The sequence below is a fragment of the Diplotaxodon limnothrissa genome, linkage group LG9, assembly GCF_057381915.1.
Source record: "Diplotaxodon limnothrissa isolate DT_005_m linkage group LG9, D_limnothrissa_male_GT1.1, whole genome shotgun sequence".
Lineage (NCBI taxonomy): Eukaryota > Metazoa > Chordata > Actinopteri > Cichliformes > Cichlidae > Diplotaxodon > Diplotaxodon limnothrissa.
The window spans coordinates 14,488,245-14,560,333 of NC_140604.1; the positions used below are offsets into that span (position 1 = coordinate 14,488,245).

The 72,089-nt window shown below is 41.4% G+C and overlaps 1 protein-coding gene and 2 long non-coding RNA genes across 3 annotated transcripts; 1 reads left to right on the forward strand and 2 right to left on the reverse strand.

Moving 5' to 3' along the window:
* Positions 1 to 24,687: 24,687 nt before the first annotated feature.
* On the reverse strand, positions 24,688 to 27,776 carry LOC146625332 (uncharacterized). The gene is made up of 3 exons (XR_014906495.1): positions 27,686 to 27,776; positions 26,901 to 27,006; positions 24,688 to 25,218 (listed from the first exon to the last, which is right to left on the reverse strand). It is a non-coding gene; the product is annotated as an uncharacterized LOC146625332 (long non-coding RNA).
* A 3,363-nt stretch (positions 27,777 to 31,139) lies between these two features.
* LOC146625333 (E3 SUMO-protein ligase ZBED1-like) lies at positions 31,140 to 32,034 on the reverse strand. Its single transcript, XM_085362162.1, has one exon. It carries the CDS (start codon positions 32,019 to 32,021, stop codon positions 31,140 to 31,142), a length of 882 nt encoding a protein of 293 aa, XP_085218288.1. The 5' UTR covers positions 32,022 to 32,034.
* Positions 32,035 to 48,584: 16,550 nt separating this feature from the next.
* LOC146625334 (uncharacterized) lies at positions 48,585 to 51,865 on the forward strand. The gene is made up of 3 exons (XR_014906496.1): positions 48,585 to 48,639; positions 49,840 to 49,945; positions 51,758 to 51,865. It is a non-coding gene; the product is annotated as an uncharacterized LOC146625334 (long non-coding RNA).
* Positions 51,866 to 72,089: the final 20,224 nt, after the last annotated feature.

Consider the following 72,089-nt stretch of genomic DNA (forward strand, 5'->3'; position numbering starts at 1 on the left):
GATTCGCCAAAGTGAGCTTGTTAAGAAGCAGCAGGATCTTCTTAAAAACAACTTCAAGCAGGAAAATCCTTGTAATGTGGACGTCATTAAAGAAAAAGTAAAACACTTCAAACCAAGAAAGACTGTGCCACAAAACACAGAGAGGAATGTGAAAAGCCAATGCAGCCAATGTGGAAAGACACCCTTTCACAGCAAGAACCTGTGCCCAGCCAAAGAGGTACTCTGCAATCAGTGTAAAAAGAAAGTTCGCTATGCAAGAGTGTGCAGGTCTGGGGCAGTGGGAGAAATACGTGCAGCAGGTGGTGACAGTGAAGAAAGGGAGGTAGCATTTTTGGGAACAGTAGCCTCAGAGAGAAATGAGGATGCGTGGTTGACTAAAATAAAAGTTAACAATGTGGACTGCTGGCTCAAAATTGACACAGGAGCGGACGTAACCGTCTTGCCTGAAAAGCACAAAAACCACAGCTGCAACCCACAGATCTGAAACTGTATGGGGCGGGAATGTCTCCACTAGCAGTTAGAGGGAAATTTACTGCTAACCTGAGCACTCCAAGCAAAACTACAGTACAACCTGTGTATGTAGTAGCAGACCTGATGCAAGGGTTACTTAGCTGCCCAGCAAGTGTAGCACTTGGGTTAGTGGCCAGAGTAGAAGCAGTGTCACTCACTTCGGTAGAGGCAGTAAAGCAGCAGTTTCCAAAACTATTCAGCGGGTTAGGCCGAATGGAGGGGGAATACAAAATTGAGCTTAAAGCATATGCTTAGCCATTTGCCCTGTCAAGCCCAAGAAGGGTCCTACTTCCCCTGTTGCCCAAAGTCAAAAGAGAGCTTCCTCGTATGGAAGAGTTAGGGGTAATCTCCAGAGTAGAGCAGCCTACTGACTGGTGTGCAGGAATGGTTCCAGTACCTAAACCAAACAAAGATGAAGTGCGTGTGTGCGTGGACTTGACCAAACTGAACAATTCTGTGAAAAGAGAAAGACACATGTTGCCATCAGTTGAGCACACCCTAGGACAGCTAGAGGGCGCAAAGTTGTTCTCAAAACTCGATGCTAACTCAGGATTTTGGCAAATACCTTTGTCCAAGCATTCAGCTCTCCTCACAACCTTCATCACACCATTCGGAAGGTACTGTTTCATTAGACTCTGTTTCGGCATATCCTCAGCACCTGAGCATTTTCAAAAATGAATGTCTCAGCTTTTGGAGGGGCTGGACGGAGTTGTCTGCCAAATGGATGACATTCTGGTTTATGCTGACACACAGGCCCAGCACGACAAGAGACTGGTCGCAGTCCTTGAACGGCTCACAAAAGCTGGGGTGACATTGAAAAGTGAGAAATGTGAGTTTGCAAAGACCTCAATCAAGTTCCTCGGACAGATCATTGACACTACAGGAGTCAAAGCAGACCCAGAAAAAGTGAAAGCGGTCAGCAACATGGACGCACCCACCGATGTGGGTGGAGTGAGATGATTCCTGGGAATGGTTAACCATCTAGACAAGTACCTTCCCCACTTAGCAGAGAAAACACAGCCATTGAGAGAACTACTCAGTAGTGATGTGACGTTCTGTATCGAGGCTTCGAAGCGTGTGTCGAGTAATGGAGGGGGCGTTTCCGCGAAGCGCGTATCGAGGCTTGCTTCATTTATGGGAGGAGCTGAAAATGATGACGTCCGAAGCCTCGCTGCCCGGCTGTACCACGTGACTGGTTCAGGAAGCGGTTCGAACTTTGCCGCAAATAATCATTTTCCATACTGCCAGCATAAATATACACAGTATACTGCCATCACTACAATATAGATGTTTTACACACTCCTTTTGTTGTTGACATTTACAGGCTGTGTGCAAAATGCCACACTCTTCAAATTCATGCCAACTAATATTTTTACGTCCAGTAGGTGTCCTGCTAGAGCAAATGAAGCTTCAAGAAGCTTCGCGTTGGGGTGAACCAATTGGATGAAAAGCTTCAGTGCTTCATGAGGCTTCATCTGCCCATCACTACTACTCAGTACCAAAAACATGCGGTGTTGGAGTGAGGCTCAACAAACTGCGTTTGACAACATTAAGTCAGAACTGAGTAAACCACCGAACTTGGCACTCTACAACCCCAAAGCACAAACAACAGTATCAGCTGATGTATCCTCCTATGGACTAGGAGCGGTGCTACTTTAGGAACAAGAGGATGACACAACCAAGCCAGTGGCCTTCGCTTCAAGAGCATTAACCCCCACAGAACAAAGGTATGCTCAAATAGAGAAGGAAGCACTAGCCATAACCTGGGCATGCGAGCGAGTCTCTGATTTTCTTATAGGCATTGAGTTCCATGTTGAGACAGATCACAAGCCGTTAGTACCACTTTTGGGCTCCAAGAACTTAGACGAACTGCAACCACGAATACAAAGACTGAGAATGAGATTAATGAGGTACTCTTTCACCATCTCACATGTCCCGGGCAAACACATAGCAACTGCAGACGTGCTGTCCAGAGCACCAGAAAGGATGGTTTGTGACGAGACATTAAGAGACGAAATAGACCTGTATGGACATCAGGTGATTTCAGGCCTTCCTGCAACAGAGGAGAGACTACAACAAATAAGAGAGCAGCAAGACAAAGACGAAACACTAAAACAAATCAAACTCTACTGCAAGAATGGCTGGCCGGTCAAACTCAAGATACCAGGTCCATGTTTCCCATACCACCAGCACGCAGGAGACCTGACTGCTGAAAATGAACTTCTCCTAAAAGGTATGCATATAGTGATTCCAAAGATATTAGAAAAAGATGTTTTGACATGACTGCACACAGGTCACCAGGGCATTGTAAAGTCCAGGGAACGAGGCAAGTAGTCGGTATGGTGGCCAGGACTGAACTCTCAACTACAACAGCTGGTAGCAGAATGTGAGACATGTGCAAAGGTGAGACCGCAACCCAGGGAAACACTCATGCCAACTGAGTTTCCTACATGGCCGTGGGAGTTAGTTGGTGCTGATCATTTTGAGTGCAGTAACAGCCAGTATTTGGTTGCAGTGGACTATTTCTCACGATACATAGAAATAGCTAAGCTGTCCTCTACCACATCAGCAGCAGTGATTGACCACTTAAAGTCCATATTCACACGCCACGGCATACCAACAGAGTTAAGGTCAGATAATGGCCCACAATTCTCCTCAGAACACTTCCAAAAGTTTGCTTCAGAGTGGGGCTTTGCCCACACCACTTCCAGTCCGAGATTCCCTCAGAGCAATGGTGAGGCTGAAAGAGCAGTGAGAACAGTAAAGAGCCTTCTACAGAAAGAAGGAGACCCATATCTCGCTCTCATGGCATATCGCGCCACACCACTTGCCAATGGACATAGCCCTGCAGAGCTTCTCATGGGGAGAAGTTCCCGTAGTTCCATCCTGCCTCAACCCAGGCTGCACAAACATCACTAAACTGAGAGAGAGAGAAGAAAAGGAGAGAGAAAAACAGTGGAAATGGTTCAACAACAGACACAGAGCACAAGACCTCACTGGACTACACCCAGGAGATCAAGTTTGGATCACGGACATGAAAACAAATGGGACTATATCAAGCAGAGCAGATACACCACGTTCTTACCTTGTGGAGACCCCGAGGGGGCTTCTACGTCGAAACAGGAGCCATCTCATCACACTAAAAGGGACCAAGACTGAACCAACTGAACAACCAGAGAACCAGAGAACAGCAGCAGCCCTGTTTCGAACCAGGTTCAGCAGTCTCTTATACCACCAAGTAACCAGACTACTGAAAGAAGATATCCTACAAGAGACAGAAACCCACCGAGGTACCTTAAGGACTTTGATTTAGGTAGAAGGTACTCACGAGCACCTGAGTGACCAGCCCGGGGCAGAATAATCCCCTCACTCAGTTGAAGGACTGGGTTGTCTACCCCACCTTCATAGTTAGAATAAGTTCACACAGTTAAATAAATAATAGTTATAAATAAAAGCAATAAAAGTTTGTTATAGATTTGAGTTAATGTAACAGCCTTGGAGTATCCAGCTATAAGTTAAGTTGCAGTAATTTCAGTATTGACATAAAAGTGGATTATTACAGAAAATATTATAGTTTATAATGTACTCAGAAGGGGGGATGTTATGGTAAGGACTAATTCAATGGTTCATGCAGCACCCTCTGGTGGTTGTGTCGTGTGTGTTTGTTGTTGCAGTTTGGCAATAAACGAAGTCGCCACGTTAAGACAGAGCTGTCTCAGTCTCGTTAATGTTGCTGCTATCATAAACCAGGGATCTACCAAAACACCAGGGATCATGCTTATATGGTTTTGTTTTATTCAAAAACAGGTTAGTTTAGCGATCGTGTAACTGTGTCCTTGACCTTTTTACCGGCTTGAGGAGTTGGTTCCCTGGTGCCGATATTTGGGATGGTTCAAACGCAGAGTCTCCAAAGGCAAACAAAAGGTTATTTTACACGTTATTTCTTAAATAGTATAAATGGGATGGGATGATGTTCGATAAAAGTAATAAACAATAAATGTAAATCTGTTTTTTTAACTTTTCAGACTCATTTACCCACTCCAGTGACATCGATAAAAAAAGATCATGACTTTAAAGAGATTATGAACAAAATGCATTACATTTTGTTTTTTGCTACATTAACAACTTTTCCAACTCTGATTCTCTGCAGGACCAACACGGACACCAGTTTAGACTGAAATCCAGTTCCGACGGCACACGCAACATGTTCAAGCTTGCACGGAGGCATCTTTCTTTCAGCTTAACGAGTGAACCGTCAGCTCGTTCAAACACACGTTAAAGTCCGTTTGGCTCGACACCACCGAACAGAGACAGCAATATAACATAGCTAACATTAACAGTGCAGTGAATCCTGCTTGTGCCGTGATATTCAGGACTGCAAACCGAGCAGCATCACTGACTTTCAGCTTGTTGTGTTTGTGGATATATGACTGACTTTAATTATCCATAAAATCATCACATTCTGTGTAAGATTAAGGTCGACTATTGAACAGTGAATATTTTAAAGGCTTTAAAACCAAGTCAGTACAAACATCACTAATGTCACATAACTCTGCCGACATGTGGCCAACAGTAATGCTTTAATGTTCTTCATTATTAAACATTTGCAAATAAATAAGTGACATAATATTCAGTAAGGCAAGTTTATTTATATAGCACAATTCAACAATAAGGTCATTCAAAGTGCTTTACAGAGACATTAAAAAACAACAATAAAAAGCATGATTTAAAATTGATTAAAAAGAATTTAAGCTTAAAAGTGTGGATTTGGTGCTTTATTTAAATGCAGCTGAGAACAGGTGAGTCTTCAACCTGGATTTAAATAAACTGAGTGTTTCAGCTGATCTGAGGTTTCTGGGAGTTTGTTCCAGATATATGGAGCATAAAAGCTGAATGCAGCTTCTCCGTGTCTGGTTCTGACTCTGGGAACTGATAAAAAAAAACGGATTCAGGTGACCTGAGGGATCTGGAAGGTTCATACTGGGTCAGGAGGTCACTGATGTATCTTGGTCCTAAACCATTCAGAGCTTTATAGACCAGCATCAGAACTTCAAAGTCTATCCTCTGACGGACAGGCAGCCAGTGTAAAGACCTCAGAGCTGGACTGGTGTGGTCCACTTGTTTGGTCTTAGTGAGGACTCGAGCAGCAGAGTTCTGAATGAGCTGCAGTTGTCTGACTGATTTTTTAGGTAGACCTGTAAAGATGCTGTTACAGTAATCAAGCCTACTAAAGATGAATGCATGGACTAGTTTTTCCAGGTCCTGTTGAGACATCATAACAGTACTTACTTTTAAACGTTTACTCTTTGGCCGCTCCGCTTCCAACGTTTTTTTCGGCAAAATTATCCACACCCACCGCCGCGCTATGCAATCTGGGATGTGTTGGGCCACGAAGTCTACACGACACATCTTTAGAATTCAGGGAAATGAAGGAAACATTTGAGGGCCGCATTTCGAGCAGGCTTCGAATTGGAACAGCCTTTGTCACGTTGCTGTGACGTAATCGGCCTTAAAACGTGGCCTTTAAGGCTGCAGACCCTGAATTGGGATACAGCCCAGGAGTGACATGTTTAGCCACATGTTCTCCTTAAGTTGCTGGCTGGCTGAGTGGTGTCCAAGAAACGATGTGGGCTTCATAGATGATTGGCAAATCTTCTGGAGGAAACCTGGTCTTGTTAGGAGAGACGGCATCCATCCCACTTTGGATGGAGCAGCTCTCATTTCTAGAAATATGGACACATTTATTAAACCCCCTAAAATATGACTATCCAGAGCTGGGACCAGGAAGCAGAGTTGCAGTCTTACACGCCTCTCTGCAGCTTCTCTCCTCCTGAAACGACAGCTTCAACACATAATCTGTTATTAGACTATTAAATATTTCACTTTAATGTTGCAACTACACAGTCACTTCTGTCTTTAAACAAAATAATATTTTCCAATTACAGAAATCATGAAATCCAAACTAAAGTGTTACTGTTGCTATATGCATTTACTATAAATAATCGATGATGGTGCTGACATGAAGGAAGAGAAAGTTACAGGTTGCATCCTTTGAGTTTGTCTCCGTGCCTTTGGGCGATTTTTATGACAGATGTTTCTGTTCAATTCTGAAATCCATTTTTCAAACACAAACACTATTTTAAAGCTTTTAAAGATATTAATGATAATTATAATAACAGTAATAAAAACAAAAGCTCTCAGATCCATCAAACCAAGCAGCAGAGAGAACAACAAGTGAAGATAAAACTTTAACCTTGTAGACTTCATTATGTTCCAGCTGCTCTACAGACGCTGTGACCTCGAACTTAAGCAGGTCGTAAAGTATGTGCAGCTCAATAACTTCATAATTACACCCTGTGGTATTTAGGCAGCAGAACAACTAAGAATAACAACTACAAATAATGTTTTTAGGTTTCTGTTGTACTGCAAGGTTCTGTACAAGAGAAACAAACCAAGAGCAAATATTACATCTTATTTACACCCGAGCACGAAGAGCCTTCAAAATTTCCATCCATCCATTCGCTTATCCTTTTCAGGGTCGCGGGGGGCGCTGGAGCCTATCCCAGCTGTCATAGGGCGAAAGGCGGGGTACACCCTGGACAGGTCGCCAGTCTGTCGCAGGGCTAACACACAGGGACAGACAACCATTCACACTCACATTCACTCCTAGTGACAATTTGGATTAATCAATTAACCTATCCCCACAAGCTGCATGTCTTTGGACGGTGGGAGGAAGCCGGAGTACCCGGAGAGAACCCACGCAAACACAGGGAGAACATGCAAACTCCACACAGAAAGACCCCAGCCTGATGGTGGAATTGAACTCAGGACCTTTTTGCTGTGCGGCAACAGTGCTAACCACCGTGCCACCGTGCTGCCCGGCCTTCAAAATTTATCAAATTGAATCATCTTTGTTTAGATGCAAGAAGAATCATATAGAAATGAAAAAGTATAAATATAAATCCAGAGCAAAGATATCTTCTAAATCAGCGTTGCACATGTGCAGCTGCTGGGATTCACTTAAGCATTCGGCTCGTCGCTGTTGCAGATTTTTCTCTCGCTGTTCTGGCTCACAGCGCTGCAAGCACAAAAATAAATATCCCCAAAGGTGTGAAAGAGAGCTAATTAGTAAGAGTATTGTTACTCTCCCCAGGAGTAGTCCAGCAGTAGAAATCAGTCCAATAACAAGGTGTGTAACATCTAGCAGGGTGACAGAAAAACCCAGGGTAACTTCCAAGGACCTCAACGTCTCTCTCACATTGCGTTTTTTAAACATGTTTCCATTTGTCACTTCAGTCTTTACTCTGAAATACAGGAAGAGAAATCGTGGCTGAAACAATTTCTCATGAAACCAGGGGTGTGGTCCAACAGTCAGTTTTGGTGAGGAAGGTTCCTAACTGAGAGAAGTGACCCAGAAGTATCTGTGTAGCAGCCACAATGAATCAAGATCATGAGCTTTATTAACTGATCAAAGTCTATTCTTTCATCTTCTGTATTATTCAGTTTGCATTGGTAATGCCCATTATTGTAATGCTTTTTTAAGATGAGCAAAACTTTCTTTTACTTTGGGTTAGCTGGGATAAGTGATGGATGGAGGGAATTCTACTTCAGTCACAGAAATCCTAAACAGGAAGGAGGAGCAGAGTTACAGTGGATCACTATCCAGCAGGGAAACAAGATTTATTTCAATTTCTTGGCCATGAGTGAGATTTACTAAGTGGGCAAATTAGAGAGATGATACCGTTCCAGAGTGATCTATTAATAGTGCACCAATTTACATTCAGAGATGCATGCAGCCAGTTCATTTCAGTATTAAACGGCTTTCTACCAACAGCAGCACAAAAACAGCAGATTTGATCATGGAGACACTGAATCTGTTAACTAATTAAAACATTGTAAGTTCAGGGCCCTATTTCAGGAAGCCGGTTTAGAGCAAACTCTGAGTAAGTATACCCTGAGTTAACAAAAACTCTGGGTTTTCGGTTTCACAAAGCGAGTTTAGATTAATCCTGAGTGAGTTACTATGACGACACACTTCGTGAAGCTAACCTGCCCCCTAGCAGGTTTACTTCAACTAACCCTGACCTTCTCCGCCTCTTTGTCGGAAACCTGACTGTAGGAAGTGTCAGACATGGCGTGCTCCTTCCTTGAAGAGCCAGTAGATGTTGAAGCCCAAATTCTCCGCAGAGCTCTCCGCCGGGAGAGAGTGATTAGAGCGCGTTTGGACATTTTATCATTTCCTGATGATTTTCTGTGTGAACGTTACCGTTTTTCAGCACAATCTATAATTTATTTGAATAACATCCTCAGGCTTAATATTGCTCATGTGACACATCGCGGACATCCTCTCAGTTCTGTAATATTATTTGTATTGCACTTCGGTTTTTTGCAAACGGGAGCTTTCTGTATAATATTGGTGATGCTGAGCACGTTTCCAAGGCTACCGTCTGTCGCGCAGTCAGGAATGTTACAGTTGCACTGAAACGTCTCCTGCACTCGTTTGTGGTGTTCCCCGGTCATAGACCCACAAGATTTATCAAAGAGGGATTCCACAAAATTGCAGGTATCAGGATGAACAAAACTTAATTCATGATGTGGTGATATTTGAACTACTACTTAAATTTTACATTTATTTTCACGGTTCCCAGGCGTGATTGGCTGTACAGATGGCACTCACATTCCAATCATTGCTCCTTCAGTAAATGAAGGGGACTATGTGAACAGGAAGTCTTTCCACAGCATTAATGTGCAGGTACATAGTTCCCCGTAGCATTTCAAACTAACAAATTATTTCATTATAGTAATGGATGCAAATTTGTGTTCTCTGCACTGTGAAGATCATATGTGATGCTGCCAACATTATCACAAATGTGGAAGCCAAGTGGCCAGGCTCTGTGAGTGGTGGTGGTGGAGGACCCCCACCTGTTTTTCGGGCCTCCGCTTTTTTTCTAGTGGCCATAACGGGTCACATTTGAGCATACAGAGTAAGCAAATATGTACTTGTAATGTGCTCAGATAATTTCAATAAGTGCTTACAGAAAGAAAATTAATGTAGCCTCTAACTGCAATTGATTTACATCGGACAAACAGACCAAGCACTATGGCTCATAATACAATTACACCTTACCTGTTTGGACTATATTTTTATATTTCATTTTTACTTGCTGCCAGGAATGTTTGGGGCCTGTTGGGTTGCGCCTGCGCTCACATCACGTCACAAAATAAAATGTATAAAATAAAAAATGACATATAATAAATAACGTGTTAAATGGGTTGAAATCCCTAGATCAATGTTTAAATTAACACTCACGCATTGACTCTGTCGGCTATGTTTTGCCATGCATGCTCCCTTTCTTTTGCAGCTGAGGCTGTGTTACTTTTTTTCTGCAAAATTTGCATGTTATCGGCATATGCTGCCATCAGAATTTCGGCCTCAAGCGCTGTAAAATACATTGACCGCGCCTTCTTTCCCTCCGTCTCCATGGTGACTCGCTTAATCTGTGCTCCAATAATCAGGGCTTTATGTATCCTCGTGCGCGCGCTTAACTTGGGGTTAAAGCAACTCCGCGTTGATTGAACTAATTGTTATCAGCCTTTCTGAAACCGAATATTCCGAGTTGGACAGTTCGGGGTTACTCAACCCTGAGTATCGTTTTTCACTCTGAGTTTTCTAAACCGGCTTCCTGAAATAGGGCCCAGGTCTTCAGTTTACGTTTCTTTGTGAAAACAGCACAGCAAAGGAGACTCAGTGAAGTTTTGATATAAGGGATAAATCTTCTGACCAAACCTGCTGGGACTGTGTGAGGTCCTGAGGCTAAGAGTAAGGATTTATCCACAGGAGAGCTGCGTTCTTACAAACCATCCCACTGTGTAAACCTGACATCTGTGGAACAGCTGAGCTGTATGATGTGTACAAGGACACAAAACATTATTTACCATCAGATCCCGAGCCCTCCATGTGTTAATCAAGACACTGCTGCTGTGCTACATCCATAAATAATGAATAAATTAGGAGCTGAAGCTAAAAGGACAGTTTATTTGTACCATCTTCATGTCAACACATTCAAGAACATCACAGATGAAAGAAACATTAAAAACTTCCACACTACATAAAGGAAGAAACTATTTTTCTTGCTTTATGTAGAAAAACAGAAACATCAAACACCTCCAAGACTCTTTGAAAGAACTAAAAACCTTTATTCTCATGGTCCAATCATGAGTAACTCCCCGATGAAGCCTTGTGTGCTAAAACATGTCAGAGTTTAAAGGTTAAACATGAGTTTCCAAAACGTTTTGCTGGAGAACAATGAACTATTTGACTGAGTTTCAATTATTTACAGACGAGCAAAACCAGGACAGAGAAAAAAGGACAAAACTGACTCAGTAAAACGACAGAAAATAAGATCCCATGTAAATCTGTATTATGTAGAAGTTCAGCCCAGCAACCAGTTCAGTTCAACACAAGTTTAAATGATTCTATCTGAACTCTGTGGAGCCTGATCTCAAGCTTTTTGAGTCTGACACTGAAACCAGAGGATCTTTCTGTCTCTTCAGGTTCACTGTGATCCAGTGATGAGAGTGATTTCAGCCCTGAGTGATCACGCTGATGTTTGCACAGAGCAGACAATGAGGTGAATGTTTGGGCACATTGGTAACAGTGAAACAGTTTATTAGTAACGTGGGATCGTTTGTGTTCGGAGTATGAACTGAGATTCCTGAAGCTCTTGTCACACTGGTCACAGCTGTAGTTTCCTTCCATGTGTGTACGTTCATGCTTGTTACGACTATTTGAATGTGAGAAGCTTTTGTCACAGTGTCTGCACTTGTATGGTTTCTCTCCTGTGTGGACTCGTTTGTGTGATTTAAGCTCACATGCAGTGGTGAAGGATGACCCACACTGATCACAGAGGTGCTTTTTAACCCCACTGTGAATCAGTTCATGTTGTTTTAAGTGATGCGATGTGGGGAAGCCTCTCCCACATTCTTTGCAGTATTTCAGTTTGTCTCCAGTGTGTCTACGTTGATGTCTTTTTAGGGTCTTTTGCTGACTGAAAGTTTTTCCACAAAGGTCACAACGAAAGTCTTTCCCACCACCACGGTGATGACAGGGTTGAGAACTGGATCCATCTGTGTCGCTCTGCTTCTAAACAAAGACACAAAGACAGTGTAAGTCAGTCCTTCAACACTTTTATCCTGAACGTCGCCTGAAATAAAGAGCATCTCTGCAGACGTCCAATTACATTTGACTGTTTCAGTTAACACACTCAGTTTACTGGGCTGCAATAACTACAATACTACCACCATAATACTACAGTAATACTAAAATCATAACTGAAATGAAAATCTGAATAATCACTCAGAGCTGCTTTTCCATGCAGTAGAATTGCTAACATGCTAACACAGTTTAATGAGCAGAGTTGTTCCAAACAGTCAGGCTAAAATGACAAGATAACAATATAAATACATACCTCACAGCAACTGCGCTTGTTGAGTCTCTTTCTGGTGTGGATCTGTTGGTGTTCTCTCAGGTGACGTGGAGCTTTAAAAGTCTTCTCACACAGGTCACATTTATAAGGTCTCTCCTCAGTGTGGGTAAACATGTGTTGTTTTAACTGTGTGTCTGTTATAAATTCTTTGCCACACTGTTCACAGCAGTACACAACATGTCTCGTGTGAATGCGTAGGTGTATATTTCGGTGCCCTCTCTGGCTGAAAGTTTTTCCACAGATGTCACAGCTGTATGCCTTAATTCCAGAGTGGGTAACTAGATGCCTCTTTAAGTTGCTACTGTGAGTAAAAGCTCTGCCACACTGATCACAGATGTACGCTTTAACTCCACTGTGGATGAGTTGGTGTTGTTTTAGGGAATCCTTCCAGGAAAAAGACTTTCCACACAAGTCACAGCTGAACGGTCTCTCTCCAGTGTGGATGACCTGATGATGTTTTAGGTCATCCTTCCCAGTAAAATCCTTCCCACACTCGTCACAGCTGTATGCCTTAATTCCAGAGTGGGTAAGTAGATGCCTCTGTAAGCTGCTACTGCGAGTAAAAGCTCTGCCACACTGATCACAGCTGTATGCTTTAACTCCACTGTGGATGACCAGATGACGTTTTAGTTCATTCTTCCTAGCAAAATCCTTCCCACACTCGTCACAGGTGTATGTTTTCTCTCTCTTTCTTCTGTGAGGTTTGTCGGCCTCCTGAGAGCGCTGACTTCTCGCTCCATGTTGGTCCTGCAGTGACAGAGATACAATACAAATACAATCACATAAAATATTATACAATTAAGTGGATTCAAAATATCCACATAATTGCAGGTTTTTAAACATATTACACACAAAGTCAACTACAACCCCTGAAATTGCCTTATTACTCGATGCTGAGAAGGTATTTGACCGGGTGGAGTGGGATTATCTGTTTTGTACTCTACATAAATTTGGATTTGGCCCTAATTTCATTTCATGGATTCAGTTACTTTACTCCTCACCTATGGCACGTGTTAGAACAAATTCGTTATTCTCTTCTTATTTCCCACTTCTCCGTGGTACAAGACAAGGTTGTCCCTTATCCCCTCTTCTTTTTGCATTATCAATTGAACCACTGGCGATTAAACTGCGAGCTGACAGTTGCATTAAGGGCATCTTCAGAGGTGACCAGGAGCACAAAATATCCTTATATGCTGACGACCTACTGCTGTATATGTCAGAGTCTTTATGCTCTCTTCCCCGTGCTCTTGCCATTTTTGAATGTTTTGGTAATATTTCAGGTTACAAGTTGAACCTGCATAAAAGTGAACTTCTCTGTGTCAACTCTATAGCCAGGAAGATTTCGTTTTCAGATTTTCAATTTAACGTTAAATCAAGGTATGTGACCTATCTGGGGGTTAAGGTTACCCACTCATACAAAGGTCTATATGAAAGAAACTTTGTCCCGCTGCTTAAGAATACTGAGACAGATCTTCAGAGATGGAACAATTTACCACTGTCATTAATTGGTCGCATCAATTCTATCAAAATGAACATACTACCCAAGTTCCTTTATTTATTTCAATGTATCCCATGCTACTTACCCAATAAGTATTTTATAACACTGAATAAGCATATCTCTGCATTTATTTGGAATGGCAAAAGTCCACGAATTCGTAAAGATTTCATGCAGAGGACTAGGCCAATGGGTGCTGCACACATTACTGAAGCACTTGGAACACAGGAACACCTATGCACGGCTCCTCTTTGTAGACTACAGCTCGGCTTTTAATACCATCCGGCCATACAAACTCCGTCCCAAACTCCACCAACTGGGACTTAACTCCTCTCTGTGCAACTGGATTGTGGACTTCCTCACTAACCGTAGACAGAGTGTCAGAGTGGGTAAGAACACCTCTTCCACCCTTGTGGTCAACACCGGTGCCCCTCAGGGGTGTGTTCTGAGCCCTCTGCTATACACTCTCTGCACCCATGACTGTATTTCCTCCTGCGCGTCCAATCTCATTGTTAAGTTTGCAGATGACACTACAGTGCTCGGACTTATATCCAACAATGATGAGACAAACTATAGGACAGAGGTGCAACAACTAGAGTCATGGTGCCACGACAATAACTTGGTCTTAAACACCAAAAAGACCAAGGAGATCATTGTAGATTTCCGGAAGAGGGGCCATAACAACCATCTGCCTCTCTTCATTGGCAGTGAGGCGGTGGAGAGGGTGAGCAGTTTTAAATTCTTGGGGGTAACTGTGACCGAGGACCTGTCCTGGGGCAACCATATCACCTCAGTTGTACGGAAGGCCCAACAGCGCCTCTACTACCTGAGGAGACTGCGGAGCGCACACATTCCCAGATCTCTGATGTTGAACTTCTACAACTGTGCCATCAGCAGCGTTCTGACGTATGGATTTCTAGTGTGGTTCCCCAGCTGCACCAAGGCCGATCAGCAAGCACTCCAGCGGGTGGTGAAAGAAGCTGGCAGAATTATTGGAACAAGTCTGCCAGAGATCAGTAATATCTTCCCCACTCGCTGTCTGAGGAGGGTGCACAGTATCCTGCGGGACCAACATCACCCTGCGTGCCACCTTTTCCATCTGCTGCCCTCAGGGAGAAGGTACAGGTCTATACAGGCCAGAACATCCAGACTGGCCAACAGCCTGTATCCACAGGCTGTGAGGCTCCTGAACTCTCTGCCCCGCTCTCACGGACAATAACCATATCCAACTTCTTAATAGCAATGAACTGGTCTGCATTGGTGCATCATATCTTTATTCTCTTCCCCCTCCTGCCCCCCCCCCCCTCTTTCTTAAATAGATAACTATCATATCTGATATCATATCTCACAGTACAATAATATTGAATGGGTTGCATTGTTGTATTTTGTCATGTTTCTCAGGTCTTTGTCTGAATTTCTACGAACATTATTGCTAAGGATTGTCTTATTGCATTGGAGTCACACTGGGTTAAATATGTACACTTGGGTTTTAAGGGGTATTTATTATTTTCTTCTTTTTTTTGGGTTGTATGGAAGCCCCAAACGCAATTTCATTGTTCTTGACAATGACAATAAATAAATAAATAAATAAAATAAATAAAGATTAGCCTTGCCAAACTTTCAGTCTTATAATTGGGCAGCAAATATTCGTAATATGCTGTACTGGATGAGTAATGTTACTACAGAGACTCCAGCTTGGCTCCAAATTGAGTCATCCAGTTGTGGCAAAATTTGCCTATCAGCTTTGTTGAGTTCAGCTCTCCCATTAGAACTCTACACCTATAAATGTAACCCTTTGTTGTATGACTCGCTCAGAATCTGGGTGCAATGTAGGAAAAGGTTGGGGTTACACTTAATGTCAATTAAAGCACCTATCTGCTCTAATCATATGTTCCCACCCTCCATGATCGATTCTGCCTTTAAAATATGGGAAAGTAATGGCCTTAGAAATATCAAAGACCTTTTTGTAGATGGGATTTTTGCCTCATTCACGCAGCTCCTGAAGCAGTTTAATGTTCCTCGGCAACATTTTTTTCGTTATCTACAAATTCGTCACTTTGTAAAGAGTCGATTTCCTTCATTTCCGGAACTACCTGAGGAAACTTCTTTGGATAAAATTATCAATATAAACGTTCATAAGAGAGGGGCGATTAAAGAAATCTATGCTATATTATCAGATCTTCAATCTCCTTCTCTCTTCATCCTTAAAGCACAGTGGGAGAAAGACCTTGGGATGACTATAACAGATGAACTCTGGCAATCTTTTCTCCGGAGGGTACACTCTTCTTCGATATGTGCCAGGCATGGGCTCCTGCAATTCAAGGTCCTACACCGATTACATATCTCCAAGGAAAAGTTAGCAAAGTTCTATCCAGGAGCTGACCCTCTGTGTAACAGATGTAAAGCAGAAACAGGTTCGCTCCTTCATACCTTTTGGACATGCCCCAATCTTCATAACTATTGGGTGTCTATATTTAACACTCTGTCAGAGATGTATAACGTTAAATATGATCCTTCTGCTCTAACAGCTATCTTTGGGGTGATACCTCAAGACATCACTTTGCCAAAACACTATTCGAATTCTATTGCCTTTGCTTCACTTATCGCAAGGCGCCTTATACTTTTAAAATGGAAGCAGGAAGCTCCTCCCACACATGAACAGTGGCTTGCAGAGCTCATGAGGTTTTTACATTTAGAAAAGATGAGATATACACTGGCAGGTTCAACCACCAAATTTCTTAAGGCATGGCAGCCATTCCTGATGTACATGGAAACATTTAAAATGACCACCCTATCATGACCGGATGCCATATCTCTATACCACTATCATAGTTAACTGTACACTGAATGTCCCTTATACATTTTATTTTTATATTTGTTTGTTGTTGTTTGTTTGTTTTTTGTTGTTTTGTAGGGGTTTCTTTGGTTGGTTTGTTTGTTTTCCTTCTCTATTTCTGTTATCTTTTGGGGTATTGTAAATACTGAACAGCAAACTACTGTATGTTCAATGTTTTGTTGTTAATATTCTGCTGTGACTGAAAATAAAATTTATTAAAAAAAATAAAAAATATCCACATAATTTGGCTCTTACATCCACAGTGAGGTTTCACAATTGTTAAAATATAAGCAATCAATAATAATAATAATATCAATAACATTGAGACACATTGCACAAATTCCAAAAACAAATAATCTCTTACAATATTTACAACAACTAAAAGTTCTGTAAATCGGCTTTTACGTGTTCATTGAAGTTTTGAATAGTTTGAATAATTCTCTAATTTTATAAGGCAATTTATTCCACTTAAAAGTTGCTCTAAATATAACAGTTTTACAAAAAGTTACTTTTAACTCGAGCATTTACTAATTTGCAGTTTGTTGAAAACTGTGTAATATGATTATGTATTTCATCTGGATACTGCAGCTGAGCAGAAATAAATGTGGTGTGTTTAACAGAATTGCTTTCTTTATAACTACAAGTAAGCCATAGAATATTTTAGCCTGTACAGGAAGCCAAGAAAGTTGATTATGCATTTTATCAATATTATTATAGTATGAACATCTTAACACTAATCTGGACGCCTTATTCTGGACTAACTGAAGTCTGTGTAGATCTGTCTTATTAGCTGCTGACCAAATGATTGAACAATACTCCAGATGAGACATTACTAGTGCATTAATGACATCTTTCATAACTGAAGAAGTGATACAGAAAGAGCATTTCATAGCCATAGCTATGCCTTGTCCCATTTTCTTAATACCAGCGTCGATGTGCTGAGACCATGAAAGGTGGTGATTTATGGTAACTACTTATGAGCACCTGCAATCGTTCTGGTGCTGTGACATGAAAACAAACGCTGACCCGAGACTCTGGCACACAGTTTTGCCTCTTTTGATCATTTTAATGTGTGATTAGTGTACGATCAGGGTGCCTTTCATGTAGGGCTGGGCTATATCATACCGTTCACAGCAATACCGGTATAATGTTGGGCAACGATGAGAAAATGAAATATTACAATAGAATATGGGTAAAACGCGCATGCGCAGTGCCTTTGTTTTCACACACACATGGAGGAAAAAGCATGGCGGCGACGGAGAATGAGAAGGGTGAAAGCGGATCGTTGAATGAAACAGATGAACCAGAATTGGTTTGTAAAAATGCTTCAACTTCAGTGGTGTGGAACTGGTTTAGCTTTCGTACATCAGATACACAACAAAGCACTATTTGTGGTAGAGCATGCTAGCAGGCCGTCGTTATTACCGTGTTTTTTGGAAAATACGGCACACTTAAAATCAATCCTTTCATTTTTCTGAAAATCGACGGTGCCCCTTATAATCCTGTGTGTCTTATGTAGGAATTGTTGTTTACCAAACTGTTGTTGGAAGAAGTTGCTGTTGGAGGCGGTTTTGGTACCATTCTTTATTCATGGCTGTGTTTTTGGGCAAAATTGTGAGTGAGCCCACTCCCTTGGATGAGAAGCAACCCCACACATGAATGGTCTCAGAATGCTTTGCTGTTGGCCTGACACAGGACTGATGGTAGCGCTCACCTTTTCTTCTCCAGACAAGACTTTTTCCAGATGCCCCAAACAATTGAAAAGAGGCTTCAGTGGAGAATATGACTTTGCCCCAGTCCTCAGCAGTCCATTCACCATACTTTCTGTGGGAGATCAATCTGCCCCTGATGTTTTTTTGGGGAGAGAAGGGGCTTCTTGCTGCCCCTCTTGACACCAGGCTGTCTTCCAAGAGTCTTCGCCTCACTGTGCGTGCAGATGCGCTCACACCTGCCTGCTGCCATTCCTGAGCACGCTCTGCACTCCAATCCTGCAGCTGAGCCCTCTTTAGGAGACGATCCTGGTGCTTGCTGGACTTTCTTGGATGTGCTGAAGCCTTCTTATCAAGAATTGAACCTCTTTCCTTGAAGTTCTTGATGATCCAATAAATTGTTGATTTAGATGCAATCTTAGTAGCCACAATATTCTTGCCTGTGAAGCCATTTTTATGCAACGCAATGATAGCTGCACGCGTTTCTTTACAGGTCACCATGGTTTACAATGGAAGAACAATGATTTCAAGCACCACCCTCCTTTTAACATGTCAGGTCTGCCATTCTAACCCAATCAGCCTGACATAGGCTGTATCCCAATTCAGGGTCTGCAGCCTTAAAGGCCGCATTATAAGGCCGATTACGTCACGGTAACAGCGAGGCTGTCCCAATTCAAAGGCTGCTCAAAATGATTTTTTTCATATCACGATATGTTTTTTTCATTTCAGGCGATAACGATATCTATCACGATATAAGCCAAATAACTATATTTGTAAGATTTAAATGTGCCGTTGCTCACAAGTAAAATGTGAAATAATCAGCAGCTTGTTTTTATTTTATATATTTATTTCCCATAATAAGTTCAACAGGGTAGATGTACTTAAGGAACATGAGACTTTTTCAGATAAATAAAGGCAAATATTGCAAACTACACAAAAGGCAGCCGCTAAAGAGTTTAAGTTTCAAAATAGAACAAACAAAACAGACTACTAAATTGTCAATTCCACTTAGAAACAAAATATTAATTCTTAAAATAAATCTTAGTTTGTTTTACAGAAGAACAGACAAAATTGACTAACTTTTGTCAATATCAAATAAACTGAGAACTAAAAGGAAATTCTCAATCTCTCCTTGTTGTATAGCTTAGCTTTTCAAACAGTTTTAACAGTTACTTTAGTCTGACAAAAGCCGAATGACAAATTAGCGCTTCCAGTCAGAGACTGAGCATGCACTGGTTTATTGTATTTCCAGACTTGCTTTCAGTACAATTTACAGTGAACGCTACTCTGTTTTTGTCAGACTTGAAATAGCCGAAATACCTTCACACTACGGAACTTCTATGGCTTTTCCGTTCGACAATCTCTCCGGCATTGGAAACATCATCTGTTTTCTCTTCGGTAATCTTCAGTCACGCTCTCGGTTGTTTTTTCTCTAGTCTGCACACTCATTTCCTCCATTACCCGGGCGGTACGGTGGCTGGCTGCTTCCCAAACAAATACACATGTGCGGCTTGGCACTTGTGCTGTACGTAACAAGTCACGTGACGTGACGCTGCGGCTGTGATTGGTTCGGCTCTGCGCTGCTTAATTTGGATTGGCTGTTCTTTTTTTTCTTCTTTTTTTCCTTTTTTTAAGAGGACAAGAGCAGCGAGGTCTATCGCGATAGTTTAATTTTTCTATCGAGAAAAAGTTATATCGCGATACATATCGTTATCGTTCTATCGCCCAGCTCTAGTTTAAAATAACTAATTGTCTGTTCTCAATCAGTCTTATTAGGTAATGTTCAAATAATTGTATCATTCCAGTGTTTTCAGTGTGGGAGAAAGTACTCAGGGCCTTCAAGTTACACACTATGAAAGGCAGAAACAAGTTTAATATCCAGAAACATAAAGTATGTATCAGCAGCAGAATGGAGCTAAAAATAAATGTTTGTTTCAGTTCTATGAAGCTTTGAGTATTTTGCATTAGTAGCACTGCTGTGTTTGTTGCATCATATTGCTGTAATTGTTTATATGCTTTATATATTCTGAGGTAAGTTGATCTATAGTGTTGCATCATATTCTATAAGGATGTTATGTGTTTGGATACTTTCTGCCCAGTTTGACCCATTTAACAGAAGTCAGCCTGTTTAAGGCTCTGATATCTATTCTGTATGACTTAAAGCAGTTATGACATGGTCTGATTTTCTCACCCAATAAAGGAATATTTCATATATCAGTCTACTCTTCATTCTATCAGAAACAGTTATCACAGCTCGTACATTTGCTTTTTACACATATATGTAAGCATTGAGCCAAATTTAGTAATGCCAACAAATTAAAGGAACAATATTTGTCTCTTATATATGATACATCTATATATACACTGTCAAAGATACTTGTCTTTGAGTGAAGTGATTAATACAATAACTATATTATTGGCCATATTATAGTTACGTTACCAAAGTGAGATGACTTTAGTCTCATGAACAACATTAGCTAATTGTTATTTACCAGCTAAACTTAAAATGACTGTTCAGTACAGAAATGAAGCCCAACAATCATGTCCAAGAATACCACTTTCCCATCATCTAGATGTTTATACCATATGTCATCTGTAACATGATTTAGAGCTGAGCTGGTAAAATGACCAGCTTGGTTCAGTGAAGAAAAATGTCTGATTGTAACCTGAGGGTTTTTTTACATTAAGGAAAAGGCACCAAACATCAAACACATTTGAGCCTAAACAGTAACACATGAAAGTAGAGCAGGGCGATATGACCAAAAATATTTATCACGATATACATTTGAAAATTTGTGATAACAATATAACTGACGATATAATTGACGCAAGACAAAATACTTTACAACTCCACAACTTTATTAAAAATCCCATCAATGTAATTTCACTTAAACAAGCAGCTGGTTTTATGTGTATTAAAGATATATAAATTTTTAACAGTGCAAATACAAATTGCTTGCTGACAGTTTAACCAAAAGGATTTTCCAGAGGAAATTGGCCAACATTTGCTCCAAGGCATTTGTGTATGTGTGTGTATATATATATACATATGTATACATACACACACACACACACGTATTTAAAATAAAAAAAAAAAAAATAAAAATATAATATATATATATATATATATATATATATATATATATATATATATATATATATATATATATATATATAGATGCTAGCAGGCAAGGCATACATGGAACGCCATAACCAAGTGGCCGGCATAGTGTACAGGAACATCTGTGCCGAGTATAACCTAGAAGTCCCGAGGTCAAAATGGGAGATGCCCCCAAGGGTGGTGGAGAATGACCGAGCTAAGATCCTGTGGGACTTCCAGATACAGACGGACAAAATGGTGGTGGCTAACCAACCGGACATAGTGGTGGTAGACAAACAGAAGAAGACGGCCGTAGTGATCGATGTAGCGGTTCCGAATGACAGCAATATCAGGAAGAAGGAACACGAGAAGCTGGAGAAATACCAAGGGCTCAGAGAAGAGCTCGAGAGGATGTGGAGGGTGAAGGTAACGGTGGTCCCCGTGGTAATCGGAGCACTAGGTGCGGTGACTCCCAAGCTAGGCGAGTGGCTCCAGCAGATCCCGGGAATAACATCGGAGATCTCTGTCCAGAAGAGCGCAGTCCTGGGAACAGCTAAGATACTGCGCAGGACCCTCAAGCTCCCAGGCCTCTGGTAGAGGACCCGAGCTTGAAGGATAAACCGCCCGCAGGGGCGTGCTGGGTGTTTTTATTTATATATATATATATATATATATATATATATATATATATATATATATATATATATATATATTTTTTTTTTTTTTTTTTTCTTTTTTTCTTCAATGATAATAAATCAAAAGTAACAGTTACCAGCCTGCTTCAGTAAAGGAATGTCAGTCTGATTGTAGCCTCAGGGTTTCTTTTAAACTTTTACTCCCTACACCTGGGGTCAGCAACTTTTAACACCCAAAGACCCACTTGGACCCGGTTTCCACGCAAAAAAACCCACTGGGAGCCGCAAATACTTTTTGACATCTAAAATGAAGATAGCACTGTGTATGTTGTTTTTTTTTTGTTTTTTTTTATCTTTATGCTTTGTGTGAACAACTAAAGTAAGTAAGTAAAGTTTATATATTAAGCCTTTTTCACAGACAGGCAGTCACAAAATAAATGTAAATAATGTAAATAATGTAAATACGTCTATCAACAAAAGGCTTGTTTGAACAGAAAAGTTTTTAACTGCTTTTTAAAAGAATCCACAGAGCAACTAAAGTGTGTTGCTTATGAAATCCATCCATCTATTCGCTTCCGCTTATCGTTTTGTAGGGTCGCAGTCTGTCGCAGGACCAACACACAGGGACAGACAACCATTCGCTCTTACATTCCCTCGCATATTCACTATGGGCAATTTGGATTAACCTATCCCCACAAGCTGCATGGGGGAAGCCGGAGTACCTGGAGGAACCCCCCCACATGGAGAACATGCAAATTCCACACAGAAAGACCCCGGCCTGATGGTGGAATTGAACTCAGGACCTTCTTGCAGGGTAATAATAGATGAAAATCTTAACTGGCGTGCTCATGTAAGATATATTCATTCTAAAGTATCACTAAGCATTGCAATAGTAAACAAGCCAAAGCAGGTATTCGACAGAACATCACTTCATATTCTATACTGTTCACTGGTTTCACCATACTTAAGCTATTGTGCAGAGGTCTGGGGCAACAACTATAAAACGACACTACATTCACTTTTTATTCTTCAAAAAAGCAAAAAAAAAGCAAAAAGGAAAAAAAAAAAGCAATTTGAATCACCCACAATGCAGGTTATAGGGAACATACAAACTCACTATTTTTGCAGTCTGAAATATTGAAAATTGACAATCTAGTGAAATTCCAAACAGTACAAATTCTATTCAAAGCAAAAAATATAAAGGTAATATTCAGAGTATGTTTTTTTTTGAAAGAAGGAAGCTATAATTTAAGGGGTTTTGTAACTTCAAAACAGGGACGGTACGTACTGCAAGAGAAAGCTTTTGTGTTTCTGTTCATGGAGTGAAACTGTGGAACAGTCTGAATATGGAATTAAAGCCATGTCCAAAACAGTTCAAAAACAGTTATAAAAATATGATCTTCTCGAACTATAAAGAAAAGGAAAATATTGAAATTAAGTGAATGTCTCCATTTACAAAAACAAAAAATCATGATGTGATATTATAGTAAACAGTATATCAGAAATTGCTATTTTTATTACAAATTATATCACTAAGGAAGCAGACTAAATATTAACTGATAATTTATGGCAAAGGGGTGGGATTAAATAAGTGTTTACTTCTTCCCACTCGCTTTCAACATGTAAATTAATCAGAATGGTAGCTAAATTGAAATGTATTGATTTTTTGTATAGCCATTTGAGGGGAGTTATTTGGCTGCAGGCATCAAACATCAAACCAACCTGAGCCTAAACAGTAACACATGAAAGCTGTTAAGGTTCAAAATATTGGGGATGGAGACAAGAGAAAAAACCACAATAACAACACTGGTCCGGCCGGGTTGAGTCAAACGATGATTTAATGATCACACACGTGGGAGATGGACACTGATGCAGACAGCCTCAAAATCTCAAAATGGTGGAGCATTGCTCAAACTTTTATAGCCTCTGGTGCCTCCACCTTATCATAAAAAGCCTAAACATTCACATGCTCTCTCTCACACAGCGCCTGAGCTACGACCTTGGCTCCCTGTTTATCTGCTCCTGCTGAAATGGGGCAGAAAACTCCAGCACACTCTGTTCTCTTCTACTCAGACAAATTAGACAATAACCTTCTGCGAACAGTATTTCTTATAACTCAGCAATATAATGCATCATAAAACAATATCATTCATTCACAACAAGTCAGCAATTTAATGTAATGCAAATCAGTTTAACTAATGCAATAGTTATCAGCTTCTTCTAATTCAGGAGAATAATGCAAACTAAAACTACATAATAATTCACAATCTTTAATTAGGGGTATAACATGGCATAAAATAATATCATAATTTTACAAAGGCAATTATGATCGTGTACTAATCACCAGGGTATGACACATTAAAATGAGATAAAAAAGGAAAAACTGTGTGTCATAGTCAGGGACTGTTAAAGTGGGCCATTGTTGTGTTTTTGTCAACAATGGCCGCGGTGCTTCAGCATCTAGCTAGCAATACAGAAGACAAGCGAGCATAAATGGAGTAATAATTTTTTAAGTGGCAGGTAATTTCAAATGCAGCGTTTCCATCAGCTCAACAAACATCAGCAAACACACAAACTGTTTTTGTGCAGTTTGTCTCACAGTGTGTTGCTAGCTAAAAGTCCAGCTGCTGTATATCACAGGAAGAGAAAAGATCTTTCTCTGTCTCTGACTGAAGTTAGCTAAGACACACCAACACATTCCCAAAGTGTAACATTTTATGCTAGGTCAGAGGTCGGCAACCTGTGGCTCTTTAGTCTTTATACTGTGGCTCTGCGTGGTTTGGAGAAATAAATTATAAGTATTTAACTGAAGTGTATTTGTGTTAGTTCTAAAAAACAACTAACACAAGAAGACTAGAAGATTATTGTGATCTTGAAATATAAAAATAAAGTCATATTTTATTATTTTTCGTTGCTCAAAATAAGAGTCACACTTGTGGAAGCCGGTATACCCACTGAAACAACGTGCATTCATCGAGACTTTCAGCCCTAGGTAGGCCAAGTATGGAGAAATGTAAGAAAAGAAAGATATCTGAAGACAATACAACATTTAATGATGCCTGGGCAGATTCATTTGCATTTACCTCTGACGAGAGTGGCCTATCAGGACGCCTGATTTGTGGAATGTCAGTCTTCGGATCCACATCCGTAAGTGAGCAGCTATTCTCCACCATGAATTATGTTAAAAACGAACACCACTCACGCCTCACAGACGACAGCTTACCGCAGAAGTCCCATTGTAAACATATCACGGCAGAGCCGACGATGTTTGCATTAGCTTGCTCTTCAGCATCTCTTTATTGACCACTTTTCTCACACACACAGCCGGCTGTAGCTTTCCAGCTCACAGCCCGACACGTACAAACAACAGACTTAAGTCGGCGAGGCGTGATTCCGGATGCCGCTCAGGTGTGTGTGCCTCTCCTGCAGCGGCACTTTGGGCCACACCTGCGACACACATTAACCAGTTAAAATAAATATTATCATTATTATATAAATATTATATTATTATAATAAAAAAATATTTTGCAAATATTTATTTTTAATTTTTTAGGAGCATAGTGCTGTTTTCCAATTATTTTCTAAATTCAGGTCAAGGCTCCCCTATACTCCGAAAGCCCAAAGGCGATTTAAGGATGACAGCTCACAACAGTTTTTGTTTGCTACATGATAAATTAAAGTTTAGCTTTTTAATTCATTTAAAAGAGACCTTCAACTGGTTGTCTTTCTTTTTTGTTATTATTTTTTAAGAGTTGAAAATGTATTCATTACATAAATAAAATTACATTTTCTCTTTAGCCCTTCATGGATTTCATAAGCAACACACTATAGTTGTTTATACAAAGCATAAAGGTAAAAAAAAACAATATACACAGTGTTAGCTCCATTTTAGATGTTAAGAAGTATTTACGGCTCCCAGTGTTTTCTTTTCCTTAGAAACTGGGTCCAAATGGCTCTTTGGGTGTTAAAGGTTGTTGATGCTTGTGCTAGATGACAAATCTTCAGTATGTTACGCTTTCCGCCACCCAACACGTCCCTATACTGTTTGGAATGAATCTACACATGTACGTTTAATGTAATCGTTATGGAAAACACTATCTAACATGATTAAGGTGGTGCTTATGTTAGGGATCAGGTTATGGTCAGAGCTGGAACGTGTATTACCGCCGGCAGCACCAATCTATTGCTTTCCATCCACAACCCGGTGCGTATCATAGGAACGCAGAAGGTTAACTTTCGCGTGCCTGAGGAACGCCTCAGGATGTGACAAATCGCCGGTATGTTACGCTGTCGAATGAGAACAAGGTTGACACACAGGACAGGAGAGGAAGAGGAGAGGTCAGATTTAAAGGGAAGGACTGCTCAGTGGGATTTGATTAATATACATGTCTGTACATGTGACATTATGTTTTTTCATATACTGAAAGATGCTGCAAAACAATCTGAGGCAGACTAACTGTGTTATTTAAAAACTGCATGTAGATCCTCTGCAGGTTAGTGCAGGATAAACAGGTTCGTTTGCTGAACTGTGATGGATTTAAAGTAAAGAACAGTGTGTGACTGGTGCACAGTGACTGTGGTGCTCATGTCACAGTTAGATTACATCAAGTGTAGCAGAGATTCATTTAAACTGAAGCTCATGATGCTGACATTCATTCACTGAGTTCCACCTTCATACCAACAGTATAGTGTCTAATATAAAGACAGTGTACTGTCAGTGTAGAGGATGGAAATCAGCCAGGACAGCTCATGAAACATCTGCTGACATCTGGTTGAATTCAGTTGTGTACATCCACAGAGAGCAGCAGGTCAGCTGATCACAGCCTGTACTTTAAGAAAATCTACTGGAGCTCTCAACAGAAATTATTGTGAGCTGTGATTCTTTTCCCCACGCTGAGCCACTACAGCTGATTTTAGGGTTCCCACCTGCTCAATCCCACTTTAACCTCTTCCCTGCTCATGTTCCTGTTTAGAGGCAATGTCACCCTCTACAGTGTAGGCATTGTATTATTACATTATTAAAACATTACATTACATTAATATAGCACAAGGATCAATAAGTTTTGCGTAAAATATATATCAGTACTTCAGCTTTTAATGGAGTATTAGTTATCACTAGTATCTGTCACCTTCTGTGTTGAGCTCATTGTTTCCTCTGTAGTGACTCAGCTGAGTCCAGATGGCTGAAAATGTTCCTCTGCTGCTCCGTCAGACTCTTCTCCTCCTGCTGATCAGCTGGGACACAAAACAGATCTTTGTTAGGCTCCACACTGCACTGAAGAGTCAAAGTGTCTCATATGGTCATCTGACAGCACAAACTTTAGCTTCCCCAAGAGGGCAACTTGTTTGAAACAAACACAAAAGGTTTAAGCACCAATACCAAATTTAGCAGTATGGCACAGCAGTACCAGGAGAGACTGAGGCCTGTTATTAGAATCAGATGCCCAGTGGGCAGACACAACTTTGCGCCAATAAGATTAAGGCAGCTGTGTTTTAATATAAATAAATGGATTTCATTATAGCACTTTTCCGCCAACATACGCTGTTTTCCTCTTTCTGGGGCAAAGTGGGCGATAAACAAAGAAATGCTCGGTATGTCCGATGGCCAGTCCAGCTGAATTGTACAATACTGATACTTGAGAGTGCGCGTGTGCGATGCAAGCACGTGTAGAGTGTGTGTTGAGCGCGTGATCAGTAGTGACAAAAACAATTCACAAAGCGTGACCATACTATACTCGTGGCTCACTTCTAATCTATTGTTTTGCACACTTATACACATACCCAGCTGTTTTGCTACACTCTAGAGCCTCGCCTTTAACGGTCTTCTCCCGCCCGCTCTCACAGAGAGGAGCAGAAAACTTCATTCAGAAAACTTCATAAAGCTCAAGACTGACTGAACTCAGATCAAACTTACCTTGGCACTTACTTTTAGATGGGAGAGGGAAAAACTGAGAAACAAACAGCAATGAAACGGGAACTCTGTGGCTTCTTCTTCTTCGTCGTCGTCGTCGTGTTCCTCGTCTTCTTCTTCTTTTTGGATTCTTTGGCGGTTAACGCTTTAAGGTACATTATCACCACCTGCTGGACTGGGTGGTCATCCATTGTCCACAGACCCTTGGAAGTTTCTGTTTAGATTAAAAATGGAATTCAAGGATCTCGTGACTTGGGTTTGTGGCTTTCACTGTTTACTCTTTAATTTTCTGCCAAGTGTAGCAAACCCCACAGCTCAAATCAATGAAGAATTTTGTATTTTTAAGATGTTCTTTGCAGCATTGCTGCAAACAAATTGGCTTCTTTGATATAACTTAGTGCCTCTGTGCAGTGTTGGGGAGTAACGGAATACATGTACCGCCGTTACGTATTTAAAATACAAAATATGAGTAACTGTATTCCGTTACAGTTACTGTTTAAAAAGGTGGTATTCAGAATACAGTTACTTTGTTGAAATAAATGGATTACACTGCGGTACTTTCCTGTTTCATTTTGTCGCAGGTCAGGACTGTTTGGGTTTTGTTTGACACCTACGTTCTGTTGTTCCAGGCGGCAGGGTTACGGTTGCCATGGTTACAGGGCGACGCTCTCTCGCTCTCTGCGACTGTGTGTTTCCTGGGTGAGAGAGCGCCTTTTCGTTGTTGTTGTTGTGCTAAGCTAACAGGCAGAATGCTACAAGCATAGCTCTAAAGAATGTAGCATCATGGGCAGTGTAGTCCGTGTTGCAGGGAGAATGGACTGCCATACACGTTATGGGTCTGTGAGCGCGAGGAGGGAGAAAAAGGGGAGTGGAAAGGTACGAGTTGTCGTCGAGGAAAAACGGGAGCTGGAAGCATGTAAATATAATAATAACCACTGCAGCCAAGAAGAGTGCCTGACGAGCCCAGTTGTAAGTAAGCTATTAAGACGCAACTGTACACCGTGTTCGTGTTTTCCTCCGAAAACAACAAGTTCCGTTGGAGCAGTCTTTCAACGCCTCTCTCTGTCTCTTACAAGAAAAGTTGACCCACACAACAAAGTAAAGCTATTTTTCGGCTACGAGCCGACAGGGACCCCGCCGTATTAGTCAGAGGTCCCTTTACTACAGTTCGGAGTCGCGGACCTTCAGTAATAAATCACACAGCAATAGTACATTTACGTTGTTGTAAAAAGCATGATAATATATTAAGTAATCCAAAGTATTCAGAATACGTTACTGTCATTGAGTAATGTAACGGAATACGTTACAGAATACATTTTGGGGCATGTATTCTGTATTCTGTAATGGAATACATTTTAAAAATAACCTTCCCTCTGTGTACCTGTGAAACTCCATGACACTGGGTAAGAGGGGTTTTTCCTGTTATATGTGAGAGAATTTGGAGTAACAGTAGTCAAACATGCCAAATCACTCCACAACTTACTGCCATTCCCCGGCTGTAACCTGCATATGCATCACATTAAACCTAAATCCTGTACCATAGCCACATGATGGGCATGAAGATGAGGTTCAAAGGGCTGTGTCATGTTGCCAGATAGCTTCATCGCCACAAACATAAACATTCTTCAAAAAACAAAGGTTGTAAATATTTGCTGTATTTACAAGCACGTGCAAACAAACAAGACAATAATAAAAGAAAGAAATATCAACATTTTACAAATGATACACTTAATGTAAAAACCAAATATGAGCACAACTCCACATGTACAATTGTCACTGCATATAAACATGACAGATGACATATTATAAGAAGTAGAAACATATAATATACAATATGATCTGAAGCTGGTACTGGTGTATTTAAATTCCTTTTCTTTAGGCTCACATACACATTACTGCTTACCCTAATCATCTCATACAAGATGCTACTTACTTTTTGTGCAGTATTTACCTTAACATGCACTATGGTATAATAGCCCACTCACTTCTATAGTGCTGGTGATGTAGACAATAATGTCAGTTGATATGTAAAACTAGGAGAAGTAGACCACAAATGGGAGATATCGAGTGCTGGGAACACATTCTGTCTGATATTATTAATCTATCAGATTCTTGAATGTTTTATGTACTTAAGCCACAGTTAGAGAGTGAAACAGAGACTGACACCGGCTGAAATGTGTAGTAAATATTTTATTTTGAACTTTTATGAAGAAATACAAACTGTGAACTTTGAACTCTGGGCTGCTTTACTGTGTGTAATATTGCAAAGCACACTTTGCCTTTGTCAAGCAAACAACAACAATCACACACGCACACACAAACTCACAAACGTATAAAAACGGTCACACAAAGAGGGACACAGAGGATTGAGACACAAGAGGAACCTAATGGACAAGGACCCAGAAAGGGAAAATCTACCACCATTCGCAAACGTCGGTGTCGATTATTATACAGCAATAAAAAAGTTAATCCAGATACACACTTCAAATGTGAATTTGCGTTTCATCTCATGTTTTTCCATTGTTTTTTATAAACACTAGTGCTGTAATATCAATTCAAATTGGAATAAAAAATTAAAAAAATAAAGAGACGTACGAAACACTGTGGATGTGCTTTAATGTACTAGAAATACTACTCACCATCAGTTACAAATGAAAGAAATGAAGAAAGCTCGTTTTTGTCACGGGCCGGTATTTTGAGTTTTATGCCCGTTTGTATTATGTTCTGGTTTGTATAGTAGAGACTAGGGGTGTGTATTGGCAAGAATCTGGCGATACAATATGTATCATAATACAGGGTAGACGATACGATATATTGCAATACTAAAAGCCAGACGATATTTGTGTTTAGTAGGACTAAATTTAATTAGGAAAACTCAAGTAAACAGTCCAAACTGTTTAATGCTTCACATGAAACATCTGAAACAAAAACACTCTAAGTTCAAAATGAATGGAGAAATTAACATCTGCCTTATTAGAAGTCATGTCAAATAAACAAACAAAAACTACTTTACTGAAATATCAAGTATTTTTTAACATGAAAAAAGTAAACATGTAACACTGAAGTCTTTCTAAGTACTATGATTGTAAAATACTTATCCAAAAACTGCTCTATGGAGCATCAAAACAAAGCACTTTTTATGTGACCTTAACATAAACAAATATAAATCAAAAATGAAATTGCTTGAAGAATCCATCCAAGTAAACATTAACAAAAAATGTAAAGTGCTATTACAATTAAGTGTTAATAAAATAAAGTACAGCTCTGCAGTGTCCATCAATGGAACACTTTTAGTACAACCTGAAAAAAGGAATTTACTCATCTAAATAAGTGCTTATGAGACTCAACCAAAATGTCAAACATTCTCATATCAGAGATTTTACATGTGTAGTGTTTTCTCAGTGTTTATTTTTCAATTTCCAGATTTTTGTGCAGGAATACAAGCTGATCGACATGGTCAGCTCTCAGGACACTTCTCTGTGCATTTACTATGTCTCCTGCAGAGGAGAAAACTCTCTCTGCAGAGACACTTGTTCCAGGAATGCATAGGAAACTCCTTGCTACTTTGGATAGCTGAGGCAAGTCTAGCCGCGAGAGCCATGTTTGGTGCATTATCGGTAACAACAACAAGGTCCTTTGCGTTCAATCCCCATTCAGCCACAGCGTCAGTTAGTAACGCTGCAATGTGCTCACCTGTGTGACTGTCATGCATGGCTCGGGTTTGTAGTACATGAGACTGAAGGTTCCACTGGTCCGTTATGTGATGTGCTGTAACAGTTACGTACGATTCAGTGGCTCTCGAAGTCCAAGCGTCGCATGTCAGAGCAACTGTCTCAGCCGAGTTGAGAGAGTCCAGCACTGTCGCTTTGACTTCTTGGTACAACTTTGGCAGAGCGATGTCCGTGATGTGTTGTCGAGAAGGAACGGTGTAACGGGGCTCCAGCGTTTTAATCATATTACGAAATCCTTTATTCTCCACAACACTCAGAGGGCGCATGTCTTTGCAAATAAAAACAAGTACTGACTGCGTTATTTTTGTTGCACGAGTTGAAGTTGCTGGTAGTTTCGAAAAGTTAACTTCTTCAATTGTCCGTTGAGAGGGATCACCTCGTTTCGTTTTAAAATTAGCATTTGACGCTACGTCGCTATGGTGTCTAGACACGTGTGTTCGTAAATTTGTTGTGTTACCGGAATATTTGACTCTGGCGGTGCAGATTTTACAGACTGCATAGCTCTTGTCATAGTCTTTACTGCCTTCTTTTGTCCTAAATCCAAAATAAGTCCACACATCAGCTTTGAAAGCTGCGGGGGCCGGCTGTATCCTCTCCTCTTCAGTCATCAGTTAGCTAGCATCACACACGTCCACTGACTGTTCTACTTCGTTCTTTTGGGAAACTAGACGCTTCTACAGTTATCGCGAGACCTCGTTTTTACGTCATAGTAAAGGCGGTGAAAACTGCAAACCAGTGGCCGGAGTTTGAATTCCAACATACAAAAGAAATAAACAGTAAATGCATGTCATTTTTCAATTTAAAAAAAAATCGATAACAGTGATTTTAAATATTGATTCAGTATCATTGAGCGAAATATCGCGATATTTCGTTGTATCGATATTTTCTTACATCCCTAGTAGAGACTTTAACCTTCAGTTAGTTCTATGGTTGTGTTCTCTGTTTCCCTGTTTAGTTTTATCTGTTTAGGTTACTCTCATGTCTGTGTCTCCCCACTATGTTTGTAGCATCGTGTCTTCAGCGTGTGTTTGTTGTGTCCTCTGGGTTTAAGTCTCCCTCGCCTTTGTGCGTCCCTGTTATGTCTTTGTGTCTCGTCTGCCTGTTTCGTCCTTACATTATCCTCCCTGTTTCATTCCATGTCTGTCATGTGTATCCATGTATATTTCCCCAGCTAATCTTGTCTCTCCCTCTCTCTCTCGTGTCCCCTCGACCCCTGCGTCAAACTCGTGTTGTCACAGTCCATGTCTCACTACGTCTCCTGATTACATTTTTACAACTACATTTTACAAATATAAATACACAATGTATCGACAGCCACTGCACATGTAAGAAAAATCCACAGATACATAAATCAGCAGTCATATTGCAGTGTGTGTTAGAGAGAGAGAGAGAGAGAGAGAGAGCCCCCAGGAGCCAGAGGCATCCAGAGATGGATGCAGAAGAACCGGCCTGTCCAGCACCTCTACGAGTAACAAAGACCTGAGGCCACAAATCTCAGTGACATCCGTGCGTCCATCCCAGCAGGAGAAGGAGGACGCTCCAGATTGGGATCCCACAGCTGAAGGGTGAGAATCCTGGAGAACCAGAGGTCAGGGGCAGCTGACTCCACTAGTGGCTGAAAACCCTTTTGTACAGGCCTGCCCACGGCACCCAAGAACACCTGCTCCATGACCATGTCCCACAGGGCCCAGGCCCAGCCATGCACACACACAGGCTATTCACTCTCACACACGCCTGGCCACTAGTGACGCACAGACACACACAAACCAACACACACTGGGACGTAGCTAGAGCGCCCCACAAAGGTGTAGGAAGATGAGGCAGCTATGATTTCTGGACTTGCAGTAAATACTCCTAGAGCAGTGAGTCAGTGTAACCGTTATGAAATCAGGCAAAACAACACATTGTTATTCACAGTGGCAGCCTGCATTAAGCTAATGAATATAACACAGTGACACATTTTGTCTTAGTATTTATTGTTTACTAAAATGCCTTTAAATCTCTAGTTTTAGTTCACAAAGAATGAGACTCAATTTGTTTTGTTTTCTTTCATACCAAATACTCTAAGGAGCTTGGAAAGAAAAGCGTCCAGAGTCCCAGATTTAGTCCCAGTGGGAGTTTCCCCCCAAAAAGGGACAAAAGGACCCCCTGATGATCCTCTACCTAATCACATGAGCCAAGGTGTGAAAACGGTTGTGGGTCACAATCAGCCAGGGTTTTGTGTGAGCTCATTTTGAAACCTGGCCCCTCCCTATCATGTGATTTCCTGAGGTCAGATGGCCCAGGATGTGAGTGGGCATTAAGGCGTCTGGGAAGGGATCTCAAAACTGGATTATAGATGGCAGACAGTTGGTGTTGTAAACCACCCGTTCTGTTCAAAGATGGTCGCTCACAGTGGACATAGATGGCTTCTTTCACTCCTCTTTCAAAGCATCTGTCCTCTCTGTCCAAAATGTGAACATTGGCATCCTCGAAAGAGTGTCCTTTATCCTTAAGATGCAGATGGACTGCTGAGTCTTGTCCTGTGGAGGTGGCTCTTCTGTGTTGTGCCATGCGCTTGTGAAGTGGCTGTTTGGTCTCTCCAATGTAGAGGTCTGGGCATTCCTCGCTGCACTGTACAGCATACACCACATTGTTAAGTCAGTATTTTGGAGTAATCTGGGACTTAAATCTGTGACTCTCCGCCATTTGACCTTAGAACTGAAGAAGCTTCTCGGATGAGAGGTGAAACGTCTTCAAGCAACTTAAAGAAGTCCAGATACTTTTCTTTCCAAGCTCCTTAGACTACGATGACCTGGATGACTGAGAACCTTCACAGACATATGTCATGTGTTGAGTTTTGCTTCCCTTGCTCTCGTCATGTCAGATTACTCCCAGCTGTCCTCCCCTTCTGTGTCTCATGCCCTCGTTATCCCAGTGTGTATTTAAGCCCTGTGTTTTCCCTGCTCTGTGTTGGGTTGTTGATGGTCACTTCCTCCCTGTGCTTGAAAATTGTTCATGCGCTTAGATCTTGGTTCTGTTTGTGTGGGTTCTCTTGTTTTAGGTTCCAGTGTTCATCATTTTTTGGTTGTGTTTGAGTAATTTTTATTTCTCTGATGAGTCATCCCAGTGAATAAACTGCTATTTAAGTTAACCTCTTGGTAGTGATGGGCAGATGAAGCCCCATGAAGCACTGAAGCTTTTCATCCAATTGGTTCACCCCAGCGCAAAGCTTCTTGAAGCTTCATTTGCTCTAGTAGGACACCTACTGGACGTAAAAATATTAGTTGGCATGAATTTGAAGAGTGTGGCCTTTTGCACACAGTCAACAACAAAAGCAGTGTGTAAAACATCTATATTGTAGTGATGGCAGTATACTGTGTATATTTATACTGGTAGTATGGAAAATGATCATTTGGAAATGCTTAAAATGGAAATGATCATTTACTGTGAGGTGAGGTGTGGTTGGGGTGTGGACAGTGGTTGTTCTTTTGTAACGTTGAGGTATGGACAGCTACACACTGAGGCTTTGAGCCTCAGTCCTGCATGTTGACATTTTATTCTGTAAAAACTAAATTTTCACTGCTTTTATGACCTTTTAGTGGGGAGAACATAGCTAGGATTTAATGATTTAACAAATCTTTTGAATCCTTTGTCCTCCACAATGCTAACTGGCTGGGAGTCCTCAATCACCATGCTGACCAGGTCTTCATCTATTTGAGATTGTTCTCCTGAGGAAAGACAATAAAGACAAAGCACAAATATAAGTATCACACGTAACTTATTACAGTTGTATAATATTGTTATATCATTTAGTAACATTACTGCATGCTATATTATCATGGCATTTGATGGCTCACCTGGTCTTGCTCCACAATCGGTGTCCCCCTTATTCTCATGCAAAGCTCTGTAGTGCCTAAGCACGGATGAGGTGTTGTTGTTATATCCCAGCTCCCTGGCACATAGCAAACACTTCACCTTGTAAAAAAGTACAGACAGCTTAACATAAGTTTTATGGCACCATCAGTATTATGAAAATACATCTTCTGTAGAAATTTACATACCTTGTTGGGAGGAATAAGATCACAATGTTCCCACACAGGGGAGGACATCCTCCTCTTCTTAGCTGGCTCCATTCTCTCCTGACTTTCTCTCCTCACTCTCATAAACCTCCAAACGGCCTCCAAACTGTCTCCAAACTCTCACTAACCGCAACTCTCCATCAAACACCCACATTTTTGAATGAAGTCTGAGGGGTTTATATCGCTGTCATATCTCGCGGCAAAGTTCGAACCACTTCATGAACCAGTCACGTGGTACAGCCGGGCAGCGAGGCTTCGGACGTCATCATTTTCAGCTCCTCCCTTAAATGAAGCAAGCCTCGATACGCGCATCGCGGAAACGCCCCCTCCATTACTCGACACAAGCTTCGAAGCCTCGATACAGAACGTCACATCACTACCTCTTGGTTTCGAGTCCTGCATGTGGGCCCTCCATCCTACCTGCATCACAGCACACTACGACTGCTCCCTGACAGAACGACCCAACCAGTCATGGGCCCAGCAGACTCAGTGTGGTATCGGCGACCCGCAGTTTCTGCCTTCCTCAAGGAGAGAGTGAGGCAGGAGGCTAGGTGTGCCCTGGGCGCACGAGTCACCCTGCGATGGGTCTTGTTTGGCTCTGGGTGGGCCCCGCAGCTTCCAAACTTCGATGGCTACCACGGCAGCAGCTCCTCAGTTTTCTGGCGTCACTCCGAAAGAAGGATTATGTGGTGTAAGACACTGGGCTTACTCCACTGCAATCCTTCGCTTTGTTTTTGGGACTTCCACGTTTGGAGCTACACAAGCTTCCCGCCTCTTTGTCCCAGCCCGGCCCACCGGAGGACTTTCGGTCTGGTCCGCAGGAGGATTCACGGTCTGGCTTACCTCCATGTTCCTGGAGTGAGTGACGCTCACACAGCCACTTCCTCTGGGCAATCAGCAGTGGTGCGCAACAAACACTGTTTTTCTCATGATCCTCCTGAACTCATGAACGTAACAAACAATAAATCTACCCCTAAGACTTTGAAGACTAACTGCCAAGCAGGTGAATCTAAATCTGCTAACTTAGAGGTAGTTGATTCTTTGTTTGAACTCCTGCTCTGAGGATTTAAGAACCTGTTTTCATTCTGTACAATCTGAATCCAGTGTTAAAATGACCAAGACTGCTCTCCTTAAACCTGAGGGAAGAAATATTGGGGCTGCTGTGAAATTTCCCAAGGCTGCAAGTTCTGTTTCCATGTCAGCTGAAAGGGAGGTGGTTAATGTTTTTAAGCCAGGCTTTCAGCCATGTATTTTTCAGCAAGGGCCCAAGCAGTTGGTAGGGATGGAGATTACAGGAAGAGACTGTCTGTTTCCCAGGGACATTTAAGGACTCTAGTTGCCCCTTGCTAGAACCTATTAAGACTGTGGCTCCTCCTAGGTACTGTTCTGTGTCCAAGTTGAGTGTTTCTGAGGCTGTCCAATCTGCAAAGACTATACAGGTCCTTCTCAAAAAATTAGCATATTGTGATAAAGTTCATTATTTCCTGTAATGTACTGATAAACATTAGACTTGGGTGCCATGTCAGCTGCTGGTGTTGGTCCACTGTGTTTTATCAAGGGCAGGGTCAATGCAACTAGCTATCATGAGATTTTGGAGCATTTCATGCTTCCATCTGCTGAAAAGCTTTACGGAGATGAAGATTTCATTTTTCAGCACGACCTGGCACCTGCTCACAGTACCAAAACCACTGGTAAATGGTTTACTGACCATGGTATTACTGTGCTCAATTGGCCTGCCAACTCTCCTGACCTGAACCCCATAGAAAATCTGTGGGATATTGTGAAGAGAAAGTTGAGAGACGCAAGACCCAACACTCCGGATGAGCTTAAGGTCGCTATCGAAGCATCCTGCGCCTCCATAACACCTCAGCAGTGCCACTGGCTGATTGCCTCCATGCCACGCCGCATTGAAGCAGTCATTTCTGCAAAAGGATTCCCGACCAAGTATTGAGTGCATAACTGAACATAATTATTTGAAGGTTGACTTTTTTTGTATTAAAAACACTTTTCTTTTATTGGTCGGATGAAATATGCTAATTTTTTGAGATAGGAATTTGGGGTTTTCATGAGTTATGTATGCCAAAATCATCAATATTAAAACAATGAAAGGCTTGAACTACTTCAGTTGTGTGTAATGAATCTAAAATATATGAAAGTCTAATGTTTATCAGTACATTACAGGAAATAACGAACATTATCACAATATGCTAATTTTTGAGAAAGATCTGTATGCCCAGACACAATTTGCTCAATTTGACACAATTTCTCTCCACCCGTTTCAGTTCCTTGGGTAGGAGGGACTGGTGTTCAGCTGGTGCCCTCACCTGTTCCTGTACAGGTACAGCAGTTTTTCTCGTGATACAGCAGTTTTTCTCGTGCTCAGAAGGCTCGGGGGGATTTATTCAGTCACCATACAACCTTTATTGCAGTCCATGACTCAGTCACTAGTTAGCTTTGGCTGCAGTTAACTTGGGAGGAAGGTACATAAAGGAAATAATGCATACATATATCTCTATCAATTAAATCTGGCATGAGGTCTAACATTTTTTAAATTAGCTTAATTCTGTATCTAAATTAAAAACGTGTTAGACATACTGTTACTGGTTAGTGTAAATGGGACATAGAAACCTTTAAATTTAATCACCTGATATCGAGTGTCAAAGAATATCAAAGCTGTAAAAGCTTTTTACAGTCAGAATTTATAAAAACTGTAACTGTAAACAAATTCAAACATGTGAGCTTTTCTCTTTGTGTCGAATATCAAAACTGTGACTCCTCAGAGTGTGACCTTTACTGGGTTGTAGAAATCGTCACTCCAAATGTCTTATGATAACAAGAAAAAACACCTTTATCTGCACAGTCACTTTATCTGCATCATGCAGCTTGAACGTGTCACGTAATGGTGTTGAATAGCCATAGTTATCCTTCTCCTGTGTCAGTGTGACTTTACTGTACAGCATATGGCTGATTTGTGAGGAATGCTTATGGAATAGGGTAAATTGAGTGATTCTTATATAGCGCTTTTCTACTCTCCCAAAGTACTCAAAGCACTCTATACAACATTAACCCAGTCACACAAGCACCTTCTAAATGGATACGTTCATACAAATTCACACTTCAATGGATGCATCTGAGGGCAACTTGAGGTTAGTATGTCACCCAAGGATACTTGACATACAGACTGGAGAAGCCAGGGATTGAACCAAAAACCTTCGGATTACTAGGTGACCTGCTCTACCTCCTTATCTACAGCCACCCCTTATTACTAAATGCATAAATGCAGTACAGAGACTTTTTTTCAACGTTTTTTAAAAAAATCAGCGTTCCAGACACTTTGTCAATCAATCAATCTTTATTTATAAAGCACTTTTCATACAAAAAAATGTAGCACAAAGTGCTTTACATGGTTAAAAGCAGCCCACCCCACCCTCCAACTCACTCCCCACACTCTCATTAACATAAACGATGTGAATACACGCATATCCCCCCCCCCCCCACACACACACACACGCACACTTAAATAGTAAAATTGGGCTGGGTACGCATGAGCCAAGTGAGGAAACACTATAACAGGGAGCCGTCTGCACCGGGAGCCGGTCACAGACCACAGTCTCCAGGCTGGGCACACAGCAGGAGGGAGGCAAAGAAACCCCCCAGCCAAGCTGAGAGGACCCCCAGAGAACAGGTGAGTCTTCAACCTGGATTTAAATAAACTGAGTGTTTCAGCTGATCTGAGGTTTCTGGGAGTTTGTTCCAGAGATATGGAGCATAAAAGCTGAATGCAGCTTCTCCGTGTCTGGTTCTGACTCTGGGAACTGATAAAAAAAAAGAGATTCAGGTGACCTGAGGGATCTGGAAGGTTCATACTGGGTCAGGAGGTCACTGATGTATCTTGGTCCTAAAACATTCAGAGCTTTATAGACCAGCATCAGAACTTCAAAGTCTATCCTCTGACGGACAGGCAGCCAGAGTAAAGACCTCAGAGCTGGACTGATGTGGTCCACTTGTTTGGTCTTAGTGAGGACTCGAGCAGCAGAGTTCTGAATGAGCTGCAGTTGTCTGACTGATTTTTTAGGTAGACCTGTAAAGATGCTGTTACAGTAATCAAGCCTACTAAAGATGAATGCATGGACTAGTTTTTCCAGGTCCTGTTGAGACATCATAACAGTACTTACTTTTAAACGTTTACTCTTTGGCCGCTCCGCTTCCACCGTTTTTTTCGGCAAAATTATCCACATCCACCGCCGCGCTATGCAATCTGGGATATGTTGGGCCACGAAGTCTACACCGACACATCCTTAGAATTCAGGGAAATGAAGGATGCATTTGAGGGCTGCATTTCGAGCAGCCTTCGAATTCGGACAGCCTGTCCCAATTCGCGATGCTGTGATGTAATCGGCCTTAAAATGCGGCCTTTAAGGCTGCAGACCCTGAATTGGGATACAGCCCAGGAGTGACATGTTTAGCCACATGTTCTCCTTAAGTTGCTGGCTGTCTGAGTGGTGTCCAAGAAACGATGTGGGCTTCATAGATAATTGGCAAATCTTCTGGAGGAAACCTGGTCTTGTTAGGAGAGACGGCATCCATCCGACTTTGGATGGAGCAGCTCTCATTTTTAGAAATATGGACCAATTTATTAAACCCCCCAAAATAAGACTATGCAGAGTTGGGACCAGGAAGCAGAGCTGCAGTCTTACACGCCTCCCTGCAGCTTCTCTCCTCCTGCTACCCCCACCCAATACCCATCTCTACAGAGACTGTGTCAGCTCCCAAACAGACAAAAAAACAAACTAAAAACCAGCAATAAACAATTTAAACATAAAAGATCACAAAGAAAGAACAATACAGTATCCACATCTGAACCAAAGAGTAAAACAGTGAAATGTGGATTATTAAATATTAGATCTCTCTCCTCCAAGTCTCTGTTAGTACATGACTTAATAATTGATCAACAAATTGATTTACTCTGCCTTACAGAAACCTGGTTGCAGCAGGATGATTATGTTAGTTTAAATGAATCAACACCCCCGAGTCATTCTAACTACCAGAAATCTCGAAGCACAGACCGAGGGGGCGGTGTGGCAGCAATTTTTCACACCAGCCTATTAATTAACGAAAGACCAAGACAGACTTTTAATTCATTTGAAAGCCTGATGCTTAACATTGTCCACCCCAGCTGTAAAACTCAGAAACCAGTCTTGTTATCATATATCGTCCACCTGGGCCTTACACAGAGTTTCTGTCTGATTTCTCAGACTTTTTTATCTTATTTAGTGCTCAGCTCAGATAAAATAATTATTGTGGGTGACTTTAACATCCATGTAGATGCTAAAAATGACAGCCTCAACATGGCATCTGTTATTAGACTCAATTGGCTTCTCTCAAAATGTAAAAGAAGCCACCCACCACTTTGATCACACTCTAGATCTTGTTTTAACATATGGCATAGAAACTGAACATTTAACAGTGTTTCCTGAAAACCCTCTCCTGTCTGATCATTTCCTGATAACATTTACAATAATTGATTACACAGCAGTGGAGAGTAGACTTTATCAAAGTAGATGTCTTTCTGAAAGCGCTGTAACTAAGTTTAAGAATATAATCCACCCACTGTTATCATCTTCAATGCTCTGTACCAACATAGAGCAGAGCAGCTATCTGAACGCTACTCCAACAGAGGTCGATTATCTTGTTAATAATTTCACCTCCTCACTACGTACGACTCTGGATACTGTAGCTCCTGTGAAAACTAAGGCCTCAAATCTGAAGTACCTGACTCTGTGGTATAATTCTCAAACACGTAGCCTAAAGCAGATAACTCGTAAGCTGGAGAGGAAATGGCGTGTCACAAATTTAGAGGATCATCATTTAGCCTGGAGAAATAGTTTGCTGCTTTATAAGAAAGTCCTCCGCAAAGCCAGAACATCTTACTATTCATCACTGATTGAAGAAAATAAGAACAACCCCAGGTTTCTCTTCAGCACTGTAGCCAGGCTGACAAAAAATCAGAGCTCTACTGAGCCAACAATCCCTTTAACGTTAACTAGTAATGACTTCATGAACTTCTTCACAAATAATTTTTTTTTTTATCATCATTAGAGAAAAAATTACCAATAATCATCCCACAGATGTAATATTATTTACAGCTACTTTTAGTACCATCGATGTTAAGTTAGACTCTTTTTCTCCAATTGATCTTTCTGAGTTAATTTCAATAATTACTTCCTCCAAACCATCAGCTCTTTCTTTGGCTCTCGGAGGAGGCGGACGCACTTTTTCTCCTCTCCCTTATCTTCCCTGCTTATGTCCTTGTCTAGTCTCGTGGGGGTTTTTTTGTATTTTCCCTGGAACACTCTCTCACAGTCTGTTCTCTAAAACCTAAAAGAGGAATTATGGATTGGATCAACTGGTCCCTAAATGCAATTGACACCCCTTTCTCAACGAGAAGTTTGGGCTTGGGTGAGCCTGAGTGCTGAAGATATCTACCTATTCGGAACCATGGTAACAGGGTTCTGGCTGATCGGAGCTGGCTTGGCCCTGGCTTATCGAAGAATTAAGAAAGCGGAATCGGCTGTTCAAACCCCCACAAGGCTGCCCACTGGAATTGGAACGATGGGAGAGGCGTGAGTTTCTCAAAATGGGCTCATTGAGTCAGCACGGATAAGATCTTGGAGAGGCTACGGCTGCTGTGAATACTCAGAATAAGATCTCTGACTGCAGACTGGATACATCTCGGAAGGGCTAGCTCGGAATAACATCTCTGGGCGCAAAATTGGATGACATCTCGGGGAGGCACACTGCTGTGAGTTCTCAGAAATTGGCTCCTTGAGCACAAGAAATGACAACATCACAGAACGCAAGCATGGCGAAGCTCGCGGCTCTCCAACGGGAGAGTGAGAGACCAGTGTTGGACTGTAGAACTGCTTTGAAATTCATATGAGCTGTTCGCACTAAAGTAAAAAATACCATCACTTCATGCGGATACCCTCTCGGCGCCAGCTGCAAGGCCGGAGCTGAACACCCTGATAACGACTGTGTTTAGTCTGTTCCTTCCCATTCCATGCAAGGCCACCAGGGTTGGCTGGAAGACTGTTTACTTAGCCTGGCAGGGCGAAGGACACTGTCTCAGCTGAACTATGGACACGCACACACATACATATACTGATACTGATAAGCACTCACCGACGCATCACCCTCCCTACCCCGGATCCAACGCCACCTCCAACGCTTACCTCCCCTCTGATGTGGACATCTTGTCAGTTGGAGGCGCAATCGAAAGATTGCAGCGGTCCCAGATCAGATGTACACACTGGAACTCTTTCCCATGTTGCTTGTCTGTGTTTATTGTGCTATGGTGTGTTGATATCTGTGCATTCCTGTATTATCCTTTTGTGTTACACATTTCAATGTTTGTTCCTCGCTACCTAGCCTGACCTGTCTCCCCAATGTGATGTTTGTGTATTGTATGTACGGTCGGCAAGGTCTGTCATCTCGGTTGTGGGCAAAAGACCTGCAACTGACAAATAAAGGCTATCTCATCATCATCTCTCATCATCTCATCAACGTGTCTTTTATACCCCATTCCTACAAAACTGCTCAAAGACGTCCTGCCATTAATTAATTCTTCAGTCTTAAATATGATCAACCTATCTCTAATAATCGGCTATGTACCACAGGCCTACAAGGTGGCTGTAGTTAAACCTTTACTCAAAAAGCCATCTGTCTTAGCTAATTATAGGCCAATCTCCAACCTTCCTTTCATATCAAAAATCCGTGAAAGAGTAGTTGTCTAACAGATCATCTGCAGAGGAATGGCTTATTTGAAGAGTTTCAGTCAGGTTTCAGAGCTCATCACAGCACAGAAACAGCTTTAGTGAAGGTTACAAATGATCTTCTTATGGCCTCTGACAGTGGACTCATCTCTGTGCTTGTCCTGCTAGACCTTAATGCTGCGTTCGATACTGTTGACCATAATATCCTATTAGAGCGATTAGAACATGCTATAGGTATTACAGGTACTGTGCTGCAGTGGTTTGTATCATATCTATCTAATAGACTCCAATTTGTTCATGTAAATGTTGAGTCCTCTTCACACACTAAGGTCAATTATAGAGTTCCACAGGGTTCAGTGCTAGGACCAATTCAATTTACATTATACATGCTTCCCTTAGGCAGCATCATTAGAAGACATAGCATAAATTTTCACTGCTATGCAGATGACACGGAGCTCTATCTATCCATGAAGCCAGGTAACACACACCAATTAGTTAAACTGCAGGAATGTCTTAAAGACATAAAAATCTGGATGGCCGCTAACTTTCTGCTTCTTAATTCAGATAAAACTGAGGTTATTGTACTCGGCCCTGAAAGTCTTAGAAATATGGTATCTAACCAGATTCTTACTCTGGATGGCATTACCTTGGCCTCCAGTAACGCTGTGAGGAACCTTGGAGTCATTTTTGACCAGGATATATCCTTCAATGCACATATTAAATAAACATATAAGACTGCCTTCTTCCATTTGCGCAACATCTCTAAAATTAGAAATATCCTGTCTCAGAGTGATGCTGAAAAACTAGTTCATGCATTCATTACTTCCAGGCTGGACTACTGTAATTCATTATTATCAGGATGTCCTAAAAACTCGCTGAAAAGCCTTCAGTTAATCCAAAATGCTGCAGCAAGAGTGCTGACAGGGACTAGAAAGACAGATCATATTTCTCCTGTTTTGGCTTCCCTTCATTGGCTTCCTGTTAAATCCAGAATTGAATTCAAAATCCTGCTCCTCACATACAAGGTCTTAAATGATCAGGCCCCATCTTATCTTAATGACCTTGTAGTACCATATCACCCTATTAGAGAACTTCGCTCTCGCTCTGCAGGCCTACTTGCTGTCCCTAGAGTCTTCTTGAACATTGTTCTCAAGAATCTGCTGATACTGACTGGAATCATGTGATGTTTGTGTAATGTATGTATGGTTGGGAGGGTAAGATGGCGCTGGCAAGGCTGGCAGCCTTAACCCTCTCGAGGCAGGCGTTGCCAATTTGTAACAGTTAAAAACTAACAACCTGATTACCCCACATACATATTTTATTATTATTTTTTTTTTACTCAGAAGTACCACTGTCATGGCACAGTGGCCCGTGGAAATGGGATGGACTCAAGTGCCGTTTCAAACCCGGAGGCCAGAGGTGCGGTGTAACGAAAACGAGTCTTTATTTACAATGCTCAGAGGCTAACAGAAATTTCATACTAGAATTAAGGAACATAAACTAGACGTCTGAGGCGAGAAAAAATACTATGACTATGACTATGACTAGATGGCAGGGATAATTGGGTGCAGGGACTGGGCAGGGGAAACTGTGGCTGGCCAGGGCACTGAAAGAGGGGAGAGAGCAGTCAGGGGAATCCCACAGAGAGCTGCGAGTGAATCTGAGAATAATACACTGAGCTGTCTTACAAGTTGATGAGTCACCAAGGAACAGACGTGAGGCCGAGAACTGACTAAAGTTGGGAGATAATCTGGCGAAGACCAGTTGAGTGGGCAGGTCATAAATACTGCCGGTGTGATTGCCATCAGATGAGGAACAACAAAGACTCCACCCAGTGGGGAGGAGCCGATGCTGTGGAAAACCACCCAGACCATGACAACCACTGCAGGACTTGGTTGTGTATTAACAACAAAAACTTAATTTGAGCCTGAGAGGGTTAACCCAATTTCCCTTGGGATGAATAAAGTATTATCAATCAATCAATCAATCAACACCCGGTTACGCCAATCGGAGGTCACTAAAATCAATATTGAATCAGTGTGTAATTTTGCCAAAACAATGTCGGACTCCGTAGTTTTCTCTGGTCCCCTCCCCAATCAGACCAGAGCTGTATCCCAATTCAGGATCTGCAGCCTTAAAGTACGCAGCCTCAACGGTCCTCACGGACTGCTCAAAGACTGCTAAGGCCGGAAGTGTGAGGCTTGTAGGCTTGTGAAATGGGACGGTCTAGCCTCCGTCGCGCTACCCAGGTTGCCTAGCAACCATGATACTAACATCTGTAAATGTTTCATACAGCTTTGTTTGACAGAAATGAAGGAGAACATATTTTGTTCATTTGTTTCTACATGAGCTCTGTGTGATTTAGTATCTGAGGCTGAGACCACAGGACTGTAAAACATGATTGTTGAGCTTCATTTCTGTACTGAACAGTCATTTTAAGATTAGTTAGTAAATAACAATTAGCTAATGTTGTTCATGAGACTAAAGTCATCTCACTTTGGTAATGTAAATATAATATGGCCAATATTATAGTTATTATATTAATCATTATCAGTTATTACAGCAGTGAGTTTGAACTCCGTGTCAAATACTGAGCTTCAGTAAAGATTCAAGTTGCAGTTATTTATATTTCCTATCACCTTAAATCTTCAATCAAAGACACTCAAGTATCTTTGACAGTGTATATATAGATGTATCATATATAAGAGACAAATATTGTTCCTTTAATTTGTTGGCATTACTAAATTTGGCTCAACGCTTACATATATGTGTAAAAAGCAAATGTACGAGCTGTGATAACTGTTTCTGATAAAATGAAGAGTAGACTGATATATGAAATATTCCTTTAATGGGTGAGAAAATCAGACCATGTCATAACTGCTTTAAGTCATACAGAATAGATATCAGAACCTTAAACAGGCTGACTTCTGCTAAATGGGTCAAACTGGGCAGAAAGTATACAAACACATAACATCCTTATAGAAAAAAAACATAACCCTACAACATGTGTCATCACTTTGATTGATGGCCCTAGCCTTGACCTTTTGACCTTACAGAAAGTACTCCGGAAGTGTCTAATCGATTCCATATGTGTGACTAATTGCATCCGGTGGGAAAAAAGGAGGGGTGGTTCCTGGAGGGAGGAAAAGTTCAGGGGGGTGACGCAGCAGATTTCTGATGAGTCAGTGGAGATCGGAGCGCATGCTGCATAGAGACAGACAGAATGATCAAGACAGTTCGTTTTTCACAGACAAACTCATAGTTTGAATTCTGTTTAAATGTTTCAGTATTATGACAATGATCTTGATAACCTTTTTCTCAGTAAAGAGCTATTTCTTTCTTCAATAGCGGCTTTATTTTTCTTTCTTATGTTAATCTTATTACAGGCACAATAATATAAAACCCTTTGAGATTATCTGACTAGTAACGGATTGCATTTATATTTATAGAGCCGGGTGGAGGCATGCTACACCAAAGGTTGCAATGAAAAGAAGGACTTTCTATTGCTTGTAGAGAGCCATTTCTTTTTACAATAGCGGATTTATTTTACTTTCTTATATTAACCTACAGGCCACCCACTAGTCTCCTCGTATGTGTAAAAAAATATCCCTTAGTAAAAAAAGCACCGCTCACATATTCAGAACTCTATCCCAAATAATTTTATTAAAACACCTCGATGAGGTATTTTGGTTTTGTGGAGCCACTCCTTATCAGACCAAAAGTAAAGAGTTTTTCATCATTTTTATAGCTACTTTTTACAACGGGTTTTCCCATTAACAGAAAATAGACAGAAACCCTAAAAGAAAATGGCCTTGTTTTACGCACATCAAGAAGGAGTCAGACGACCGTCGGTTCAATCCCGGTCAATGTTTCCTCCGTCGGGTACCATAAATGTATGAGAAACCCCCCCCCCCCCCCCCCCCCCCAGAGAATTTATTATTTTTGTAAGAGTGAGAAAGAGAGGGAGAGAGAGAATCGATCCAACTTTTCTACAAAACGTTATACCACTCTGGGTCAAGAGGGGCGATATAGCACGGACCGGTCAGATGACTACGCCGGATGGAAGCATAACCGGAAGCGTCCCGGGGACTTTCCCTTTGACCTTCATCCTGGAATGATCTGATATCCTCGTGTCGGTGTTGTTCCCACATCATCATAATAAATGTTGATCCAGGTTCAACATTGCCAGTGACCAATCACATTGTTGTGACGTCCACCTCATCTGGAACAAGAGAGATATTTTATTTAAAAATAAATCACTTTTCCTGGAAACTTGGGTCCAAAATGGGATCCTATTGGTGGCTCAGCTGGTTAGTAAAGAGGGAGCACTACTTACTTACAATGAATTCCTTACATTTTATAATTTTCCCATAAGTGTTTGGGAATTCTCAATGGTGCTTGGTGCCATACCCTCAGGTACTTTAATGTTATATAAAAACACTGACAGGTCAATATCTACCTCAGTCACTCTCCCTGATCCAGCTGAGTCAGCAGTGGGAAAAATCTGCTTTTCACAGGAACTTGGTAACAGCAATAAGAGAATACGTAGTTTATTCCAAGAAGATATCATGTCTCTCACATATATATCTTACTGGAACCGACATGTTCCAGATATCACCTGGAAGACAGTCTGGATGATCCCATAAATATCTAATTGTAAACAAGGTGAAGGAAATCTCATGTAAAATTCTTCATAAATGTTACCCAGCCAGTCACTATATGGTAACATTTAAAAGACACATAAATACTAATTGCACTTTCTGTGGGGATCATCTAGAAACTGTGGCACATCTTTTTTGGTACTGTTCCTCTACACAGAGATTCTGGAAGAATTTAGCAGTTTTGTTATTGTCCATATTTTAAGGGAGTTTTCTTAATGATGGGGAAATGTTTTATTCTGTTTCTTTAAGTTCACCAGGAAGAATGATAAATGTTTTTTTACAATAAATTTGTTAATACTTTTGGCTAATTTTTTATCCATAAATGTAAGTTTATTAATAAAACACCATATTTCTGCCTTTTTATAAGGATATGGAATTGTACATACAATCAATATCAGACTCAACCAACAAAAAGGCTCTCAGAACAATATATATATGTTGATTTTTGCGCGTACTCATATAATATTTTTTTTACCCCTGGTTCTGTATGTTCATGTTCTGTTTCTTTTGTAAACGTCATCTGTTTGTATGTTGTATACTCATTGTGTTTCAATAAAGTTCAATTAAAAAAAGGTACGTTCTAAATGAAGCTTCAGACGTCACTAATCACGTGACTCTGGCCAAACGAATCAAGCCTTGACACGGTGCTTCTGAAGCAGCGTGTTGATCTTTTTCACACACGCACCGGAGCGTCAGCTTCAAGCGGACCATCGCTACCTCTCACATCTAAAGGTAAGTGTCAAGGTAACTTTGAACTGAGTTCAGTCAATCTCGAGTTTTTCGAAGTTTTCTGAATGAAGTTTTCTGTTGCTCTCTGTGAGAGGAGACCGTTAAAGGCGAGGCTCTCCAGAGTGTAGCAAAACAGGAAACCGCAGCTGTGTGTGTGTAAGTGTGCAAACGAATAGATTAGAAGTGCAAGTGAGCCACGAGTAAAGAAAGGTCAAGTTTCGTGAGTTGTTTTTCTCACCACTGATCACGCGCTCAACACTCTACACATACTTGCATCACACGCGCGCTCTCAAGCATCCGTATTGTACAATTCTGGGCGTCACGTGAGTTGCAGGCGTTACCATATAACGGAAATCTCCATTGTTCTGTAGCTGAAGGCTTTTCAGTGAGTTTTTTGGACATCCTGATAATAATGAATTACAGTAGTGCAGCCTGGAAGTAATAAATGCATGAACTAGTTTTTCAGCGTCACTCTGAGACAGGATATTTCTAATTTTAGAGATGTTGCGCAAATGGAAGAACGCAGTCTTGCATATTTGTTTAATATGTGCATTGAAGGACATGTCCTGGTCAAAAATGACTCCAAGGTTCCTCACAGCGTTACTGGAGGCTCTCGAGCATCAGTATTGTACAATTCTGGGCGTCACGTGAGTTGCAGGCGTTACCATATAACGGAAATCTCCATTGTTCTGTAGCAGTGGTTCTCAAACGTTTCACAATGAGTTTCACCCTTACGAGCGACATCACAGCACAGTAGTATAGGCAGTAGCGGTTTTTGATACGGGCGATTTTCATTTTCGCTGCACAGCTAAAGTGTGCAATTTACTTTTTGTGCACTCAAATGGAGTCGAGTCAACCAGCGCAACCTCTGGCCAAGTACCATAGCCTACAGCCAGATTAACTTGTGACACACACAGTAGCGGTTTTTGATACGGGCGGTTGCCCGTATCAAAAAATAGTGGTGGGGATTAGTTGTCTTTACTTAATGATTGGTTTTAGTCTTGACAATCCTCATTGCTGGCATTGCATCTTTCAATGCCAGCAATGCCAGGTATCAGTGCTCAAGCCTTTTGTGTTTGTTTCCAACAAGTTTCCCACCTCGGGAAGCAAAAATGTGTTCTTTTACTTGTCAGATGAACATATGAGACACTTTGACTCTTCAGTGCAGTGTGGAGCCTAACAAAGATCTGCTTTGTGTCCCAGCTGATCAGCAGGAGGAGAAGAGTCTGACGGAGCAGCAGAGGAACATTTTCAGCTACTTTGACTCAGCTCAGCCACTACAGAGAAAACAATGAGCTCAACACAGAAGGTGACAGACAGAGCAGGGCGATATGACCAAAAATATTTATCACGATATACATTTGAAAATGTGCGATAACGATGTAGCTGATGATATAATTGACACTAGACAAAATACTTTACAACTCCACAAAAAACACGGTAATAACGACGGCCTGCTAGCATGTCCTACCACAAATAGTGTTTGTTGTGTATCTGACGTACGAAAGCTAAACCAGTTCCACACCACTGAAGTTGCAGCATTTTTACAAACCAATTCTGGTTCATCTGTTTCATTCAACGATCCGCTTTCACCCTTCTCATTCTCCGTCACCGCCATGTTTTTTCCTCCATGTGCGTATGAAAACAAAAGCACTGCGCATGCGCGTTTTACCCATATTCTATCGTGATATTTCATTTTCTTATCGTTGCCCAACATTATACCGGTATTACCGTCAACGGTATGATATAGCCCAGCCCTACATGAAAGGCACCCTGATTGTGCACAAATCACACATTAAAATGAGCAAAAGAGGCAAAACTGTGTGCCAGAGTCTCGGGTCAGCGTTTGTTTTCATGTCACAGCACCAGAACGATTGCAGGCGCTCATAAGAAGTTACCATAAATCACCACCTTTCATGGTCTCAGCACATCAACTGTTATTAAGAAAATGGGACAAGGCATAGCTATGGCTATGAAATGCTCTTTGTGTATCACTTCTTCAATTATGAAAGATGTCATTAATGCACTAGTAATGTCTCATCTGAAGTATTGTTCAATCATTTGGTCAGCAGCTAATAAGACAGATCTACACAGACTTCAGTTAGTCCAGAATAAGGCGTCCAGATTAGTGTTAAGATGTTCATACTATAATAATATTGATAAAATGCATAATCAACTTTCTTGGCTTCCTGTACAGGCTAAAATATTCTATGGCTTACTTGTATTTATAAAGAAAGCAATTCTGTTAAACACACCACATTTATTTCTGCTCAGCTGCAGTATCCAGATGAAATACATAATCATATTACACAGTTTTCAACAAACTGCAAATTAGTAAATGCTCGAGTTAAAAGTAACTTTTTGTAAAACTGTTATATTTAGAGCAACGTTTAAGTGGAATAAATTGCCTTATAAAATTAGAGAATTAGCAACTATTCAAAACTTCAACGAACACTTAAAAGCCGATTTACAGAACTTTTAGTTGTTGTAAATATTGTAAGAGATGGTTTGTTTTTGAAATTTGTGTAATGTGCCTCAATGTTGTTGTTGTTATTATTATTATTATTATTATTATGATTATTGATTGCTTATATTTTAACAATTGTGAAACCTCATTGTGGATGTAAGAGCCAAATTATGTGGATATCTTGAATCCACTTTACTGTATAATATTTTATGTGATAGTATTTGACGGAAGACGAGCAACATCTGTTGTGGAAGCTAATGGGGTTCTTTTTGAATAAACAAATAAACAAACATAGGATTTAATATCACTGAATAATTATGTATAAATCTATACAAAATATAGAAATATGTATTAGAAACAACAAAATAATATAAATTATAAAATAATATAAGTGTGTGTGTGTGTGTGTGTGTACACAATCAGGAGGGATGGGCATGATTTTAGTGTTTAAACAATCATGAATTATTTTTAACAGCAGGTTGGATGTAATGTGTTAGAACTACCAGCAGGTGGGGATAAGAGACCTTTAAGGTGTTTGGTGCCACACTCCACCTTCATGTTTAAAACTAGTGTTAATGGAGGGAGTTTGAAGGTTGAGTTTGTTCCACGACTGCATTTCACTCACTGCCTCTGTTTGTATCTCTGTCACTGCAGGACCAACATGGAGCGAGAAGTCAGCGCTCTCAGGAGGCCGACAAACCTCACAGAAGAAAGGGAGAGAAAACATACACCTGTGACGAGTGTGGGAAGGATTTTACTTTGAAGGCTAATCTAAAACAGCATCAGGTCATCCACACTGGAGAGAGACCGTTCAGCTGTGACTTGTGTGGAAAGTCTTTTTCCTGGAAGGGTGCTCTAAAAAGACACCATCTCATCCACAGTGGAGTTAAAGCGTACAGCTGTGATCAGTGTGGCAGAGCTTTTACTCGCAGTAGCAACTTACAGAGGCATCTAGTTACCCACTCTGGAATTAAGGCATACAGCTGTGACGAGTGTGGGAAGGATTTTGCTCTGAAGGCTGAACTAAAACAGCATCAGGTCATCCACACTGGAGAGAGACCGTTCAGCTGTGACTTGTGTGGAAAGTCTTTTTCCTGGAAGGATTCCCTAAAAACACACCAACTCATCCACAGTGGAGTTAAAGCGTACAGCTGTGATCAGTGTGGCAGAGCTTTTACTCACAGTAGCCACTTACAGAAGCATCTAGTTACCCACTCTGGAATTAAGGCGTACAGCTGTGATCAGTGTGGCAGAGCTTTTACTCACAGTAGCAGCTTACAGAAGCATCTAGTTACCCACTCTGGAATTAAGGCATACAGCTGTGACATCTGTGGAAAAACTTTCAGCCAGATAGGGAACCGAAATACACACCTACGCATTCACACCAGACATGATGTGTACAGCTGTGAACAGTGTGGCAAAGAGTTTATAACTCACACACAGTTACAACAACACATGTTTATCCACACTGAGGAGAGACCTTATCAATGTGACCTGTGTGAGAAGACTTTTAAAGCTCCACGTTACCTGAGAGAACACCAACAGATCCACACCAGAAAGAGACTCAACAAGTGCAGTTACTGTGAGGTATGTATTTATATTGTTATCTTGTCATTTTAGCCTGACTGTTTGGAACAACTCTGCTCATTAAACTGTGTTAGCATGTTAGTAATTCTACTGCATGGAAAAGCAGCTCTGAGTGATTATTCAGATTTTCATTTCAGTTATGGTTTTAGTATTACTGTAGTATTATGGTGGTAGTATTGTAGTTATTGCAGCCCAGTAAACTGAGTGTGTTAACTGAAACAGTCAAATGTAATTGGACGTCTGCAGAGATGCTCTTTATTTCAGGCGACGTTCAGGATAAAAATGTTGAAGGACTGACTTACACTGTCTTTGTGTCTTTGTTTAGAAGCAGAGCGACACAGATGGATCCAGTTCTCAACCCTGTCATCACTGTGGTGGTGGGAAAGACTTTCGTTGTGACCTTTGTGGAAAAACTTTCAGTCAGCAAGCCACCCTAAAAACACATCAACGTAGACACACTGGAGACAAACTGCAATACTGCAAAGAATGTGGGAGAAGCTTCACCACATCAGGTGCATTAAAACGGCATGAACTGATTCACAGTGGGGTTAAAAAGCACCTCTGTGATCAGTGTGGGTCATCCTTCACCACTGCATGTAAGCTTAAAACACACAAACGAGTCCACACAGGAGAGAAACCATACAAGTGCAGACACTGTGACAAAAGCTTCTCAGATTCAGGTAATCGTTACTATCATGAACGTGCACACATGGAAGGAAACTACAGCTGTGACCAGTGTGACAAGAGCTTCAGGAATCTCAGTTCATACTCCACACACAAACGATCCCACGTTACTAATAAACTGTTTCACTGTTACCAATGTGCCCAAACATTCACCTCCTTGTCTGCTCTGTGCAAACATCAGCGTGATCACTCAGGGGTGAAATCACTCCCATCACTGGATCACAGTGAATCTGAAGAGACAGAAAGATCCTCTGGTTTCAGTGTCAGACTCAAAAAGCTTGAGATCAGGCTCCACAGAGTTCAGATAGAATCATTTAAACTTGTGTTGAACTGAACTGGTTGCTGGGCTGAACTTCTACATAATACAGATTTACATGGGATCTTATTTTCTGTCGTTTTACTGAGTCAGTTTTGTCCTTTTTTCTCTGTCCTGGTTTTGCTCGTCTATAAATAATTGAAACTCAGTCAAATAGTTCATTGTTCTCCAGCAAAACGTTTTGGAAACTCATGTTTAACCTTTAAACTCTGACATGTTTTAGCACACAAGGCTTCATCGGGGAGTTCACTCATGATTGGACCATGAGAATAAAGGTTTTTAGTTTTTTCAAAGAGTGTCTTGGAGGTGTTTGATGTTTTTGTTTTTTCTGAAACCACCTGAAAGAAAAACTATTTTTCGTACTTCATGTAGTGTAGAAGTTTTTAATGTTTCTTCATTTGTGATGTTCTTGAATGTGTTGACATGAAGATGGTACAAATAAACTGTCCTTTTAGCTTTAGCTCCTAATTTATTCATTATTTGTGGATGATCGGCTTTTCTCTCTTGTTTATTTATCGCGCTAAACAACAGCAGCACGTTTTAGCTAGATCAGCTGTTGTTAGAATTCATTTGATTTTAATTTCTAGTATCAGCTGATTTTTGCTGGAGCCACAGCTTTAAAAACGGCTGGTCCAAACCAGGAGATGTCCTTACTGAATCATCAGAGCTGAACTGGTGATCGAGAAACAGGTTTACCTTTTAGGTGACATGAATGGGTGGAAGGGAAGTTATGAACTGTTTCTGAGAGACGAATGACACCAAGCTCCTTTTCTGTGTAGCTGACAGCTGGTAACTGTGCAGGGGCGGATCTAGCAAAGCTTTTGCCAGGGGGCCAGGTGGGGCATTAACAGGGAAAGGGGGGCACAAAGATATACTTTTCTTTCTTACTCCCATATAAAATATTTAGCTTTTATTAAATAGTTATCTGAATCTTACAACCAAAGTTTGTATAATAATACACAAGATTGGCTGTAGACCATTATTAATCATTCAGAACACTGTGTAAAAATAAAAAGTGAATGCAAAAGTGCATAAATATTTATTTTACATGTTTGATGTGTGTGGCGGGGCGTGGTCTGCAGTGCTGCTGCAGGGGAGGTGGACCTACGGGCGTAAAGTCTGTGCTCTCTCGGCTGTTTTTTGGGTGTGTTGGGCTGTGAGTTGAAAAGCTACAGCCGGCTGTGTGGGTACACCAACCATGTGTGAAAAGTGGTCCATAACTTAATGCTTCAAAGCATGTTCATGCAAACATTGTCGGGTCTGCTGTGGTACAATGGGACTTCTGCTCATGAACCTCTGCGCACAGCGTCTGCAAATCAGGGCTGTACGAAGTCACCTCATCTTTACACAAAACTGTAAGCTGTTATCTGTGAGGCGCGAGCGGTGTTTGTTTTTACCATAGTTCATGGTGGAGAATGGCTGCTCTGCTGAGTTTTGCTCTCTGTAGCCGTATGAATGGCAAACTACACTGATTAGCAGCGGCATAGGCACACTTAAAATTTCTTCTGAAATTTTCGCTTTCTAGATTTTAGTTGTTCTGCTGCCTAAATGCCACAGGGTGTAATTATGAAGTTATTGAGCTGCACATACTTTACAACCTGCTTAAGTTCGAGGTCACAGCGTCTGTAAGAATTGAACAGAAACATCTGTCCTTCTGAAAATCGCCCAAAGGCACGGAGACAAACTCAAAGGATGCAACCTGTAACTTTCTCTTCCTTCATGTCAGCACCATCATCGATTATTTATATTAAATGCATATAGCAACAGTAACACTTTAATTTGGATTTCATGATTTCTGTAACTGGAAAATATTTTGTTTAAAGACAGAAGTGACTGCGTAGTTGCAAAATTAAAGTGAAATATTTAATAGTCTAATAACAGATTAAATGCTATGTTGAGGCTGTCGTTTCAGGAGGAGAGAAGCTGCAGAGAGGCGTGTAAGACTGCAACTCTGCTTCCTGGTCCCAGCTGTGGATAGTCATATTTTAGGGGGTTTAATAAATGTGTCCATATTTCTAGAAATGAGAGCTGCTCCATCCAAAGTGGGATGGATGCCATCTCTCCTAACAAGACCAGGTTTCCTCGAGAAGGTTTGCCAATCATCTATGAAGCCCACATCGTTTCTTGGACACCACTCAGACAGCCAGCAACTTAAGGAGAAGAGACAATACAGCGTGTTTCTCTGCTCCCGTTAAGCATGTCTGTTGTAGCCTGCGCTTTATAATTGTCTCTTTGATTATTCAAACAGTGTTTAAAATGTGACTCGTTTGTTATCCAAAAACATTTTATCTATGTTACTGATTTAAAATTATATGTATATATTTCAAGTTTCTTAGCTCAAACAGACTCTTGAGCATATTCATATAGCAAATCCACATAACCAGTCTGCACCAGTAAACACAGAAGTACGTCAAATCTTGACTAAAATTCTTGTTTATCTACTTCATGCACATTGCACGCACAAGAATTCAAATCTCTGTATCACAATGATTTCGTTAAAGACTTATTATTTTATGGGGGCAATATCACAATTTACCGTAGATCATTAATAGCAGGGCTCTAGAGTGCGACCAATTTGGTCGCAAATGCGACCAAATTTCTCCATGGTGCGACTAATAAAAAATACTTGGTTGCACCGGTGCGACCAAGTAAAAAAAATACTTGGTCGCACCGGTGCAACCAAGTATTTTCTCGGAAAAAAAGTTTCAGCAACCCTGAAAGTCTCCGTGTGTTCAACAACAGGCACACATTATGCCCATGTCGTGTTCTAAACCAATCAGAGATACTCAGAGGCGGGGACCTCTGTGATTGGCCGTGGTCCAGATATTCCTGCAGACCTACTTGTGTTTACGTTTGAAAGTGCGGGCAGATAGAGAAGAGTGAGTAGCCCAGGTCAGAAGTGTATGAAGTTGGTATTGAGAAAATATGAAAAGAACAATTGATAACTTTTTCGTTAAGTTAAGGCCTGATCAGTCCAAAATTCTGAGCCAGCGCTCTGACACGGAGCCATCAACCTCTCCGTTTTTGTCAAACACTGGTCCGGAGACGGCATCAGAAAATGAGCCACATACGATCGACTCCCAGCCGGAGTCCACTGAAAGTAAAAGTGAGAAAATGTATAGATTTCGAATCGAGTGGCTTGACCAGTTTCCCTGGCTAAGATACAGCCAAGCTGACAATATGATGCACTGCATTTATTGTCGCGAGTGTGGAAAGACCATGGCCGGCAACACAGCATTTGTCACTGGTGCTAATACGTTTCGAATTGAAACGCTGAAAAAGCATACAGCATCGAGAAGACACATTATATGCCGCGATAAATGCTCTGCCAAAATGTCCCCGCTCCCCACTGCCTTTCAGCGGCAGGCAGGAGTAAACAGGTCATCGGAGGAGGCCGAGATGATCATTAAGTTTAACATCGCCTACAATATTGCAAAAGAAGAAGTTCCGTTTACTAAGTTCAAGTCAGAAATAACTCTTCACAGGAAAAATGGCTTGGACATAAACCCCACATACAGCAATGATGTTGCGTGCGCCCAGTTTATAGGCGTAATCGCTGACACACTGAAAAAAAAGACGTCAGTGGAAATTGCGAACAGTACATACATGGCCTTCCTGATCGATGGAGACACAGACATCGCTACAAAAGAATGTGTCATTGTGTACGCTCGTATCTTGCAAAAAGGAAGACCAGCGAATATACTGATTGGACACATTGAGGTCCAGCATGCCCATGCCCAAGGTAAGCCATGTCATGTCACGTAGCCTATGTATATGATTAATAATATTACGTCGTGTTACTGAATTAACCATATCTAGCATGTTCTTATCATTGAAAATTAAACATAGCAATAATACATGAATATAGAAACTCAAACTGAAAAAGACTGCATTGTAAACTCTTGATCTGATAAGTAAATGGTATTTTTTTTTAATTTGTTTAGGAATTTATGCTGCCTCAAAGAAAGCATTTGCTGCTCTTGGGGACCAGTGCAGTAACTGGTTGGATAAAATCATTGCTATGGGGGCTGATGGAGCTGCTGTTAATTTGGGCAGCAAAGTGGGTGTCAAGTTAATCATTTTGAAAGGTTGTTAGTTAATCATTTACAAATCAAAAAAACCGTGAACATGTAAAACTTACATGTGTTAAGTAATGCAGTTTAAAAATTTGGGTACGCCTAACTTTTGTGCTTGTACGCCTAAATTTTGTGCTGGTGCGCCTAAATTTTATTTTTAGGCGCACCAGTGCAACCATGGCAAAAAGTTAGTCTAGAGCCCTGAATAGGGAACAAAAAAGAAGGATCACATCGGCAATGTTGCTGGGAGACAGAAGTCTTGACACGTGCTTATAACTTAAAACACAAAAAACTCAGTTACAGCTGGTAAAATTTATGATATATACCAGACTTTCACAGTCTGCATCTTTACAGGGTTTTTTTTTCTGCTTTTGTTCACTCCTAGTGTGATTAAAAAACAACAAACACAGAGCCCACTAACTATTAGCAGCTTTCCCCCCCTAAATAGTTAGTTGACTGAGAGAAATGCAATCCATTATTGTGAATGCTGAAGGAGATGTGCTCCATAGTCAAACTTATATTTCCTTAAATTACATCCAATGTTCTGTTTAATTCCGGCATCCCTTCATGGTTTGATGGAAAATTGGTTAAACCATTGCTCAACTTATGTGTGAATGACAGCAGATAATTTTGATGAAACTGACCCCGTAAGTACATTGCAGCTGAGTCGAGGGCTCGTGGAAATAAGGTCAGGAGATGTCTGGTGTGACTGCGCGTGTGGTCTGTCCATTTGGGACGTCTGACAGACACATTAGTGCAACTCAGAGTGTGAGCAGCAACTCCTGTATACTAAACATAAGAAAAGTAATTTGTAGTGCTTCTTTTTTTAAACTGAGATTCCAGGTGTTATGGTACGGACTAATTCAATGGTTCATGCAGCACCCTCTGGTGGTTGTGTCGTGTGTGTTTGTTGTTGCATCTTGGCAATAAACGAAGTCGCCTTGTTAAGACAGAGCTGTCTCAGTCTCGTTAATGTTGCTGCTATCATCACCCGGTAATCTACCAAAAGATGGTGTCAGAAGTAATCAGGAGAGAAGAAGAACGTCACGATAACGAAAGCTTTCTCACCGGAGAGAACCTGCCCTGCAAGTTTGCATTAACAGCCACAGTAAGAGCTAAGCTAACAAATTAGCAAACGCTAAATAGCATCTCGCGACTAGCAGCATGGCAGCTGCGCCGGCAGCCTTCCAAGTATCACCGCCACCGAAGTTCGACTTTTCAAACCAGAAGTGTGGCCGAATTGGATCCGACGCTTTGAGAGGTTCAGGATAGCATCCGGACTCGAGCTACAATCGGACGAAAACCAGGTTATCACTCTGATATATACAATGGGCGATGAAGCTGAAGACGTGATCACTTCGTTGAACCTGACCGAAGAGGAGGCGAGTACCACACTCTCAAAGACAAACTTGAGGCACACTTTGTAGTCAGAAGAAATGTTATCTTTGAACGTGCAAAGTTCAACCAAAGACAGCAAGAAGCAGGAGAGACTGCAGACGGGTTTATTACATCGCTATATGCCTTGGCTGAGCATTGTGGCTACGGGGCGCTGCACAGTGAAATGATAAGAGACAGACTCGTTGTTGGAATAAGAGACAAGAGGCTCTCGAAGCAACTGCAAATGGACGCGGAGCTCACGTTAGAAAAAGCAGTGATACGGATTCGCCAAAGTGAGCTTGTTAAGAAGCAGCAGGATCTTCTTAAAAACAACTTCAAGCAGGAAAATCCTTGTAATGTGGACGTCATTAAAGAAAAAGTAAAACACTTCAAACCAAGAAAGACTGTGCCACAAAACACAGAGAGGAATGTGAAAAGCCAATGCAGCCAATGTGGAAAGACACCCTTTCACAGCAAGAACCTGTGCCCAGCCAAAGAGGTACTCTGCAATCAGTGTAAAAAGAAAGGTCGCTATGCAAGAGTGTGCAGGTCTGGGGCAGTGGGAGAAATACGTGCAGCAGGTGGTGACAGTGAAGAAAGGGAGGTAGCATTTTTGGGAACAGTAGCCTCAGAGAGAAATGAGGATGCGTGGTTGACTAAAATAAAAGTTAACAATGTGGACTGCTGGCTCAAAATTGACACAGGAGCGGACGTAACCGTCTTGCCTGAAAAGCACAAAAACCACAGCTGCAACCCACAGATCTGAAACTGTATGGGGCGGGAATGTCTCCACTAGCAGTTAGAGGGAAATTTACTGCTAACCTGAGCACTCCAAGCAAAACTACAGTACAACCTGTGTATGTAGTAGCAGACCTGATGCAAGGGTTACTTAGCTGCCCAGCAAGTGTAGCACTTGGGTTAGTGGCCAGAGTAGAAGCAGTGTCACTCACTTCGGTAGAGGCAGTAAAGCAGCAGTTTCCAAAACTATTCAGCGGGTTAGGCCGAATGGAGGGGGAATACAAAATTGAGCTTAAAGCATATGCTTAGCCATTTGCCCTGTCAAGCCCAAGAAGGGTCCTACTTCCCCTGTTGCCCAAAGTCAAAAGAGAGCTTCCTCGTATGGAAGAGTTAGGGGTAATCTCCAGAGTAGAGCAGCCTACTGACTGGTGTGCAGGAATGGTTCCAGTACCTAAACCAAACAAAGATGAAGTGCGTGTGTGCGTGGACTTGACCAAACTGAACAATTCTGTGAAAAGAGAAAGACACATGTTGCCATCAGTTGAGCACACCCTAGGACAGCTAGAGGGCGCAAAGTTGTTCTCAAAACTCGATGCTAACTCAGGATTTTGGCAAATACCTTTGTCCAAGCATTCAGCTCTCCTCACAACCTTCATCACACCATTCGGAAGGTACTGTTTCATTAGACTCTGTTTCGGCATATCCTCAGCACCTGAGCATTTTCAAAAATGAATGTCTCAGCTTTTGGAGGGGCTGGACGGAGTTGTCTGCCAAATGGATAACATTCTGGTTTATGCTGACACACAGGCCCAGCACGACAAGAGACTGGTCGCAGTCCTTGAACGGCTCACAAAAGCTGGGGTGACATTGAAAAGTGAGAAATGTGAGTTTGCAAAGACCTCAATCAAGTTCCTCAGACAGATCATTGACACTACAGGAGTCAAAGCAGACCCAGAAAAAGTGAAAGCGGTCAGCAACATGGACGCACCCACCGATGTGGGTGGAGTGAGATGATTCCTGGGAATGGTTAACCATCTAGACAAGTACCTTCCCCACTTAGCAGAGAAAACACAGCCATTGAGAGAACTACTCAGTACCAAAAACATGCGGTGTTGGAGTGAGGCTCAACAAACTGCGTTTGACAACATTAAGTCAGAACTGAGTAAACCACCGAACTTGGCACTCTACAACCCCAAAGCACAAACAACAGTATCAGCTGATGTATCCTCCTATGGACTAGGAGCGGTGCTACTTTAGGAACAAGAGGATGACACAACCAAGCCAGTGGCCTTCGCTTCAAGAGCATTAACCCCCACAGAACAAAGGTATGCTCAAATAGAGAAGGAAGCACTAGCCATAACCTGGGCATGCGAGCGAGTCTCTGATTTTCTTATAGGCATTGAGTTCCATGTTGAGACAGATCACAAGCCGTTAGTACCACTTTTGGGCTCCAAGAACTTAGACGAACTGCAACCACGAATACAAAGACTGAGAATGAGATTAATGAGGTACTCTTTCACCATCTCACATGTCCCGGGCAAACACATAGCAACTGCAGACGTGCTGTCCAGAGCACCAGAAAGGATGGTTTGTGACGAGACATTAAGAGACGAAATAGACCTGTATGGACATCAGGTGATTTCAGGCCTTCCTGCAACAGAGGAGAGACTACAACAAATAAGAGAGCAGCAAGACAAAGACGAAACACTAAAACAAATCAAACTCTACTGCAAGAACGGCTGGCCGGGCAAACTCAAGATACCAGGTCCATGTTTCCCATACCACCAGCACGCAGGAGACCTGACTGCTGAAAATGAACTTCTCCTAAAAGGTATGCATACAGTGATTCCAAAGATATTAGAAAAAGATGTTTTGACATGACTGCACACAGGTCACCAGGGCATTGTAAAGTCCAGGGAACGAGGCAAGTAGTCGGCATGGTGGCCAGGACTGAACTCTCAACTACAACAGCTGGTAGCAGAATGTGAGACATGTGCAAAGGTGAGACCGCAACCCAGGGAAACACTCATGCCAACTGAGTTTCCTACATGGCCGTGGGAGTTAGTTGGTGCTGATCATTTTGAGTGGAGTAACAGCCAGTATTTGGTTGCAGTGGACTATTTCTCACGATACATAGAAATAGCTAAGCTGTCCTCTACCACATCAGCAGCAGTGATTGACCACTTAAAGTCCATATTCACACGCCACGGCATACCAACAGAGTTAAGGTCAGATAATGGCCCACAATTCTCCTCAGAACACTTCCAAAAGTTTGCTTCAGAGTGGGGCTTTGCCCACACCACTTCCAGTCCGAGATTCCCTCAGAGCAATGGTGAGGCTGAAAGAGCAGTGAGAACAGTAAAGAGCCTTCTACAGAAAGAAGGAGACCCATATCTCGCTCTCATGGCATATCGCGCCACACCACTTGCCAATGGACATAGCCCTGCAGAGCTTCTCATGGGGAGGAAACTTCGTACCACAGTTCCCGTAGTTCCATCCTGCCTCAACCCAGGCTGCACAAACATCACTAAACTGAGAGAGAGAGAAGAAAAGGAGAGAGAAAAACAGTGGAAATGGTTCAACAACAGACACAGAGCACAAGACCTCACTGGACTACACCCAGGAGATCAAGTTTGGATCACGGACATGAAAACAAATGGGACTATATCAGGCAGAGCAGATACACCACGTTCTTACCTTGTGGAGACCCCGAGGGGGCTTCTACGTCGAAACAGGAGCCATCTCATCACACTAAAAGGGACCAAGACTGAACCAACTGAACAACCAGAGAACCAGAGAACAGCAGCAGCCCTGTTTCGAACCAGGTTCAGCAGTCTCTTATACCACCAAGTAACCAGACTACTGAAAGAAGATATCCTACAAGAGACAGAAACCCACCGAGGTACCTTAAGGACTTTGATTTAGGTAGAAGGTACTCACGAGCACCTGAGTGACCAGCCCGGGGCAGAATAATCCCCTCACTCAGTTGAAGGACTGGGTTGTCTACCCCACCTTCATAGTTAGAATAAGTTCACACAGTTAAATAAATAATAGTTATAAATAAAAGCAATAAAAGTTTGTTATAGATTTGAGTTAATGTAACAGCCTTGGAGTATCCAGCTATAAGTTAAGTTGCAGTAATTTCAGTATTGACATAAAAGTGGATTATTACAGAAAATATTATAGTTTATAATGTACTCAGAAGGGGGGATGTTATGGTAAGGACTAATTCAATGGTTCATGCAGCACCCTCTGGTGGTTGTGTCGTGTGTGTTTGTTGTTGCAGTTTGGCAATAAACGAAGTCGCCACGTTAAGACAGAGCTGTCTCAGTCTCGTTAATGTTGCTGCTATCATAAACCAGGGATCTACCAAAACACCAGGGATCATGCTTATATGGTTTTGTTTTATTCAAAAACAGGTTAGTTTAGCGATCGTGTAACTGTGTCCTTGACCTTTTTACCGGCTTGAGGAGTTGGTTCCCTGGTGCCGATATTTGGGATGGTTCAAACGCAGAGTCTCCAAAGGCAAACAAAAGGTTATTTTACACGTTATTTCTTAAATAGTATAAATGGGATGGGATGATGTTCGATAAAAGTAATAAACAATAAATGTAAATCTGTTTTTTTAACTTTTCAGACTCATTTACCCACTCCAGTGACATCGATAAAAAAAGATCATGGCTTTAAAGAGATTATGAACAAAATGCATTACATTTTGTTTTTTGCTACATTAACAACTTTTCCAACTCTGATTCTCTGCAGGACCAACACGGACACCAGTTTAGACTGAAATCCAGTTCCGACGGCATACGCAACATGTTCAAGCTTGCACGGAGGCATCTTTCTTTCAGCTTAACGAGTGAACCGTCAGCTCGTTCAAACACACGTTAAAGTCCGTTTGGCTCGACACCACCGAACAGAGACAGCAATATAACATAGCTAACATTAACAGTGCAGTGAATCCTGCTTGTGCCGTGATATTCAGGACTGCAAACCGAGCAGCATCACTGACTTTCAGCTTGTTGTGTTTGTGGATATATGACTGACTTTAATTATCCATAAAATCATCACATTCTCTGTAAGATTAAGGTCGACTATTGAACAGCGAATATTTTAAAGGCTTTAAAACCAAGTTAGTACAAACATCACTAATGTCACATAACTTTGCCGACATGTGGCCAACAGTAATGCTTTAATGTTCTTCATTATTAAACATTTGCAAATAAATAAGTGACATAATATTCAGTAAGGCAAGTTTATTTATATAGCACAATTCAACAACAAGGTCATTCAAAGTGCTTTACAGAGACATTAAAAAACAACAATAAAAAGCACGATTTAAAATTGATTAAAAAGAATTTAAGCTTAAAAGTGTGGATTTGGTGCTTTATTCAAATGCAGCTGAGAATAGGTGAGTCTTCAACCTGGATTTAAATAAACTGAGTGTTTCAGCTGATCTGAGGTTTCTGGGAGTTTGTTCCAGATATATGGAGCATAAAAGCTGAATGCAGCTTCTCCGTGTCTGGTTCTGACTCTGGGAACTGATAAAAAAAACGGATTCAGGTGACCTGAGGGATCTGGAAGGTTCATACTGGGTCAGGAGGTCACTGATGTATCTTGGTCCTAAACCATTCAGAGCTTTATAGACCAGCATCAGAACTTCAAAGTCTATCCTCTGACGGACAGGCAGCCAGAGTAAAGACCTCAGAGCTGGACTGGTGTGGTCCACTTGTTTGGTCTTAGTGAGGACTCGAGCAGCAGAGTTCTGAATGAGCTGCAGTTGTCTGACTGATTTTTTAGGTAGACCTGTAAAGATGCTGTTACAGTAATCAAGCCTACTAAAGATGAATGCATGGACTAGTTTTTCCAGGTCCTGTTGAGACATCATAACAGTACTTACTTTTAAACGTTTACTCTTTGGCCGCTCCGCTTCCAACGTTTTTTTCGGCAAAATTATCCACACCCACCGCCGCGCTATGCAATCTGGGATATGTTGGGCCACGAAGTCTACACGACACATCTTTAGAATTCAGGGAAATGAAGGACACATTTGAGGGCCGCATTTCGAGCAGGCTTCGAATTGGAACAGCCTTTGTCACGTTGCTGTGACGTAATCGGCCTTAAAACGTGGCCTTTAAGGCTGCAGACCCTGAATTGGGATACAGCCCAGGAGTGACATGTTTAGCCACATGTTCTCCTTAAGTTGCTGGCTGTCTGAGTGGTGTCCAAGAAACGATGTGGGCTTCATAGATGATTGGCAAATCTTCTGGAGGAAACCTGGTCTTGTTAGGAGAGACGGCATCCATCCCACTTTGGATGGAGCAGCTCTCATTTCTAGAAATATGGACACATTTATTAAACCCCCTAAAATATGACTATCCAGAGCTGGGACCAGGAAGCAGAGTTGCAGTCTTACACGCCTCTCTGCAGCTTCTCTCCTCCTGAAACGACAGCTTCAACACATAATCTGTTATTAGACTATTAAATATTTCACTTTAATGTTGCAACTACACAGTCACTTCTGTCTTTAAACAAAATAATATTTTCCAATTACAGAAATCATGAAATCCAAACTAAAGTGTTACTGTTGCTATATGCATTTACTATAAATAATCGATGATGGTGCTGACATGAAGGAAGAGAAAGTTACAGGTTGCATCCTTTGAGTTTGTCTCCGTGCCTTTGGGCGATTTTTATGACAGATGTTTCTGTTCAATTCTTAAATCAACTTTTCAAAACACAAACACTATTTTAAAGCTTTTAAAGAGTAAAATAATAATGATAATTATAATAACAGTAATAAAAACAAAAGCTCTCAGATCCATCAAACCAAGCAGCAGAGAGAACAACAAGTGAAGATAAAACTTTAACCTTGTAGACTTCATTATGTTCCAGCTGCTCTACAGACGCTGTGACCTCGAACTTAAGCAGGTCGTAAAGTATGTGCAGCTCAATAACTTCATAATTACACCCTGTGGTATTTAGGCAGCAGAACACAGAAAACATTGCGTTTTTTAAACATGTTTCCATTTGTCACTTCAGTCTTTACTCTGAAATACAGGAAGAGAAATCATGGCTGAAACAACTTCTCATGAAACCAGGGGTGTGGTCCAACAGTCAGTTTGGTGAGGAAGGCTCCTAACTGAGAGAAGTGACCCAGAAGTATCTGTGTAGCAGCCACAATGAATCAAGATCATGAGCTTTATTAACTGATCAAAGTCTATTCTTTCATCTTCTGTATTATTCAGTTTGCATTGGTAATGCCCATTATTGTAATGCTTTTTTAAGATGAGCAAAACTTTATTTTACTTTGGGTTAGCTGGGATAAGTGATGGATGGAGGGAATTCTACTTCAGTCACAGAAATCCTAAACAGGAAGGAGGAGCAGAGTTACAGTGGATCACTATCCAGCAGGGAAACAAGATTTATTTCAATTTCTTGGCCATGAGTGAGATTTACTAAGTGGGCAAATTAGGGTGATGATACCGTTCCAGAGTGATCTATTAATAGTGCACCAATTTACATTCAGAGATGCATGCAGCCAGTTCATTTCAGTATTAAACGGCTTTCTACCAACAGCAGCACAAAAACAGCAGATTTGATCATGGAGACACTGAATCTGCTAAACTAATTAAAACATTGTAAGTTCAGGGCCCTATTTCAGGAAGCCGGTTTAGAGCAAACTCTGAGTAAGTATACCCTGAGTTAACAAAAACTCTGGGTTTTCGGTTTCACAAAGCGAGTTTAGATTAATCCTGAGTGAGTTACTATGACGACACACTTCGTGAAGCTAACCTGCCCCCTAGCAGGTTTACTTCAACTAACCCTGACCTTCTCCGCCTCTTTGTCGGAAACCTGACTGTAGGAAGTGTCAGACATGGCGTGCTCCTTCCTTGAAGAGCCAGTAGATGTTGAAGCCCAAATTCTCCGCAGAGCTCTCCGCCGGGAGAGAGTGATTAGAGCGCGTTTGGACATTTTATCATTTCCTGATGAGCTTCTGTGTGAACATTACCGTTTTTCAGCACAATCTATAATTTATTTGAATAACATCCTCAGGCCATATATTACGCATGTGACACATCGCGGACATGCTCTCAGTTCATTACGTATTATCTGTATTGCACTTCGGTTTTTTGCAAACGGGAGCTTTCTGTATAATATTGGTGACGCTGAGCACGTTTCCAAGGCTACCGTCTGTCGGGCAGTCAGGAATGTTACAGTTGCACTGAAACGTCTCCTGTACTCGTTTGTGGTGTTCCCCGGTCATAGACCCACAAGATTTATCAAAGAGGGATGCCACAAAATTGCAGGTATCAGGATGAACAAAACTTAATTCATGATGTGGTGATATTTGAACTACTACTTAAATTTTACATTTATTTTCACGGTTCCCAGGTGTGATTGGCTGTACAGATGGCACTCACATTCCAATCATTGCTCCTTCAGTAAATGAAGGAGACTATGTGAACAGGAAGTCTTTCCACAGCATTAATGTGCAGGTACATAGCTCCCCGTAGCATTTCAAACTAACAAATTATTTCATTATAGTAATGGATGCAAATTTATGTTCTCTGCACTGTGAAGATCATATGTGATGCTGCCAACATTATCACAAATGTGGAAGCCAAGTGGCCAGGCTCTGTGAGTGGTGGTGGTGGAGGACCCCCACCTGTTTTTCGGGCCTCCGCTTTTTTTCTAGTGGCCATAACGGGTCACATTTGAGCATACAGAGTAAGCAAATATGTACTTGTAATGTGCTCAGATAATTTCAATAAGTGCTTACAGAAAGAAAATTAATGTAGCCTCTAACTGCAATTGATTTACATCGGACAAACAGACCAAGCACTATGGCTCATAATACAATTACACCTTACCTGTTTGGACTATATTTTTATATTTCATTTTTACTTGCTGCCAGGAACGTTTGGGGCCTGTTGGGTTGCACCTGCGCTCACATCACATCACAAAATAAAATGTATGAGATAAAAAATAAAATATAATAACGTGTTAAATGGGTGGGAATCCCTAGATCAATGTTTAAATTAACACTCACGCATTGACTCTGTCGGCTATGTTTTGCCATGCATGCTCCCTTTCTTTTGCAGCTGAGGCTGTGTTACTTTTTTTCTGCAAAATTTGCATGTTATCGGCATATGCTGCCATCAGAATTTCGGCCTCAAGCGCTGTAAAATACATTGACCGCGCCTTCTTTCCCTCCGTCTCCATGGTGACTCGCTTAATCTGTGCTCCAATAATCAGGGCTTTATGTATCCTCGTGCGCGCGCTTAACTTGGGGTTAAAGCAACTCCGCGTTGATTGAACTACTTGTTATCAGCCTTTCTGAAACCGAATATTCCGAGTTGGACAGTTCGGGGTTACTCAACCCTGAGTATCGTTTTTCACTCTGAGTTTTCTAAACCGGCTTCCTGAAATAGGGCCCAGGTCTTCAGTTTACGTTTCTTTGTGAAAACAGCACAGCAAAGGAGACTCAGTGAAGTTTTGATATAAGGGATAAATCTTCTGACCAAACCTGCTGGGACTGTGTGAGGTCCTGAGGCTAAGAGTAAGGATTTATCCACAGGAGAGCTGCGTTCTTACAAACCATCCCACTGTGTCAACCTGACATCTGTGGAACAGCTGAGCTGTATGATGTGTACAAGGACACAAAACATTATTTACCATCAGATCCCAAGCCCTCCATGTGTTAATCAAGACACTGCTGCTGTGCTACATCCATAAATAATGAATAAATTAGGAGCTGAAGCTAAAAGGACAGTTTATTTGTACCATCTTCATGTCAACACATTCAAGAACATCACAGATGAAAGAAACATTAAAAACTTCCACACTACATAAAGGAAGAAACTATTTTTCTTGCTTTATGTAGAAAAACAAAAACATCAAACACCTCCAAGACTCTTTGAAAGAACTGAAAACCTTTATTCTCATGGTCCAATCATGAGTGAACTCCCCGATGAAGCCTTGTGTGCTAAAACATGTCAGAGTTTTAAAGGTTAAACATGAGTTTCCAAAACGTTTTGCTGGAGAACAATGAACTATTTGACTGAGTTTCAATTATTTACAGACGAGCAAAACCAGGACAGAGAAAAAAGGACAAAACTGACTCAGTAAAACGACAGAAAATAAGATCCCATGTAAATCTGTATTATGTAGAAGTTCAGCCCAGCAACCAGTTCAGTTCAACACAAGTTTAAATGATTCTATCTGAACTCTGTGGAGCCTGATCTCAAGCTTTTTGAGTCTGACACTGAAACCAGAGGATCTTTCTGTCTCTTCAGGTTCACTGTGATCCAGTGATGAGAGTGATTTCAGCCCTGAGTGATCACGCTGATGTTTGCACAGAGCAGACAATGAGGTGAATGTTTGGGCACATTGGTAACAGTGAAACAGTTTATTAGTAACGTGGGATCGTTTGTGTTCGGAGTATGAACTGAGATTCCTGAAGCTCTTGTCACACTGGTCACAGCTGTAGTTTCCTTCCATGTGTGTACGTTCATGCCTGTTACGACTATTTGAATGTGAGAAGCTTTTGTCACAGTGTCTGCACTTGTATGGTTTCTCTCCTGTGTGGACTCGTTTGTGTGATTTAAGCTCACATGCAGTGGTGAAGGATGACCCACACTGATCACAGAGGTGCTTTTTAACCCCACTGTGAATCAGTTCATGTTGTTTTAAGTGATGCGATGTGGGGAAGCCTCTCCCACATTCTTTGCAGTATTTCAGTTTGTCTCCAGTGTGTCTACGTTGATGTCTTTTTAGGGTCTTTTGCTGACTGAAAGTTTTTCCACAAAGGTCACAACGAAAGTCTTTCCCACCACCACGGTGATGACAGGGTTGAGAACTGGATCCATCTGTGTCGCTCTGCTTCTAAACAAAGACACAAAGACAGTGTAAGTCAGTCCTTCAACACTTTTATCCTGAACGTCGCCTGAAATAAAGAGCATCTCTGCAGACGTCCAATTACATTTGACTGTTTCAGTTAACACACTCAGTTTACTGGGCTGCAATAACTACAATACTACCATCATAATACTACAGTAATACTAAAATCATAACTGACATGAAAATCTGAATAATCACTCAGAGCTGCTTTTCCATGCAGTAGAATTGCTAACATGCTAACACAGTTTAATGAGCAGAGTTGTTCCAAACAGTCAGGCTAAAATGACAAGATAACAATATAAATACATACCTCACAGCAACTGCGCTTGTTGAGTCTCTTTCTGGTGTGGATCTGTTGGTGTTCTCTCAGGTGACGTGGAGCTTTAAAAGTCTTCTCACACAGGTCACATTTATAAGGTCTCTCCTCAGTGTGGGTAAACATGTGTTGTTTTAACTGTGTGTCTGTTATAAATTCTTTGCCACACTGTTCACAGCAGTACACAACATGTCTCGTGTGAATGCGTAGGTGTATATTTCGGTGCCCTCTCTGGCTGAAAGTTTTTCCACAGATGTCACAGCTGTATGCCTTAATTCCAGAGTGGGTAACTAGATGCCTCTGTAAGTTGCTACTGTGAGTAAAAGCTCTGCCACACTGATCACAGATGTACGCTTTAACTCCACTGTGGATGAGTTGGTGTTGTTTTAGGGAATCCTTCCAGGAAAAAGACTTTCCACACAAGTCACAGCTGAACGGTCTCTCTCCAGTGTGGATGACCTGATGATGTTTTAGGTCATCCTTCCCAGTAAAATCCTTCCCACACTCGTCACAGCTGTATGCCTTAATTCCAGAGTGGGTAAGTAGATGCCTCTGTAAGCTGCTACTGCGAGTAAAAGCTCTGCCACACTGATCACAGCTGTATGCTTTAACTCCACTGTGGATGACCAGATGACGTTTTAGTTCATTCTTCCTAGCAAAATCCTTCCCACACTCGTCACAGGTGTATGTTTTCTCTCTCTTTCTTCTGTGAGGTTTGTCGGCCTCCTGAGAGCGCTGACTTCTCGCTCCATGTTGGTCCTGCAGTGACAGAGATACAATACAAATACAATCACATAAAATATTATACAATTAAGTGGATTCAAAATATCCACATAATTGCAGGTTTTTAAACATATTACACACAAAGTCAACTACAACCCCTGAAATTGCCTTATTACTCGATGCTGAGAAGGTATTTGACCGGGTGGAGTGGGATTATCTGTTTTGTACTCTACATAAATTTGGATTTGGCCCTAATTTCATTTCATGGATTCAGTTACTTTACTCCTCACCTATGGCACGTGTTAGAACAAATTCGTTATTCTCTTCTTATTTCCCACTTCTCCGTGGTACAAGACAAGGTTGTCCCTTATCCCCTCTTCTTTTTGCATTATCAATTGAACCACTGGCGATTAAACTGCGAGCTGACAGTTGCATTAAGGGCATCTTCAGAGGTGACCAGGAGCACAAAATATCCTTATATGCTGACGACCTACTGCTGTATATGTCAGAGTCTTTATGCTCTCTTCCCCGTGCTCTTGCCATTTTTGAATGTTTTGGTAATATTTCAGGTTACAAGTTGAACCTGCATAAAAGTGAACTTCTCTGTGTCAACTCTATAGCCAGGAAGATTTCGTTTTCAGATTTTCAATTTAACGTTAAATCAAGGTATGTGACCTATCTGGGGGTTAAGGTTACCCACTCATACAAAGGTCTATATGAAAGAAACTTTGTCCCGCTGCTTAAGAATACTGAGACAGATCTTCAGAGATGGAACAATTTACCACTGTCATTAATTGGTCGCATCAATTCTATCAAAATGAACATACTACCCAAGTTCCTTTATTTATTTCAATGTATCCCATGCTACTTACCCAATAAGTATTTTATAACACTGAATAAGCATATCTCTGCATTTATTTGGAATGGCAAAAGTCCACGAATTCGTAAAGATTTCATGCAGAGGACTAGGCCAATGGGTGCTGCACACATTACTGAAGCACTTGGAACACAGGAACACCTATGCACGGCTCCTCTTTGTAGACTACAGCTCGGCTTTTAATACCATCCGGCCATACAAACTCCGTCCCAAACTCCACCAACTGGGACTTAACTCCTCTCTGTGCAACTGGATTGTGGACTTCCTCACTAACCGTAGACAGAGTGTCAGAGTGGGTAAGAACACCTCTTCCACCCTTGTGGTCAACACCGGTGCCCCTCAGGGGTGTGTTCTGAGCCCTCTGCTATACACTCTCTGCACCCATGACT

Coding starts and splice junctions, on each gene's coding strand:
- LOC146625333 (XM_085362162.1), bottom strand. CDS start 32,021: ATGACTGAAGAGGAGAGGATACAGCCGGCCCCCGCAGCTTTCAAAGCT.